The sequence below is a fragment of the Cydia pomonella genome, chromosome 1, assembly GCF_033807575.1.
Source record: "Cydia pomonella isolate Wapato2018A chromosome 1, ilCydPomo1, whole genome shotgun sequence".
NCBI classification, from domain to species: Eukaryota; Metazoa; Arthropoda; class Insecta; order Lepidoptera; family Tortricidae; genus Cydia; species Cydia pomonella.
In genome coordinates, this window is record NC_084703.1 from 21,344,181 (window position 1) to 21,416,269 (window position 72,089).

Genomic DNA, 72,089 nt, shown 5'->3' on the forward strand with positions numbered 1-72,089 from the left:
CTTTCGACACATGATTAAAACTTTTATAAGCCATTTGACTTTGATCTTTATCCTATCACTGATATGTGTTTAATTTGTTAAATATCAAAAAGTGGCGCCATCTCGTAAAAGTTTTAATCATGTGTCTAAAGATGGCAGTAAATTTACTGTAGCTACAAAATTTTCTTCGACAATCCACCTCTATTTCAAACCCTCTTTGCTTGTAGCAAGGCCCTTACTTATTACTTATACTCATCAAATAGATGTAGTTAGACTAAGGGTACACTTGTCCCAACTGAACTTTCACCAGAGCGTGGCCAAGCAGGTTTTACCTAATATTAGTTACTAAAAAATCTGGGTGCCTAGCCAAGATGACAATCGTACATTGACAAACGAAAAAGGAAAAGAAAAATGTTATCAGGAAGACAGGTGCTAAGAAAAATCACGTGACTATTTTCATCTGTCATCTTGGCTAGGTCCCCTGGAAGGAACAGTGTTTTACAAGCTTTTATTTAACTTGCCCTGTTAGTATGTATTATGTACGTATGTATGTTAGTTAGTGTAAGTCAAATCTTGGAAGCTTTTGACCTACTTTTCCATTGCTAATTGAGCTGAAAATTGCATACATATGTAAACCGAATGACAATGCGATATTATGATGACATGGAGCTAATCTGATGATGGAGTCGGGAGGTGGCCATGGGAAACGCAAACTAATTGTGATCGGGGTTGTTATAATTGTCTCGATGAGTATTAGTTGCCTTGCCAATATCTTATATTACTCAGGTATTTAAGATATTACCTAGCATGGAATGTCAGATCCTGTTCCGTGCCTTGCGTGATGCAGAAGTTCATATCGTAGCCACCATTAGGTATTTTGGGCAGCTGCACGCGCAGTACTCGGGGCACTCTAAAGTCAAAGGCTGTCCCGCCAACGACTTTTTTCTCTCCTGAAACGCAATGGAATGAGACCCCATGAGCAAGAACCTGACCATGAACAATCAAATTACAAAAATAAGAAATAATAAATCTTCTTCTTCGCAAGGGCAATTAATAAATACATAGATGGGTGTATGAATGTTTGTTGTTAATACCGCGCTACCATGTGAATGCAGTATTTTTTGGTGTTTTTTTATTACCTGTAATACACTTTGACGTGTAAATTTGCTAAATGAATGTTTGAGTTTTTGACAATCGGTTTGAGGAGTAACCCTTTACCAGGCCGCGAAGAACCAGTGTGTCTTAATACATACTTTATACCTATATTGCTGAAACCATATTGAACGCCTTGTAAAAAATGTATTTAATAACGCCGGAGATGCTCCTTTAAATCAGAAATAAAAATGTGGGCTACGGTGATCCTATCGCCTGTCTAAGTAATGAACGGTCATACTCGATTTTGTATTATTATATTCTTGATCAGGCGAAGGGATATATTCCTCCCACGTCTTATATCGGTTATCATAGTCAAGTTTTAACTCCAAATCTCCTACGAAAAACTATATCAATCCCTGAAAATATTATTTTATAATCTTCACTCACGGCACGCTTCTAAATCCAATAATGTATTTTTGACACCCATTTAAATCTACTTGACCAGTAATGTTAGTGGTTTGTTTACAAATCCGAACACTTTACTAAATTTCTGAAAAATACAAGCAGATATATCGAAACATTTTTTGATATTTTCATGATTTTAACTGTTGTAAGGTAATGTAATCATATATTTTTCTAAATATTCCTGAATCCTTGTAATATGTCCAGAATTAGGATGTGGGATGACTCTATCCCATTGGCTATGACATTGACTTGGCTAGAGTTTGACTGTGTGAGAACTATTTTTCCCATCGCCCGATTAGATGTTCTCTAATCACGTCTCACCCCTAGACAGGCAATGGCATAAATACTTAACTCATTATTTTTTGGTTTAAGCAACACAATTACTCAATTGTATGATACTAATCTACAAGAAGAAATTCTTCAGAGAAAGCCTTAAAAGGAGATTTTAGAGCTATGTACATGAATTCGCTCTAGGTTGAACACAAAAACAGTTTTATTACTTACGTGAGTTTTAATGATATGACAAGTTACCGGGCGATGGGAAGAACAACAGTTCCCACACAGTCAAACTCTGATAAGGCCATGGGATAGTGTCAACCCACATCCTAATTCTGGTCATACACAATAATGCATGAATATTTAGCAATGTTACGATTACATTACCTTTCACCACTCAAAATCTACAAAGTATCAAAATATTGTTCGACCTGTTCCACCGAAAGTTTTCGAATTTCTCCGTAGTTTCCTGAAAATAGAGTCAATGCCTAAATTATATTACGCGATTTAGAAGCGTGCTGTAAATGAATATCATAAAATAATATTTTCAGGGATTGACATAATATTTTGTAGGAGGTTTGGAGTTAAAACCTGACTACGGTAACCGATGTAAAGTGTAAGGGGAATATAATATATACCATCTCCTGGTAAATCGTTAAATACGGATCTTTAAACGCCTTACCGGTGACTAGGCCATCCTCGTCCGCAGCAGTGTACTTATCGGCGTTGATCGTGAATATGTGGTCGTACATGGTTTCACAGCCGGCATGCTGGAATCACATAATATTTGATATAATTTATGATACACAAATAGTCTTCAATATCGGAGCTGAAACAGACACCGTGACCGAAACCGGCCGGGAAAGTATGTTATATTAGTACCTACACAAGTAAGTGACGCAAAATACACAAGTAAATGGGTTATTAAAATTTTATAGATTTTACAACATTCTTATTTTTTAGGTGTTTTTATTATATACCTTTTGATAACCGTGTTGGCCTAGTGGGTCCAATGAATCCGATGGTGCTGGGTTCAAATCCCGGTAAGGGATTTGAACCCATTTATTGTGATGAGCACGGATATTTGTACCTGAGTCTTGGGTGCTTTCTGTGTATTTAAAGTTTTTATATTTTATTTATTGTCTGAGTACCCACAACACAGGCCTTCTTGAGTTTACGGTGCTATAATATTTATTATTTATATTTTCGTTATCTCTTTCAACTTAGGTTAGGTTTTTATAATATGAATATAAAAATAAAATACATAAAATTATACAAAATAATACTAAATTCATTTGATTGTTTAAAAAAATATTATTAATCAATCAACCCTGTGCCGCCAGCAGCGGGGTAGGGCCCAAGCTGCCAGTGGTCAGAGCCGCAAGAGAGGAACCCACGCGCCATGTCCAAGATTCTCCGCTTTTTGCATCTGACCCTTGATCAAACCACCCAGCGAGAGTCTCTCTAGGTGTTGGTCGAGCCTCTTCGCTATGAGATCGTTCGCTGACATGACTATCGAAACAATGGTCGTCGACCCACATGACGGTTATCTCGTGAGCCAAGTTTAGGTACTTGCCGGACTTATCCTTCTCGGCTTTCACGTGATTCTCGTCATGGAGGATGGTGACGTCGACGTGTACGGTCCGATACTGCAATCGGTCTATCAGTACGATGTCAGGCTTATTGGCTACAATAGTCCTGCCAGTGATGATAGATCGATCCCAATAGAGCTTAGCAAGACCATTTTCGAGAACTGACGCAGGTGAGTACTTGTAGTACCTACGGCACTTCGCACTCCACAAGACCGTATAGAAGAGCAAGTGGCTGGTGAATACTTCTGGCTACGAGATTATATCGGGGCAAATACTTGCCATTAGCAAGTGACTGTCCGGGACATATTTCCGATAGTTGTTCGATATTATCCGAAGAGGTCTCCGAATCGTAACCAGGTTACCGACGCGAGCGGGTCCACGTCGGGTCCTGTAAGGGCCTTGTAAAACCGCCCGTGTAGCACCTTACTATTAGTTATTTATATTATTATTATACCTACTAGATGCAATGGAGAAAATAAAATCTTTTCCAAAAGGCCAACTCCTTTCAAATTACAGTCGCTCACTACATATTTGCACGAAGTCGGAAGAAGTGAAATGAGCCCCTTTTTTCCCGCACATACTGCGCGCACCCACGCCTGATACGTAGCCGAGGCGCACACCATTCCGTTTCCTTACCCCCCGAATCTTCGGACTTCGTGCTCCAACGATATGTGCTTACATGTCCGGCTAAATTAAAATAAGGCGAATGGCTGAGATTGATGATGGTCGGCTCGTTGGTTGTACATCTCATTTCTATCTTGATAGAGTTGTCGCAAGTGACCTCGTACGTGATTTGAGTCATGACTGTGCCAGGGTAGCCCTCGCTGAAACGGTCTGATACGTGGCTCATTATTACTTTATTGCCGATCACGTAAGATCGCCAATTAACCTGTAAACCAAAACATGTTGCATTATTTACGTGCAATCAGCTACAAGTTAATTTCAGATTACTTTGTGCAAGTTTGACTAGATTGCTAGAGATCAATTCTCACATTCGACATTGTAATGCAGTCAGATGTGTCTTTTATAATACAGTATATAGTACGGTTGGGAGGTTATACACAAAGTTGGGTTATTTGTCTGGCTGGTATAGTAGGCTTTTTCCTGCCGTTAGGCTCTTTCTTGCTGTCAGGAACTTTCCGACCGGTAGGCTCTGTCAGCTACCGTGGCCGGCACTGTCGTTTGGTGTAAGGGTATACGAGCTTTGAAAGATGTCCAAATTTCAGATGCTACCATGGATACATGCAGGACATTTTTAAATCTGAGCATCCCTAAGTAAACTATCTAGTTGATAAAGTCACGTATTATGCGATATAATATAACACGCTGCAATATTTTGCAACCTAAAAACTATCACACAATTATTACCTTATCGAATCCGATGTAGCCGCCATTGTAATGATGGTGACCCCTATTCATGGATAGCATGTACATCCTGCCCGAAGGCCGTACCACACAGGTCGCCTCGCGAATGTAGTTCGCGTAGCGTCCTATTGTCGCTCCAAAATACGGATTCCGCTCTTGGAAGTATTCTGTAATTGCATAAATCAGAGATTTAGGCGCATTCTCTTGACGTTGGCCGGAGACACTGTGTATTGCCTAAATAAAAGTTTCGGGCGTATCCAAAAGTGTCTTTATTTTTCACTCAGACACAGATTATTCCTCTGACATAACAACTTCTAATAAAATATTTTATTTTATTTTACTGTGTATTGCCTAAATAAAAGTTTCGGGCGTATCCAAAAGTGCCTTTATTTTTCACTCAGACACACAGATTATTCCTCTGACATAACAACTTCTAATAAAATATTTTATTTTATTTTTTCTTGATCCTGTAACCCATTTATATCGTATTTGGATATAGATACCCATATTTTTACTGACCTTCTAATGTTTCGAACCCCGCGATAACATCATCAGGATTTCCTCTTTTGTCTGGAACTTTTATAACCGTTACTGTTGCGCCATAGGTAATCACCTGGAAATAAAGGCAACCGCTTTAGAAATAAATAAAAACTTGAAAAATTTGACGCGATCTTACTGCTCAGGGCTATCAGCCAGCTGCTGCCAAAATACGACATGCATGACGCTGGTTTCTGCATTAGGCAATAGGGCAGAAACCTCTATTAACTACCTATTATATTTTTATTTACGATTCGTTTATTGAAATAAATGTCTTAGAAATAAGATTCCACCATACCTGAACCATCATTTTATTTTTCGTCTTCCAAGTGTACCTGCGTACGACGTCAATGTTAGTGCTGGAACCGCAAGCGCTCCGCAAATGCTCATCGTTCTCTCCCGCCTCCGGTTTGGTGCGGGTGGCTCCCGATACAGTTTTGGGCATGAATCCGAAGCCGTCGACGATCAGCTCAACATCAGGGACCGCAGGTTTCGGCGGCTCGGGGCTGGCCACCGGTTTGGCCTCGGTATCCCCCGCCCCGCTAACGTGCTCGTCTACGACCTCTTTGTTCTCAGACATATCGCCAAATTTAATTTAACCGTATTTAGTGTAAAATGAAAAGAAAAAATACTAGAAATTTATAAAAATATAGTAATATTACGAAAAAATTACACTTACATTTTGTTTTTTGTGAGTTTAACTGTAAAGTGACAGTTGTCAAAATCCATGGCCAATTTCATACATCATCGACGATGATTCATTGTTTTGTACTTGCACAAGAAGTTATTATAATAATTAATTAACCTTTTTACACACATATGCTATTATGACTGTCAAAGTCATCTATAATAATTTTAAGCTTTTAACTTTTACTTTCTTCAATAAAAATAATTTATACTTGCAATTAACATAAGTTATATCAGAGTCTAGTAAATAAATAATTGCTTGTCTCTGTTTATATAAAACATAAACAAGAGTTATATTAAAATATGGAATACGTAAAAGAGAGCGACTTAATATTTTGCTTACAATAAAACGCAAAACTTAAAATTCGTAAAATGTCGCTTAAAGAGCGCCTTTCCTCCGTCGATATTAGAAGGAAAAATACAACCTGTAAAAATGTAATCCGTCATCATCTCATCAGTTCATCGCTACTTCACACAATTTTCTTATAGTATTCTAAAAATAAAATTGAACTATCGAAATAGAAGACTAAAACATAACGAATTAAGTTTCGAAAATAATATAACGTACATTTGACGTCACAGTACAGTCAACGTTAATTGACTGTTAAATCAAGAACTTTTAGTAGTAGTAGTGGTAGTAAAACAAGAATAAAATACACATCATTAGTACAAAGGCGAACTTATCCCTTTAAGCGCTCTCTTCCAGTTGACATTTGAGCAATTGAGGGAGAATTGGAGACGGTAGACATCCGTACTGTACATAGCTGCGAGAAAAAATAGAAAAGGTATTTGGTTTACTTATAAATACTTACAACGGTATATGACCTACAACAAATATATACATATATATTCAACTAAATACATATCTACAGTAACTCACGCAAACAGAACAAGGAAAATCCTTACAGACCAACCAAGACAACTGCTAGGCACCCTGAGAAGACAAGACGACAGCACCACCAACTGCCCAGCAGAAACGGAAAGGCTGCTGGTGGAGACCCACTTCCCAGGATGCAGAGTAGTAAATTAACGAGAATCAGAACAACAAGCAATGAACTATAATCCAACTACAAGCGAATGGAAAACCGCAGAACAAATACCAGAAATTAACAACCTGGGCGGTAAATAGTTTTGATAACTTCAAATCGCCTAAACAGAAGTTCTATAGGCTATAAATTAATGAAACATTTATCGAATTTACTATGCAGCTGCATAGCCTTTAGATATATACCACAGAAATGGAGGGAGGTAAAGGTTTATTTTCCTACCCAAACTAGGTAAAACAGACTATTCGGACCCTAAGTCCTTTAGACCAATCAGCTTTACATCCTTCATGCTAAAAACTCTAGTAAGACTCTGCGACAGAGAACTGAAGGACACGGCTTTAAAAAGCATAGAAATTCATCCAAACCAACACGCCTACAGTCAAGGTAAATCAAATGTAGTTAGCAACATAGCGAATGCGCTAGAGAGGAAAAACTCCTGCCTAGGCACCTTTATCGACATAGAGGGAGCCTTTGATAAGACCAATTTTAGCAGCATTCAAAAAGCATTACAGAGACATGGAACCAATCCAGTCATAATCGAATGGATAATGAATATGTTACGATAAAGAATAATACGACTATCCAAAACCAAGGGTCACCAGGCACTAGTCATAAGAGGATGCCGCCAAAGAGGGGTATTATCACCTTTACTCTAGAACCTGGTGGTAAACGATCTAATAACAAAACTAAACAACTAACACTTTATCACGGTAGGCTACGCAGATGATCTAGTTATACTAATAAGCGGCCTAGCAATCAGCACACTGTGCGATCTCACACAAACAGCACTAAAAATAGTAGAGAAATTGTGCAAGGAGAATGACTATTCGGTAAACCCAAAAAAGACCGACTTAATTCTCTTCACATACAAACGAAAATTGGATACATAAGAGATGCCGGCACTGTTTGGCACAAAACTGACACTCTCAAAAGAAGTAAAATACCTAGGCATAATCCTGGACGACAAACTGAACTAGAGTAAACACCTAGAAAATAAACTAAACAAAGCAACAGTAACCTTCTGGCATTTTTTAAAAATTAAAATCTGATCGGCGATTGGCCCTAGTCACACCTGATGGAAAGTGAAGACAAAGCCTAAGATGGAGCTCACCGGTTCAGTAGTAGCCTATTCACTCTTGCTTTAAAGAGACCGAGGTCATATTTATCAGGAAAAACAGATGGCGGGAGCGCATTCCATTCTTTAGCCGTCCGTACCAAAAAAGAGGAGGCAAATCGTTTCGTGCGAACAAATGGAACGTTTACCACGAACGGGCGCATGCCGAAGGATGGTGGGCAAGAGATAGGTGGCTTGCCCCTCATATCATACTGTGGCTATACAAGATGATAATAATATCAATGATCAGCTATGGCGCCGATGTATGGTGGCCCCGCACCCAGCTCACCACGGCAATAGATAAACTAAACAAAACACAGACTACCATGTGTGGCTGCGATTGGCTGTATGAGAACTACTCCAACCGCAGCACTATAAATAATGCTAGGACTTCTGCCACTGCACACATACATACAGAAAGAAGCAGCTGCCACAGCCTTCCGACTGCACAACCTAAACCTGTGGACAACCATCAGTTCATCGCACAAGAAGATCTATGGAAATATGATATCCCAACTGTCCACACTGGGAGCACCAATTGACAAAATACCAGAAACAATTTAATCTTCCTGAAAGACTATGCCGTATCGCTAACGGAGGATCCGAAAGAAGGATTAAAACAAACAAACCTAAGAATTTTTACAGACGGCTCGAAAACAGATGAGGGGACAGGAGGAGGATCTAAATATACACATCTCAAAGCCCCTGGGTGAACACAACGCGGTATTCCAAGCTGAATGTGCAGGTATAATAGAAGCTTGCAATGCGATAAAAATATGACAAATAAAACATGAAAATATACTAATCCTGTCAGACAGTAAATCGGTACTACAAGCTCTATGCAGCGACAAACTTACCTCAGTACTCTAAAGTAAAGTCTCACAGAAGTGAACAAGGAAGGCAACAGAGTAACGGTGCAATGGAAACAGCAAAACATATTCTTCTAGAATGCAATTAGGTAGAAGTATACAGGAACAAATACCTAGGAACGCCGAACACACTGAAAGAGGTATTCAATAACCTGAAAACACTGTTAGGTTTTGTAGAGGAGCTGGGGTGGCCAGAGTAGCGCTACCTCGTTTTTCACGCAAAATAGGCACAATGGATGTCAGTTGCGGAAAAGGCCCTGAAAAACTAACTAACTAAACTAAATACATATTATTCTATAATATATATTACATATATACATATAAAAACTATTATGCCGCACACAGTTTAAATAAAAACTTTTTAGGATACATTCGGAATAGCTGATATTACTATTTGACCACTAAAGTAGGTATAGCATATTTGAGTATAACCTATCTAGAGTCATATAATATCATTGGTTAATCTGAAGCATTCTTTAGCCCTAGTGTAAATTTTTCGATAGCGAAAGTGACGTACGCGTTTGCGTTAAGTCTCAGTTTATGTGGGATTTAGAAACAGCGCGCCAAGCGGGACGTTTTGGAAACTCTAAATCCCATACAAAGGACACTTAACGCAAACGCGTAAGTCACGTTTCGCTATCAAATAAATTTACACTAGGGGCTCTGAAGTGTAGGTATGTAAATAGTTGTTTTGAATTGTGTATTGTGTAAATGGTATACTCGACAATTTTTAAGTCATGAACAGTATCCACAGTTTCCTTAAACTAACGCGGAGTACTAGATTAAATCACAACTAAATAGCTCCTTAATTTATTATCAATTAAAAGAAAAAATATTCCTATTTATCGACATTCATGATCACCCTACATCTGCCACACCCTAGTCACATGACTTAATTGCAATTCGCAGCGTAAAACGTTATCCTAGATATAAGATCCAAAAGATGAACCACACTGCCACATTTTTATGTACAATTAACAATGTGTAACGAGGTGGCAGCATGGTTGAATTTATATCGCCTAACAAGTATGTAAGTGCGAAAGTGACAGGCATAGTGATAAGTGATAAAAATGCGACCGTGCTACAGCCGCAGATACTGTGGTCATGTCGATAAAGTCATAATGATAAACTATCGAGTATCGACATATTTTACAATTATAATTGTGCTTGAACGGTTTAAGATCGATTCTTTTTTTTTACATCTTGTTTTTGAAATTAATCTAAATTTAAAAATGAACAGAAAACGCTTTTATTCTTCTTTATCCTGCTCATCAGCTCACAATTTTACCATCACTACACAGGTTGTAATGAAGGGAAAGTACGGATTTTTTATTACAATGCGTAAATAACTACTAATAAGTATATGTTTTTCGTAAGAATTTAGTTACTTTATTATATTTTATTGTCACATGGTTCTGTGGCGTAGGCACAATACCTAGTTCTTGTAGCAACGAAACGGCCAAGCCACATAATTTTGACTAAGGTGTGGACTTTGTGAAGTTAGGGCTTATAGAGTTAGAGGCTTGGCTCTACATCAGATCTGATAACTTTTTTACAGTGCGAGCCTTATGGTTTCGTCTTGGCAACATTTTACATGAAAATGTTTTTGGTGGGATAATATGTATGAGGAATTCCCTAGATATCCATCATTAGAACTAGGTTAATTAGTAAGTATATACTTACAAAAAAAAAACCAAATCGGTTGATAATTGTAAGGGATCAGAGATAGCAAATCCACCTTAACAGCAGCGTGAGCACATTAATTCATGTTTGTTTAGGCGGCATGAATTTTTTTAGTTACCTATGTTTCCGTATGTTTAACACTTCTACAGGTATTAACTGCCGGTATTTTTTTAGGTTAGTCCTGTTTTCGTCTCTCTTCTGTCTTCTTCTGTCTTATGGTCCCGCTCTCTCCTCATAGCTTGGCCACAAAATAATGGTACCTATCGCATGTGATAATAGTGATAAAATTAAGCAATTAATAGGAAGAAAATATTTTATATGTATATTCATTTCATATAGGATGCATAAATATAGGATAAGTCAATAACTAGTTGTATTATCGCCGCTGGTCGGACAGTTCCTTAAAAAACAAACGTGAATCACGATTAAATTATAACGACATCGTTTTATTGTAGGTACATTTATTCACCAATTTGAAACCAACCTAATATAAAACTTCGTTTACAAGGTAAATAAAAAATTTCTTTATAAATAACTTACTCATAAAGATCTTAAATTTACTTACTTATCAAATTCAGTAAGCACATAATTTAGACACAATTGAACATTTTTTAGGCAAAATTGAACTAGTATTAGAACTTAACTTTTCTTAATTTCAGATCAGAATTAAATTCTTAATCAGAATGATTAGCACATTCGATATACATAATTAAATGTCTCTATCTAATATCGTAATTACAAGAATCGAGTGAAAAACATATGCGGCAATAAATGGCTACTGTGACAGCCATTGCCAGGTATTTCTAATTACCAAAAAACGAAATAAGTACACAAAAGTTACTAAGCTATAAATAAAAAGTTGGTAACGACCTGCACATTTTTAGTATTTCATCGAATAGAAAGATTGAAAGTACTGTCGATTATGAGTAAGAACAACCTGAAAACTGGATTAGAGATTAAAAGTTTTATGAAAAAACAATGGTTCAATTAATAAATAGGTTTTATTTTTCTCGCGGTTGAATGAAGTCGTGTATTGGAAGGTCAAACCTCAAAATAATAACTAAAGCATAGAAGCCGGGCAAAAATGCTTCGCAAACATGTATACCAGTCCTTTACTTCCTAACGAATTCGATATTGTTCGAAAAGAGATGCATATATGTTTGTTATTCCTCATTTACGTAGGATGTCACAAGTTTTGTGCTTTGCTATGGATGTTCTGTGTCGACTTTTCATATCGATAAATTATGCGCTATTGTGCTATGTTAAAAAAATCGGTACATTACTAATGGTAACAAAATCACCAGAGATATACGAGATACCCTATAAAATTATCTAAAATACAAGATCAAATATCAGTCAAATATATATAGATACTTTTGGGAATAGTATTTGAAATACTTCTTTCTAAATAGCTTTTGAAGGTATTTAGTAAGTTCGCCCTTTGTACATTTTCTTATGTGCAATGATGTTTAAATAACGAACTAACTAATTTATGTGTATACCGTTTTTGATCACTTATTTCATTCGCCTCTCTCTAAAATTACTTATCGTTGCTCCAATTTCAGTAATAAGAAATAAATTTGAATTTAAACTTGTACTAATTGGTAAACCAACAGGATAAGGATAGTTCATGGTGATAATTACTATGTTTGTCGATAGGTTATTATTCCGAGGTCGATAAAACACACACATCACTATGCGAATAAACATAACCTTAAATAGTTCCAAGAAAATTTCGAAAATACATGAAAATATCTATACACAATTGAATACGGTGATATTTATATAAACTACTCATATATGTTTTTTTTTTGTTTAGGTTAGGTCCTATAAATTAATATCATCAAAATGGAATGAAACTTACTTTTCTTTTCTTCCTGCATGTGATTTACAGCCCTCGATCACACAAGACATTGGCACATAAGGTACTTTTAACCATAATAAATAAAAACTCAGCACATTTTCGAACAATCTTTCAGGAATAGCAGAAATATAATTAAAATTCTGCAATATGACCGGTGAAATTCCGCGAAATCTTTCAACTAATAAAATACGACTATGTAAAGTTGGCACATATTCACACTCTACTGTGAAATAACAGACATATATCCAATTACATCCATTTGACATTTTGCTTTGTTCATTTTAGTGACAATCCTAGAAAAAAAAAATGTTATAGCGAATTTCTCTCTCATTCACTCATAGGCTAAATGTAATAGCGTATTGTGAATAAGATATATTTAACCGAGCTCTTATTTTTGCCCGGCTTCTATGCTTTAGTTATTATTCTGAGGGTCAAACTTCTCATATGAGATTAACAAAAATATATTTAGACTTCATCACAACGCTAAAAGTTCGAACAACTTAACTTAGATTTCAAATATCACGCCGAATTAGGTATCCTGATTTTTACGACTACTAAATAAATGATTTGTACGTTTAATCGTTACACCCAAAATACTTTTACAGTTTGTTTATTTAGTTCAATTTCATTGTTCCACTTTCCTGTATCTTCTATGACTTCGGGGATATCATCAACGTATCCCATTTCCTTGCACGGTGATGGAGGTATTATGCTTATTATTGGAATGCCAATTTCTTGAAATGAACTCATTGATGAAAAACCGCTTTCGTCTTCCGTAAATTTACTTACAGCATGATTATAATCTAGTTTTTTGTTGCTCAAAAACGATTTACTGTTTTTCATTTTAGATTTTTCTTCAAAAATATGGTTCTGCTTTTCTTCTGAAAGCTTTAGTTCTGCGAATTCGTTTTCGATGTCACAATTTAGCGTTGTTAGTGGCATTATTAATTCTTTAATATTATCATCATCGGCATCTACCAGCGAACAAGGCAAGTCTTCATATAGATCCGAATTCTTGGAGATAGATTTAATTATAAATGATTTTGTAGATACATTTTGTGTTATTAGATCCATTGGGCTGGTGTTGGAATTTATCGATTCGTTTTTATCATTACTTACAATTATTTTGTCATTAGAGTTATTTTGAACATCGTTACAGGCGAGATCTGGCAGCTTAGTACTTAGTACGGTATTGGCAAGAGTTATTAGCCGTGAGATTTCTTCCGTGATTTTTTGGGAATTACCAGTCTCTGAAGTCAGCGATAATTTGGATTGGTTCCTGAAACATTTACATTTTTTTTTAAGTAATTGGTGATTCCTCTAATTTTCAATTTAGTCAGTGCATTAATCTAATTAATTGTTCATTACTTACCACGTGCTATTGCAGTCTTTATATCCATTAACATTACTTATTGACTTGCTGATCTTCCTTGTTCCAAGTTTTTTAGCGGGACGCAAAGAATACTCCAGATGTTTGTTGACGTGTACTACGGACCGAGAGCGCGGTATATCTGCTGCGTTAAACGATCTCGGTAATGCCCTCTCTTTGGAAATGTCTTTCATGTTTTCATTGGTTGTATTGAAGTCGGTTTTATGACACTCAATATGGTCTTTCACTCTATTGAGGAAAGAAACTATTTGGTTGAGTAAAGCTATGTGCATTTGTCGATTCGCCTCGGTCTGAAAATATAACTTCTCTATTGAATCTCATTAACTTTTCGTTTAATAGGCAGGTTGAAGATGGCTTGTAGAAATAAATAAACGGAAATTCGCCAAATTAAAATCATAGAATTCCTTCGCTTAGCTAGATTGGTTCGCATAGCGATAGCATTAGCAAATCATTGTTACAAATAATTAAAAATAGTGATTTAAGAGTAAACATATAAGTATAAATTGTTACAGATTATTCAGCTAAACAGTTAGCAGTCAGGTATGACGGCATATCGTATTCTATCAAATGAGGATTTTATGATTATGATTATGATTACCTGCGCCAGCTGCCACCGCAGGGTGTCCACCTCCATGTGCAGCGCCGTGACCTCGGTGTGCCGCATGGCGGAGTGGCTCGCCGGCGGCGGTGCTTTGTCTCCGGACTTGTTCACTTCCAATGTTTGCTCCTTGTCGCCATTTTTGGAAAGTTGAGTACTAGGCTCAATTCTTTCTGGAACCTGCAAATAATAAATATATATTCACACCGCTCATACCAAAGAAACCTGAAAGTTCTCAGAACAAGTAATACACAAACATCGTAACGTATGATGAGCCACTTTACGATAATTAAGTACAGCCAGCAAAAACAGATAACGGAATGTTCATTATATCAGTCGCCTTGTGTATAGTTTATAAAAAGTTTGGAATACTAACAACAGTAATGCTGATTGAGAGTGTCATGGCTTCTCACGCTTTTGCTTCAAACATTGTGTCTTCAACCTCTTATCGAAAAGTGCTCTCTGCAATCGACATAACTGATATGTGATATTTACTACTTTAAGGCCGTATTAATAGTGTAGCTAGCTGGATACCTCTTTCAAATTATATAGCTATTAACCGATGTGTCAGTGCAATTGTACTTAAATTGCATAACTGGCAATATTAAAATTTACCAACAGCTTAAGAAAAGCCTATACATACAAGAGTATGTACTTATTAAATATACATTTTGCCATGACGGGGCCTGTCTCTATCGGTGGGCTGCTCTATTTACAACGTTAATATAAACATATTGTAATCGTACTCATATAAATATTATATGCGTCAGTTCCGAGCGCACTCGTGAAATACCTCTCGTAATACAATATCATTTAACTATCCCCGTAACGGATCTTGTAATTAAGGCTTATTATCAGATTTAACTGTCCTGCGGCATAACATCAGGATTATTATTTCCGTAACTGATACAGTATAGTTATTTGTCTAACTAGAACATTTCTCTTTAGATATCATTAGTTTGTACGATTGGTTAGTAGGATATATTCGTAATTCTAATATTTATATGACACATTTTCTTCAAGTGATATATTCACTAGTCCCTGCCTTTCTTCTCGTGACTAGAGATAAATATGATTTATTTTATTTATTAATCTATGACTTTAAGACTTATCGATAACAGATTTGTCGATGTTTCGTTTTATCAAACTCTGGTGTGTGCCAGAAATATTATACGTAGGTATATGTGTCTGCACCGTGTGTTGTACTAAAATGTTCTACATATTTTGTTTGGTGTGCTAGTTACAAAAAAAAACGATTATTTAAATTAAAGAGCGGCATGTAAACATTGCAATAACTAATGAACTATCCTCGAGGTTCCGCTCAAATGGCGAGCGGTGCTCTCAGGTTGCGCGAGGTGGTGCTGGGTTGCCAGGGTCCCTCGTGTGTGGCGACAGGCGCCCAGCCGCCTGGAACCGAGCACGCGTGATCAAGGCCACTGGTCAACTTCTCAAGTTACACCGCCTACTTTTCAAGAGCATGTGAAGACACTATATTGTGAAACTACTTTTGTTTGTTAGATGCACACATGTTTTGTGCCTCTGCTGTGTTGTTGTTAGGGGGTAAAAGTTTCAAATTTCAGTTTTTTTTGTTGCTTGCATGCTGTTAGATGCAGAGAGAGGTGACCCTCCCCCCCCCCCCCTGCATAAATCTGCATAAATACTAGCTTATATACCGAATTTCAGCTTTCTAGGACTTCAGAAACTACCCTATCCCGAGAATTTTGTTTATCTGGTATAATCCAAACCCAAGTTTTGAGGGTTAAATAAATCGATGAAAGGCTTTGAGAATAGGTAGGAAGTGTCCTTGCACTTCGTTTGGCTCCTCTTGGTAGGGGCACTGACGTGCCCCCCCCCCCCCCCCCTCCCGCCCATTAACACATTTACGCTTAATGCAAATATCTAAATACTTATAATTATTACTGGTAAGTATTGCGACAAACTTCGCCGATTTTTTTCAATCTAGATAGCCAGTCGTCACCGACGTTTATTAACATAAAATAAGTGCAAGCGCGTGTTACTTAAGTGTCTTATTTATGGTGCCAAAACATTTAAAGACAATTAGAAATTGAAATGGCTGCCTGCCTCGAAGACCATACGGAATAATTTTCACCGAGGTTACGTAAAGTCTGAGTCACAGCCCCAAATATATTAACCGTTTCATTTGTGTTGTTCGTCGTTGCGTTTGGGCAGTCGAGTAGATAGATGTTTTAACAACCGGCCGGGTTGGCGGCACGATGAGGCAAGCCCGTCATGCTCAGCCGGCGACGCGTGACGCGGGCATCCGGTTAGGGCCCTCGGAAGTCCTAACGACCGCCCTACCCCTCCCCATATTCCCGGATACACCGACAAGTGCACCTTTGTCATGCTGGTATGACAACACAGGTTGTATAAGGCTGAATGTATCCTCAGGATAATGTTATGATCTTACTTACTCACTCGTAATTGGTGCATAGTGATCAAATAGGGTTGATGTTCCTATACCTTAAAGGAATTCACTAAGAATTATATTGAGCGCCTGGCAAGGCATCCTAATCCACTGAAACAGGACAAAGACTTTAAACCGACTGATCAAACCAGAAATAAAATCCCACTTAACCTCGTAATACCATCACATGCTTTTTTGTAAATTTTCATCTACATTTTTAAGGCCTCTAGTTTTTAATGTTATTTATTTCATTCGCATTCGACGGACCAAAAAGTATTGTCTGATATCTTTCGGAAGAATTTCACTCCAAATTACCTTTAGCTACTGATTGCTGTTGTTTGTTGACTCGTGAGAATAGTTGTTTATGGTTTACTTCCTCTCACTATGCTAAACAGTATTCGAATACGAATGAATGTTCTCCCGCCACGCAATGTCGGTGTGGGTATCCTGGTACACAATGACTTACATAATGGAGCTATATTTTTGTATAATTACTACCTGTAAAATTATTGAATAATTTCTGAAAATGAGATTTTAATCAGATTATGCGAAAAATTCACCAACTGGCCTTATTTGTATTTTGAGCCAAAAAAAATATTTAATTAGTATATATTTAAGTATCCAATAAGTATCCTTATATTTAAAATTGATCAATATTCGAAATACCAACAAACATTTGTAAAATAACATAAAAAACTTGGTTACAACTTAATATCACAGCTCACAAAGCAGCCGCTATCGAAATCTCTTCCCAAATGCCGTTACCTAGAAAGCGAGACAGAACCAAAATTGTAACTGATTACGAAGGCGTCGCTCAGGAGCTTTCAGTGACAAATTGGGGAGAAGTGTTATGTGAATCTGATGTGAACATCGCAACTGGCACCTTTATGAGTATTATCAAGAAGGCTATTCAAATTAACTCCAAACAAGTTAAGATTCCTCGATCCAAATTCACGCTAAAACCCTGGATGACGCCAGGACTCCTCCGCTGTGTTAAACATCGCGATAAGCTACGTACAAAATCCAAACACTATCCACATGATACAGTGCTTCAATTAACATATAACAGATACAAAAACTTTTGACACAATCTTCTTAAAAAACTGAAACAACAATATGAAAAAAATGAGCTTTTTAATAATAATCATAACACAAAAAACAGTGATATGTTGTCAAAAATATATGTAACATTAACAAAACAAAGACCATACCTACAGAACTCATATTTACTGCCGATAACTAATGCCGAGCAATCTCTTAATAACTGTAATTTTTTTTCCTCCGTGGGTCAAAACCTAGCTAATAATATAATTTCTCAATCCAGAAAGTCAGAAGAATATCTAGCTAATAATCTTAAACTAAACGTTTGCACTGACAAGTCCTTCTTTATGCAGCCAGCTGATTTTAGTGAAATTGAAACCATTATTTTGCAGTTAAAAGTCGATAGTGCACCAGGCCTTCTTTCAGGTTCTGGTTGTTTTCCGGACCAATGGAAAACAGCATCTGTCACTCCGATACACAAAGAAGGGCCAAAAAGCATTCCCAGTAATTACAGGCCGATATCGCTGCTCAGTATATTTTAAAAAAAATTAGAAAAAATAGTCAACACTCGATTAGTCAATTATCTTGAGAGCTACAATCTCTTTTCGAATCGACAGTTCGGGTTTAGGCGGAATAAATCCACGGAAGACGCCACTTCAACCCTTGTCAACCTAATTTCATCTTATTTAGATAACAATCTAAAATGTATTGGCGTCTTTCTGGACCTGGCTAAAGCCTTTGAAACCGTTTCGATACCGATTTTGCTCCGTAAGCTTCAAAATCTGGGGATACACTGAGTCCCACTATCGTGGTTCGCAAGTTACTTGACAGATAGAAGGCAACTTGTCAAAGTAGGTTCCTTTACTAGTTCCATAGAAAATATTAATTTCGGCGTCCCGCAAGGAAGCATTCTTGGTCCCACCCTTTTCACAATTTACATACATGAATGATGGCCTAAATCTAAAAATACCTATTTCTGACATTCTCTGTTACGCAGATGATACCGTTATAATTTTTAATGACACATGCTGGGAAGACACAATCGCTGCCACAGAAAGGGGCATGAACACAGCATCGGACTGGTTCCACTCCAACCTTCTAACCCTGAACTGCAACAAAACTAAATTTCTTTGTTTCTATAAGATCAGCTCGTCAAAACCATCTTTTTCACCCATTATAAAAATCCATACATGCACAGACTACCTTACCACTAACTCCTGTAACTGTGATTCCATACAGAATACTAACGTAATAAAATATCTTGGTTTTTTAGTAGACGAAAAATTGAACTTTTACAAACTCTCTGCTAGAATAAGAAAATCCATATTTATTTTTAAAAAGCTCCGGAACGTTGCCGAGGATTCTGTGCTTAAATTAGTTTACACCGCGCTTTGTAAAGTCGGTGATTGGCTACTGTATCACTGTTTGGGGAAGTGCGGCAAAGACATCTATGCTGGAAATTGAAAGGGCTCAACGCTCTGTTTTAAAAGTGATGCTTAAAAAACCCTTTCGATTTCCAACCATTGATCTATATGCCGAAGCAAAGGTCTTAACCGTACGTCAGTTATTTATAATGAAACTTTCCTTACATACACACAGTCAAAATTGTTACCTTGCTATATTTCATTAATCAACAAACGCACCTTTAACTTACCAATTCCAGAAGTTCGGTCCGCCTTTGGCAAACGTTTTGGGGAACGAATCCGAGTGCCTACTTACAACGCTTTGCTTAAACACTATAACCTTAAAGACTGCACCATCGTAGAAGCTAAGAAAGTCTTTAAATGTTTAAAGTGTTTAAATTCTTACATTCACTTACTTATGCCGAGACAGAAGATATTTTAGCTAAAATACTTTAGTTTTCATGCCTTGCAGGTTTTTTTTTTCTTACTATAACTAATTCATTTTAAGTTTGTTATCTCATACTTACTTTATTGTGTAACTTAGTTCAATAATTTTAACTGTAACTGGTTCCCCGCGATACAGGCGTAACCTAGTGCGTCTCCGCACTATATATCCATTGATATATTCTGTTATGTATTTTATTGATAATAAAATTTATTCAATTCTATTCTTATTTGAACTGACCGCGCAACAGTAGCGTAGCGGGGAATTGTCGCGATGTTCTTTAATTCAGACTTTTTGAAAATATCGACATGAACAGCACTGCCAATTTAGTTCGGTTTGCCTAATTCTGGAGGCAACTTTAATTTTAACCAATTACTACATGTCACTGACATACATAATAATTATGTACCGTACTATATACTTACTTTACTCTTTCATGTACCGTATCAATTATACCTACATACGAGTTTTTTTTGGCATTGTAGTGATCTACTCTGAATATAACCTAAAAGAGTTTCCAAACCGTCTTTTATTGATTAATTTTGCGTGTGATATTATAAAATAAATAAATAAATATTTTTTTAGGGTTCCATTTATTTTATTCCATATATACTCGACTTTATTTTATTGTATTTCTAAGAAAATGTGCTTATTTATTTATTTTGAACAAACATTATCCATTTTTTAACAAATATTATCGGTTCGACTCGGGCTCCGACAAGGTTGAAATTATCGATAATGCCTTTCCGATATCGGATGTCGGAAGGTGCCTTTGAGAAAAACAGCTGCAGGACAGTGTCATATGGCATTAAGTCGGCCTTTTTGCGTTATCTATAGTTTTCAGTACTCGATTATGATGTATTAAATAAATAAATACATATAGAAAAACACATACCATGTCTTAAATTTTACCCGCTCTCAGCCGGCATCCGATATCGGATCAGGCTTTATGAAAACGCTCTTACGCGGCTATTTATAGTCGTATACACCTAAGGGCGCATAAAAACATCAATAATTATATTACAGACTAAAGAGGAGAGACATCGGGATGGGACTGGATTCGGACTTAACTTTTTTTATTATATTTGAGGACTATATAACTTCATGAACAAATATTCGTATTTAACACATAAATAAATGCCCTCACCGGGATTGGAACCCGGGACCTCCTGCTTCGTTGGCGGGGCTACTACCGACTAAGCTAGAACTAAGTTATGTAAGATAGGAGCTTCATAGGGTCCTATTTTGGGAAAAAGGGAAGGAGTTTACCCAGCAAAGGGAAGCTCCAAACTACGTACTCAAAAGTCACCCCTGGAGCCACAAAATAAGGTCATTATTATAGTTACTATACTCTATTCTACCATCAGGACGTACCTACCAACAAATAATAATGATGATGGTATTTATTGAATGTGGGCGTGTTGTTCACGGTTGACGCTAACATACAATACTTGTCGGCGTCCTGACATGTGCTGCGCAAGAGCTGAGCTTATACAAATCACATGCGCGTCACGTATGGTTTTCGTGTCTGTTGCGGGCTCCCTACGTGCGTCGGGGATCACGGGGCAAACAGGTTAACCATACCCTGACCAGAAATACACTTCGAAAAAGATATCTTAGTATCGGTCTATTATATAAGTATGGTCAACAATCTTAACATTTTCAGTGCCAATCGTCCCATTTCCAATACAACATGAATACACCTAGAGTGTTCATGTCATGGCATTGAATTTACAATTAAAGGGTCAATTTGTATTTATGGTACTTACGCACTAGCTGTACAGATGTATTTATGCCCTGAATTGGAACTAAAATTAGTTATATTTTTTTTGATGTTACTTGCGAGTAAGCGCCCACAAAATATTTTTCTCAAAGATGCAATGAAATATTGATATAACGTTCTTCAGTCGAAAGGTCTTTATTGAAATTTCATATAAAATTGCAGGCCTAGGCTGGGAAGTTGCTCTTTTTTAATTTACAGTTCACATAGATTTATGACACAGCATCAAGGCATTCAGCCATTAAAAAAAACCATAAGCAATACTTGCTTTTTGGTTTGTTATGACATTCTGCCAATACGCTTTTTTTTTCTTTCTTCTAATATGGCAAAATTTATAGGGCTGTATCTCTTAAACCATGCGTCGTAAGGCAACGTATTGCTCGTATATACATTAAACACCACCGACTGCCAGATTCGGTTCATTTAACTATCGTGGATGTGTTCCTTCCCCTTTCTCCTCTGATTTCTAAATCCGGTATCAATTTTGCATTTATAATAATATTAAGTCGTGATCGTCAAGTGACGGAACTTAACCTATGTATGAGCCTCTACTTGTACATTTAAATTTTTTACGCGACTGCGGAGAGCGAAGACGGAGACTATTCATATATTAATCTTTATTCCCTTGTATCATGTAGACCTCTAAATCACAACGAAGTGCGCATGTAACAGGGCAGAATTATATGATTTTTAAAATTGAACTGATGGAAGCTCCCAATATCGAGCATTGGTGAGGGGGAGCCGCAGTATATCCTAAAACTACGTCCAACGCCACAAGAGAGGTAGGGCACAGCTTAAGTCATCACGCTCGAAACTGGAGCACCGATCTCCCAATACGGCAACACGGTACTGGTACTGCAGCTACTACAATTAGAAATCGGGTTCCTACCCTTATTTTCTTGGATAAAAATAGAAGTGTCGGTACGTACTACGTAGTTTTGTGTATTTGGTGGTGAATAGGGTTTGCTGGGGGAAACACTTGTCGAGTTTTGTACTTTTGGTGGTAAAATAAATAAACATATGTAAAATAGGTATATCCAAACATAAAACGAATTAAAAACTAAACTTAACCACTAAACCTAAATGTATCTTTTGGTGGTGGTTTGTCATATTTATTTGCGTATTTATTTTAGCGATGGGAGGGTGGGAATATTCATTGCATGTAAAAAATACGGAAGTAAATATAACGGGTTGGCACAGATCGACTAGCACGTTATCTTTTCGCGGATTAGCAATAGTACATTACAATAGAGGCCGGGAAACGTAGGATTGCAGGCCAAGTAGATAGAGGTACGCGGCCGGCAACCCCGTTTCTCGCCGAGATATGTATAGTGCTTTTCTCAAACTTGCAACTAAAACAAAAAATTGTAGTCAATTTGTTTTGTGGCGACCTACTCGGCTCGCCACTGTATCAGCGGTGTACAAGCTTGCGCTCGTAAGTCCGCGCGCCAGCGCGATGCGCCACCGCCGTTGCTTAGCAACGAATGTGCACAACAAATCACCGTACCAAGCTAACTGAACCTAGTTGACGGTTGGATGCCAAGACGTTGTGTCACAATTTGGCGTTAAAAAACAAAAGAAGGTTGCTTTACAGTCCTAGGTGTGTAAGGCAGTATGAAATTCCTTTACATATCATCTTCACTCATCGCACCTGATATGTAGTATTTCATAGCAAGTTTGAGAAAAGTAATATTTTTTGAATAGGGTTCCCAGTGACTCTACATTTATACCGTATCTTATCCTGTTAATACATTCCTTTAGCCTATAGGCTGCGCTGGTCTCATACCACCTGGTGACCCCGCGATTATTTGTCAGTGTCGAAGTAAAGGCTGTCCCGGAAGTAAAGAGACAACTTTCAAAGTCTTACTGGATGAAAATTTTATTTAAACAAAAGTAGAGTTTTGGTGTCATTGCTTCTATGGTTTCATTGTCTGTCATTTCAAGCGGAAATTTCGGTATTGCTTATTCGTTTTTTCAAATTTAAGCATCGGAATATGAAGAACTTGCTAATAGGGTTTTTCACAATTGCCTTTATTTTACGAGTCTCATATTAAAAAAGATATATTCAAACACTTTCTTCAAGGAAGAGCTAGACAAACTAGTATATATAGAATACATTATGAAGAAACGGTTGAGATTATTTTTAAGAAGGTTCTGGGAAGAAATAGGACTATCACGCTCCTCGAATCATTAACCGAGTTAAATCGATTTTTAATAAGACTCCGTTAACGTCCGTCAGAGTGGCAGCGGATAAATTAAAAGTATCAAAGCTGTCTGTCGCCAGAATGAAAAAAGAACGATCTAGGTTTCAAAAAAGATATGAACCAAATTACTTCCAGACATATAAAGGACCAAGAGAACCGTGGAAAGAGAGAGACGAAAAGTTTATAAAAGTTAACTGGAAAAAGTACTCAGCGTTTATTGACGTTTGTTGTTGTACCAATGTTCCGGCGAACCCCAATGATGTTCATGAAGGCAATATTTCCATACAACTATTCATTAATTTCCATTCAGTTATATAGATGTGACATAGAACCAAAAAAATGTATCAAAAGCCAATTTTTTGACAAAACATTTTGTATGGCCAAAGGCGTGGCTGCAAAATCGTGAAAAGCTGTAAGGTGACGGGCCGCAAACAATTAATGAAAAAAATATTTTTAAGAGGTTGTGGGCGCAAAAGCGATATCAATCTAATAATTTAATTAATTTTCTTGCAACTTACAACCAAAATTATAACTTTTATTGTTTACCTGATATTACATTTTATGGAAATAAATTTGTCTCTTTACTTCTGAGACATCCCATTATTTTAAAAAACTGGCTTGTAACTTTATCATCTAAGTGTTACAAATAACGTGTATAAATTAATTAACTTTCTCTCTATGTTTGATAAGGCGATCTTGTTAGACAATAGCCCAAAATTATTACCTAGCGAGGTTAGCTTAACCTAAATCAGGATACATGTAAATAATCATTAAAAAGAAAATATTTGACAATATTTTATCATGGTATTTTGTCACAGTTCTCTATATATTATTAACCGTGATGGGTAGCTCAACAGCCACTTAGCTATTTTCTCTTACTCGGCATTTCGTTATTAAATACTCAAAAGCCAGCAAATTCAAAGGCTCGTTATAATTGCCACGATAGATGACATGTTCCTGAACTGGTAATGTTAGCGATGCGCTGTTGTTGAGCGTGACTAATCTCGGTGTGGTAGAACGCTCAAATGCTCATTACAACGAAAAGAAGGTAAATCATCTTTATCGGGTCTCTTTGCGGTCACACTCGCAGTTCACACGAGACTAGCGGTAATTCATTTACTGTATCGGTTTGAACGTAAGTTCATGCCAAGTTTGAATATTTTTGTGATTTACTGTGGTGACTGGGAGTAGGTGAGAAATAAAGAGGAACCAGGTTCCTGACAAAATTTATATTTTAGGTTTCCTTACCAAAAAGGTACCAAAGGAACTCTTATGGTGCGACTATCCGTCTGACTATCTGTCTGTCACACTGCTAAATTTCTCGGAAACTACGTGCGCTATGTATTTGGAATTTGAAATAGTTATAAATAAGGCTAAACCAGAGGTATTGGAAGATATCCAATTTTTTACTACCTATGAAAAACTACCGAAATTAGAGGGACCAAAATTCAAATTCAATATATTAACAAGATTAGCTGGGGTATCATGAAAGGATTTGATTTTCATATTCTGAATTGTTTTCTTTTCCTCGCGTTGTCCCGGCATTTTGCCACGGCTCATGGGAGCCTGGGGTCCGCTTGACAACATATTCTGAAATAATGTTGTATTTAATTTACAGTAAATTAATTTATAAAACGTTAACATGATTGCAAGAAAAATATCTCTTTTTTATACCACGTCAGTGGCAAACAAGCACATGGCCCACCTGATGGTAAGCAGTCACCGTAGCCTATGGATGCCTGCAACTTCAGAGATATTACATGCGCGTGCCGGCCCTTTAAAATTATCTATCTATCTCTATCTTGATTATTATTTTATCATCAACAAAGAATAATTCAATAATTTATCCGCCTTTGCGTGTTTTAATATATTTTTCTTGACTCGTGACTCTTACACTTTTTTTCGCCTAGCCCCCATCCGCGAAGCCTGTAGCGTGTGATAAGGAACTTCGTTCCAACATCCTCATCCTCATCCTCATCCCCATCCTCATTATCATTTTGGTGGAAGAAAGGGTCGTGACGGGGTTTGGTGGCGGACAAATCAGACACTTTTTCGCCTGGCCCCCATCCGCCAAATCCGTACCGTACCGTCCGATAAGGAGTTTCGTTCCAAAAAAACACATCAGATCATAGTTTTTATGGAACCTTTGGCCCTACAACATACATATTTTTCCAACTTAATCTAATGCACGGGTCTGTCCATAATTTGTAGTAAAGTAACAAACCATGTCTAGGTAATCTAATGTACAAAAACAGGTGGGCCTGACTCATCCAGCCCGGATCCAGATAATTTAAGTGAACATTCAGGTGTGTGGTGTGCGCAGTCGCACGGAACGAGCATAGTAGGTACCAGAGCACGTAAAGAAAAATAACGCAGCACGTAAGATAACACGAATTGGTAATAATAATAACACCTTGTCTTTTGTAATTTGATGTCAAATTTAATTTTGACACGTCAGTACGAGTTTTAGCGAGCATAGTCAATCTTGATATTCCATTGCGATTTTGATTGAATTTAAGCAAACTGTGATGTATGGTTATTCTTCATTCCAAATAAAATTAAATTCTAGAAGATCACTAAATGAAAGATCCTGAACCATTAAGCAAAAGATTCAGAAGTAAAGCAAAGTCGCTTCATTGGCTTCTTTTTGTGTTTGTTTTTACAGTTAGTATTTTCCACGCGTTGGTGCGGTAAAAAAAATATGTTTCATTTTATATCAAAGTTTGTTTAACCCTCGTGCTTTGATACGATCCTCGCAACGATCAAGCTTCCACTTTTAGAATTTTGTAATGATTTGCTTGTAATTTACGCGGTATCAATGTGAGCACGGGGAGTTAAGCAACAACCTAGCCACCTTGTAAAACAGATTACAATAATAATATCTTATTATTTACAAATTATGATGTAAAAGTCGCTAAAATGATTGGTGGAAAATTGGGTGGAAATATGTTCTTGTTCGATATTTTATTTACAAGGTTTGAATGACAACCTAAAAATCGCACTAATATAAAGAACCATTTTTCCTTCTGTTTAATCTTATCTGGGATGGAGTATAAGACACACATGTTATTCAATAATCATTTTCTGTAGATTTCTGTCTTTAATAGTTTGTTTTAATTTATTTTGTTTATAGTTGAAAGTACTTACGTTTTGAATCGTTACTACGGTGGTGGTATAGTAACGATGAAGCATACTCGCATGCCAGCATATTTCCGCAGTATTTACCACAGCAGTACCCCTAGTGTAAATAAATTCGATTTCCAAACGTGACGTACGCGTTTGCGTTTAGTCTCATTTTGTATTGGATTTCGAAAGAGCGCGCCAAGCGGACGGAAACTCAAAATCCTATACAAAATGAGACTTAACGCAAACGCGTTCGTCACGTTATGATGTCGATCAAAGTTACACTAGGGGTACAGATTCAAATTGGTATTCCGCGGAAAATGTGGCTTTTACATTTTGTTATTTCGGTATGATTATTATATATTATCGTACAAATACAAAATAGAATAAAATAAACCAAGATGATTTAGAAATTAGCTTGGCCTCGGGCACGCAGTTCATGTGAGAAATACCTAAAATAAATACGTAAAAGTAATTTAAAATTCTTCTTTCAAAGATTAAATAAAGACCGTTAAAAACTTGACTAAGATGTGGCACTATTAGAATTCTTTAATGTCTACGTAATAATTTATTTATTATGTATAGTAATATTGAAAAAAAAATTGTCGGTTAAATAACCTCCAAGGTGGTATCATACTCGAACTTGAATTTCGTCAAATCAGGTTATACTCTTTTGAGATCTTCTACATAGTTATTAATAAGTAAGTCAGTAACGGTATTTGTCACCGCATGATTGATAATTATCAAGCCTCTACGCTGCTACCGGTAAGACAATAAACAATAGCGAATGATCCCGTTTCGCAGTGGGTGTGTGATCGAAAATGAGTTCACGGATGAGTGTGCATGTACAGTCAGTTGCAGAGAAAAGGTACCACCACTGCATCCAAATTTCTATACGTACCTACATAAAACGCTCGAGTGGGATTTTATAAAAATATTTACACAAAACTTTAACTCTATATTGATAAGCAGTTAATGGGCTCTTTACATAATATATTTAAAATTTAACATACAACATAATATAAAATTTAACATACAAATGTTTGGTCAAAAAATAAAATCGATCCTTAGGTATTTTACAGTACATATGGGGCTACTTTATAGCACTAGTGCGAGAAGTAGCATATTACGTTACTGTGTCGAACATTTAAAGGGCCATATGTACTGTAAAACGTTGTACGATACATGTGCGAATAGGTAATTCGCAACTCGTGTCGATTTAAAACACTCCCTTCGGTCGTGTTTTAATTTATCGCCACTCGTTTCGAATTTCCTATTTTTCGCACTTGTATCGTAATGTACTATTTTATTGTTATTAGTACCTGGGCGACCGAGCTTTGCTCGGTTATAACTATTTATTGTAATTTGGTGGTCTATGGTGGTGATAATCTTAACTACATTTTTTTTACTAAATTAAACTTGTCTAAAACAATAAAAATTAAAAAATTATATATAAACACATGGTCCATGAAAGAGCTAATGAAGGGTAACCTTCCATTGTCACTGAAGCGCAAACTCGTTGACATGTGTATTCTGCCTGTCCTAACCTACGGGGCCCAAGCTTGGTCACTCACAGAGATTCAGAAGTCCAAACTGAAGGTTTGCCAACGCGCTATGGAGCGCAGCATTCTAGGTATTAAACTAACGGATCGGATAAGAAACACCACGCTGCGTTCAAAAAACCCTCATTGCTGACGTTGGTGAGAAAACCGCTAGACTAAAATGGGACTGGGCCGGTCACGTCTACCGCATGCACCCAGAGAGGTGGGCTAGCATAGCCACCAAGTGGATGCCGGTAGAGGGACGTGGACGGGGCAGGCCCAGGCGGAGATGGCGGGATGACCTGGACAGCTTCCTGAACAACTGGCCGGAGGAAACACCAAATCGGGAACCGTGGAAATCAAGGGGAGAGGCCTTTGCCCAGCAGTGGGACACTCAAACAGGCTATTAAAAAAAAAAAAAACCACATATAAAAAAAACAAAAGTTAGTCACCGGGCGAGATTCGAACCCGTAACACTCATTTAGCAGTCCGCGTCTTAACCCGCTGGACCAGACGGACAGTGGCCGGCAACACGAAATTAGCGACCATATTCTGCGTCGCAAGAAAAACGCATGAAAACTCGAAAACACGCGTTTTCCCAAACATAAGGCTAATCTAGATAGATTGTATACCCCCAAAAACCCCCATATACCAAATTTCAGCGAAATCGTTAGAGCCGTTTCCGAGATCACAGAAATATATATACATATTGTACAAGAATTGCTCGTTTAAAGGTATAAGATTTATTTATTTGTATTAAGAGCCAACTGTGTCCCAGTGCTGCGCAAAGGTGTCCCTCCTCTTTTTCCACTCGTTTCTGTTTAGTGCTAGTTCTGGCTAGCCTCTAAAAACATCCTCGATCCTATTTATATTACTCCTCCTAACATATACGATGTTTTTTGTAAATTTTCATCATTGGGCACACAACAGCAATTTTAAATTTGAGCGTCGCTGTTGAAAGACGTTCTTCTAAATAATCATCCGTAAGACTAATACGAAAGCGCCTAACTTATTAAAACATGTTAAATAATAAATAAAGAAATAAATATTATAGGACATTATTTCACAAAATTGACTAAGTCTCACAGTAAGCTCAATAAGGCTTGTGTTGAGGGAACTTATACAACGATATATGTAATATATAAATATTTATAAATACTTAAATACATAGAAAACACCCATGAGTCAGGAACAAATATCCATGCTCATTACACGAATAAATCCCTTACCAGGAATTGACCCCGGGACCATCGGCTTCGTAGGCAGGGTCACTAGTCACTAGGCCAAACTGATCGTCGACAATACTACAAACAGTCGCACGTGAAGTAGGCTTTATTATGAAATAATTATCAAAGCGTGATATAGCTTTGTTGTCGCCTGTGGGCACATTGAGAGTCGTACATAATTATATGGCGAAAAATGTATCTGATTAAAATTGACAACATTTCATTTTTATTACACCTTAAATTGTACATATGATTTCGAAGAATTTTACTACCGGGGACCATCGGCTTTATAGGCAGGTCACTATCCACTTTTGAGCATAGCACTTTAGTTATAAATATCAAAAGTGTTTGGATTTTACTTATCGTAACATTAATCTATTATTATTTGTATTATTTGGTTTTAAACTCTCGAACTGCCTTAGTTAGATAAACACCTTATCAACTTATCATCCACATCTGAAGTGACTGCACCACTCCTTTCTAGCTTTATCGAGTACCTAATATAGCACAGTCAAGACATGACCTTCACATTCTTCAATAAACTACAGATATATTAAACTAAATATTGGACTTAAATACCTAAATATAAAAAGTTGATCGCACTCGAAAAATTTCGTTACCGGACTCTTAACCACTGTATTTAGAACCAAACTATTTATAGCCAAATATAATTAAATAAACCCCTAAAAAAATAAACTTACTGGATTAGGCCAGTTAGATTAACGTGTTATACGAGCGTGTAAGCTCATAATAGAACAACTATAGGGAAATGTAACGCACTCGTAAGCTTATAAAAACCAAATGTAGGACAATTTAACGCGCGTATAAGTTTGTTCTGCCAAAACAACCGTATACGCGCGTAAAAATACGCTAGTCTGCAACCGCCCTTAGTAACATATGGTTTATCAATTAAGGGATGTGCTATATGGATTATATTAACCGATCAATGGAATAATTGAAGCGAACAGAAACCATAATCAAATAATAATCGAATAATAGAGCATCGATTCGCATTCCAAGATAAATTAAGAATTGGCTAAACCGTTGTCCCTTGCAATCGCACAATAGTGACTTGTAAGCGCATAATCCTGGAAATCGTCGCTCACGCACCCAAACGCGATATTCACGTGTTTAGTTAATCAGTTTGGCGCACTCATGCATTAATGCACGACAGGAACCAATTCAGGCCGTCAAGAAACCCAATAATAACTCATAATCGTTTCACTCGTAAAACATAGGTACTCTATTAGGTATTAAGTGAAAGCAATTAACTATTTTATTAACGTACAAAACGTACAAATAATTTATTATTAGTTTAAAGTGGTTACTATAGCTACATACTGGTACTTTCTTAGATCCGACCTCCCTTAGACTGTCGATTGGTTTGCGGCTCGGGGTTTCGGTTTGTATGCCACACATATGCTCTTGTGGCATGGATGTGGACCCACTGGGACACCATGGAATATCTTGTCAAAAAAGTGCAGGCCGTTTTTCAAGACATGCGTCGTTTAATGACATAATCCCTCGGCATCTTGCCACCATCTATGTGCCTGCTCTTCTTCAGCCGACTGGCATTATCAGGGATGATGGCAAGAGGCCTGATGAAGCGTCCTTAGTTCCTTGGAGCTTGGGATGGGTGTTACTGTGGGATGCTACCTGCGTAGACACGCTGGCATCGTCCCAACTCCAATGGACTACTGCAAAAGCGGGGGGAGCGGCGAAATTTTGAAACGTAATAAATATAAGACCTTCGGTAGAAAGTACCTACCATTTTGTGCCATTTGGCGTTGAAATTCTAGGTCCATGGAGTCCCAGCACGCACAAGTTTTTCCCTGAAATCGCGAAGCGTCTGGTTAACGTAAATAACTGGTGACCGAAGAGCTGGCGGTTTCCTCGCATAACGCATAGCATCTCTGATATAATGCCTCGAGGCCAAGTGTTAGATTAAAAAAAAAAAATTTTTTTTTGTTATAACTTATTAATTTGTACAGTTCCTGTAATACCTCTGTGTATATCATATTTTATTACGGATTTTGTTAAATTATTACTAGTAGTAAATTACACATAATAAGTATGTACACATCGTATGAGAATTTTTAAGAAGGAAATTCAAAGGGCTGGTATTGAATCAATTAAATAATATAATCAAAACATCTAATTTTATAAAAATATTATAAATAATGTCAATATCTAGAGAAGAAAATGGAGAGTTCCTTTGTATGTCGTCGTCTCTTTTCGTCCTCAAATTAATCTCACATTACTTGTTAATTTAAACGCCCTATATTTCTAACATATGTTTAATGAACTACGTAACTTATTTTCTCATAGTAATAGTATATTTCCCAAAATCAACACTACGTCTGTTTAAAAACCTATTATATTTATTTTAAAAACCTACCAAGAGCATGTCAAGCCATGCTCAGTGTAGACTTCCGTAGTTACCTGTCCGGATGCTATTAGTAAGTATCATGTACATAATAATTCACAGCGATTTCGTAAGTCTTTACTATAAGCGATAACTCAAAATCGGCTTAACTGATCATGTTCGCTATAGTTTTCATTGAATGTCCGTAGATACATATTAAGCTTTATTTACACGATTCTTTTTCTTTCGAATTTATGTGTAGGTACCCTAACAAATTTATTTTATTTTACTCGTACCACTGTTTGTTGATTGATTTATACACAGTGGGCCAATGAAATCCGACAGATTTTAAAGGTGTATTCTTGACCGCATTTAGAGACTAAAATGGCACACAAAGTTTCCTGAAATCGATCTTTTTTTAGAGGTAATGTTAATTATTGTGAAAAGTTGTTACAATTTAAAAAAAAAATTGCAAGAATAAAACTGTTTATGGTGAATTTGGCCAAAACTCATATTACATTTTTTGGTCCTTATGACCTCTGGAATTCATGGTTAGAATCTGTCGGGTTTAATTGGCCCACGGTGTATATACATGCCAAATTGTAGCTTTCTATCACTAACGATCACAGAGCAAAGCCTTTGACAGACAGACAGACGGACATGGCGAAACTATAAGGGTTATAAATAGTTGACCGCGGAACCCTAAAAACAGGTGGTTAGAAAGACAAAACCATTTAAGTATGTCATGAATATATTATAAATGTACTTGGTGCAACCGAACGTAGTAGTTATTTTTGCAATAACCTTTGAAATGTCAAGAACTTCAGTTACCCCCGGCTAAAAGGTCTCTAGAGCCCCTATTTTCTCTAGGAAATTTTTTAAGCGGCCTATACACTAAGGTATACCTACTACTTAAAAAGTACATATGTGTTTTTTATAAGGGCTAAATAACACCAAAAATGTAGATATATATACAGTATATAACAAAAATAGAGAGGATTTCATTTAAGGACAAATTCGGTATCGTGTAAGAAAAAGTAGAAAAAATAATTGTCACGAAAAAAGTTATGGGGCAGGTCGTCAAATTCGGCCAACCCTCCAAACAAAGACCAAAAATTTTTCGAGTCAAAAAAATATTCTTTTATTTTTTCCTAATCATAACACGATACCGAATATACCCTTAAACGGATCCCCACTATTTTTGTTACATCCTGTACTTTTAGCCCTTTGCCAGCGCTTAAATAAATAAATAAACCAGCCATGAGCCTGTCGGGCCATGCTCAGCGTAGGGTTCCGTAGTTACACATCCGTCACAGTAGACTGCCTTGAACGGGGGCTATTAGTATGCATTATGTACAGTCAGCAGAAGGGAATACCTTCGCGGCGCTTTGTACGTCTTTGTTTGTACTAAGAAGGGAAGACTTTTTACGATAACTCAAGAAACGGCTTAACCGATCATATTCGCTTAGTTTTCATTAAAAGTTTTTACTAAGCTATACTTTCACAATTTTTTTTTATATTTTTTGGATCTATAGTTCAAAAATTTGAGGGGAGATGCCTTTTTTTCTTTGAAAGTGATTAATTCCGAAGATATTTAATTTATGAAACAATGGCTGGTGAAGCCCCTTATTGGATTAGACAGCCGTATCCTAAAATCTCTTTTGAGTTGAAACGAAAAAAAAGTGTACGGGAGGCACCCTAAAAATATTTTTCCATGTTTTTATTCTACCACTTTTTTGGCGTGATTGATTTATATACTCGTATCCATGCCAAATTGCAGCTATCTATCACTAATGATCACCGAGCAAAACCTGGAAGGACAGACAGGCAGACACAGACGCACATGGCGAAACTATAAGCGTTCCTAGTTGACTACTATAAAAAAACGAAATTTGTAATTTGAACTCTTTCAAACGATTCTCCACTCGACCTAGTAACAGACCTAGTAACTTTTTTTATATTGAGGATATTCCATATTTAATAAAATAAAATAAAATAAAAAATAACACTTTCAATGCGTCTGGGTCAGCGTTGTTCATAACTATTCCAATTTTAAATCGATAGCAGATTTATTAGAGTTCTCGAGATATTTAGCAATGTGACAGACAGACGGACGGACGGAAGAACAGACAGAGTCGCACCATAAGGGCTCCTTTTGGACCTTTTTAGTACGGAACCTTATAAAGTGCTGACCGGAATTTATCATGGAAAGTTTAATTACTGTTTTAACTATTTAAAGTTATGATTTTGGCAAGTATGTCTATTTAAAAGTATAATAATAACACATATTAAGTGTTTTAATGAAATCTTACAGGAACTCGGTAGACTAATCGTTAATACTAATACCAATTTTATATAATATTTGGTTTTCATCCACGGTTGGACGGAAAGTTGAATAATAAAATATTGTGTATGGGAATTTTAATAAAATAGGTCAGTCGAACAAGACAGTATTAAACAGAAAAAAATGGTTCTTTACAGTCCAATTTGAAGGTTATAACATTTCTCAAATGCACGCTCCAGCTCCCTTATAATTTACATAAAACCCGTTGTTATGGCAACTACACCTGTCCAGATATATTCCGTAAATACCTGCATGCAAATAACACCGTTTCTCTTTAACCACTTACTATGATTACCTTTAAAGTTCGATACGTTCGATGCTCAAGACAATGCACTTTCCTTACCTTAACAATAAATAGTTGTTGCTCTTGAAACACCAACAGACGTGCTGTTAATTTCAGCCAATCCATTATCATGTCCAAAACTAAGAGATGAGAATACACGTAACTTAATTTCTTGTAGACTTAATCTTATAATATGTATTTACGAAGCATTTTTATTCCCGCATAAATAACGAAACTAACTTCAATCACAAGGTATTGCTAGTGTTACTAGGTAATATTCTAAGAATATGTAGGTCTTGCGCGCATGTCCTGTAACTGCATTGATCTCCTGGCAAATCTGACATCCTGGTAGCAGTGCAGCGATGTTTGCATTATCGATCAGTGCTAGCTCAAGTGCAGTTGTTGTGCAAGATGCAAATGGAACTTACTTTATAGTTTTAAAAGATTTTTAGGCTTTTAACGAACAATTATACAAAAATGACAGCAATATGTATAATTAGAAAGATTAACAAACTCTCACTGGTACTGATACCTATAAAATTTCGTCATTAATGCGAAATCGAGTGAACTGTCTATGCCTAATTTGTCTCTGGGTTAATGTACAATTGAAACCTGTTAAACTTACCAAAAATCACATGGTATAATTTCAGAATAATTTTTCAACACACTTGCTCAAAACGACGTTTTTATTTCACCGAGTTTTGGCTCATAATCCTAGATTTAAACACGCGTGCTTTTTCAATATATTATAACACTCGTGCTTTTTCATTATATTATCCGACTGAGTTAAGAAGGTAACTGATTGCTAATAATAGCCTTCTTAATTTGGTCGCTAATACATTTTTATTAACCAACTATTAGGATTCAAATGTTAGTTCAAAAAGGTTTTATCACACCAAACATTATTTATAGATTACATTATCTCGAAAATTACATTAATGAATAAACATAACATTTTATCGCTTTGATCTCCATCCGTCGAATAGATACCTACCAAAATATTAGCTATTTTACATAACGGATGAAGATAGGGAATAATATAAAAATCTCAAGAGTTCCAAAGCCCTGAAAGGTATTTACGACAGCTTGGAGAGTAAAGAAGGCCCGAAAAACATATATAAACTTGCAAAGAGACGAAATCAGGCAACTAAAGACATCACAAAAACGAATCTGCTAAAGGGCTCGAATGGACAAATACTGTATAGCGATAGGAATATTTTATAGCGCTGGTACGAGTACTACAACGTACTTCTGAATACTAAAAGTCCCATCTTGAGTCTTCCGACACCGCAACTTAATAAAGGAATGATAGCACATATATCACCATCGGAAGTCAAGAAATCCTTAAACAAGATGGTCAACAAAAAAGCCGTAGGACCAGATGGCATTCCAATTGAAGCCTGGAAGTGTTTATAAAGAAGTTGTGTTACTGGCAAATCTGTTCAATTTTATCAACAACTACAGCAACAACTACAGAGGCATAAAGTTGATGTGTCATACCATGAAGTTGTACGAGCGAGTGATTAATTGTCGATTATGGATGGAAATCACGCTCTCTTTCAACCAGTTCGGCTTTGTGCCAGGCATGTCGACCATTGACCCAATGTTTGCTCTCAATACCATCGTTGAAGAATACCGGGCTAAGAAGAAACCGCTGTATATGGCCTTTCTGGATATGGAAAAGGCATTTGACCGTGTGCCTCGTGATACAATATGGTGGTGTCTTCGGACTAAGAACATCCCCGAAGCATACGTCACTGTAATTGCCGACATGTACCGGGAAGCCAGGTCAGTGATCAGGACCACTGTGGGAGTAATTCGCTCAATACCAGTCACAGAAGGAGTTCATCAGGGGTCGGTGTTAAGCCCGTACCTGTTTAGCTTGGTGCTAGATACTCTCACGGAGAGTGCTCAGAACGAGGCACGGTGGACATTTATATATGCGGATGACGTGGCAGTATGTACTGAGAGCCGTAAAGAGCTACAAAGATTATTACTGTCGTGGAAGCATCAGTTGCAGAGAGGCGGTCTTATGTTGAGTGTCCAAAAACGCAGTTCATGGAGTGCAATGTCCCCGATTCAGACTCCGAGCCAATATTGGTTGACGGACAGGAAGTACAGAAATGCAACCACTACAAATATCTTGGGAGCATTGTGCACGATTCCGGATTACTGGAGATCAACATTCAAAACAGGATTGCGGCCGCCTGGTTAAAGTGGAGAGAGGTGACTGGTGTGACCTGCGACAGTAAAATGCCGATAAAAATGAAAGGCCTCGTGTACAATACCATCATAAGACCGGTCCTTACTTATGGCAGCGAAATATGGCCAGTGACCCAGCGACATGTCCAAGCCATCCATGTGGCAGATATGAAGATGCTGAGGTGGATGTCAGGCGTCTCCAGGATTGATAGGGTTCGAAACGAACACATCCGTGGTAGCCTCGGGGTGAGAGACGTCGCCGAGAAGCTCAAAGAAAGTCGGCTGAGGTGGTTTGGGCATGTCAAAAGAAGGCCGCCAGAATACGTAGGCAACAAAGCCCTTAGTTTTGCCTTACCAGGCCCAAACAGGAGGGGCAAACCAAGGCAGCGTTGGCGCAATGTCATCGCCAAAGATTTAAACGCCTGTGGGTTATCGGAAAACGACATCCAGGATAGAGCGAAGTGGAAGGAGAAAAGTAGGAAAGCGGACCCCGTCACAGTACGGGACAAACGCTAGGAGGATGATGACATTGGCTGTTTGCCGATTTCGTTCGCACCTTAGCCTTGCGCGCGCATTGGAAACGAGCGTAAAAAAAATAGCCATTTTCCGTATTTGATATAAAATTGGAATAGTTTTACATGTTTTTAGTTTATATATTGACGATAATGACATTTTCAAGCATTGAAAATGAAGAACACATTAAATTGACGATGCCAGTAATACTAATAGAGGCAAGAGCCGAGAACGATAGCCTTTTACCATCAAAATCGGGTGAGAAATAATTGGCGGCATATGAAACTTTTATTCAATGGAAAATAAACAAAAACGACCAGTGTTTCTTGGAAAACGTGATGGTAGCTTACTTCAATGAACTTGCGAATAAGTGCCTACAAGCCAAGCACGCTTTGGTGCCATTATTCGATGTTAAAGCTGTGAGCCACCATTTAGAAAATTGTACTTTTACTGTTTTGACAAAACTTAATTTATAAGTTTTGTATTTTCCTCGCAAGTGTGTTGAAAAACGTCGTATGAAACGCGTGTGCTTTAGTCATTACACACATCGGCTTTCTTATTGCGCGCTCGCTTTCAGCTCGCGCGCACTATATCGCCTCGTGTGTGATGACCAACTTAGCACACTTGCATCATAATGTACTATTATAGGATACTTAATTCCATTTATATAGCATTTTTTACTATTTGCAACAAATATAATACAAGTCAGAAGCAAGATATGCTGCTCTGGCTAGAGCGACACATTGAGGGTACAACTGTATGTACACAGGTATGTGTGTGTGTAACTCATGCAAAAGTGTGACAGACCAAAAGCCGTCAACAGCGACTTAAAAAAGTGTTTTTACCTATTATGTATTTTCATTTAACCAACTGGAAAGGAGAAGGTTTCCAATTCGTCAAAAACTTCATTTTTTAATACATGGATCTCGTTTTTTCTAAGACGGCTGGACCGATTAGGTAAATTATGCTTACATCAAAAGTGATTTGGATATTTTCTCGATAATCACTATTTGGTGAAGACTGTTGTTTGTAGGTAAACTGTTTTTTTTACTGGACATTATTTTCGTATAATCTTCTTAACGTACAAGTATACTATTAGAGTTGTATACACTGTACACTGTAAACTGTTTTATGAAGCCATTCCTTTATACTATATTAAATATTATGGATAAAATAAGATATACAACTGCTTTTTTGGTAAAGTTTTTTATAAGATATCCAGTGAGGCATTGTTGCAGGAAGAGCTGCGTTACGTTTCCCCCTATGCTAGGGTCTGATCATACTCGTAAATCTGTTTTCTCACATTCAAACCACAGGCTCCAAGGCGATAAACAATGGTTTTTGCTATCTCCCTTTCATATCACGAGAACGTTTGGAAGCACAATAGTATTGCTGTGCCACTTCCGCCGTAGAATTAACATTATACCGTATTCTCAAACTGCTCGCTGAGTGATTATTTTACAGACATGACTTTATTTGTACTGTTTCAATAAATATATTTACCGTTTGCTCTTGAAAGTATATATTGCCGCCTTTCAAACATATATTAAATTACCGCAAAACAGTCCTTATTATCAATTACATATATTGTATTTTCAGTCTATGATTTCTCCCGGACAATCATGGACGACAAAATAAAGCGAACCCTAGATTTCATGCCTGTTTAGCTGAAATGCAACCATCAGCCAGAAGTGAGATAAACGTTAGATAAACGGAACTGCAGAAAATATAGTTCTTTCAATGTGTTTTTAATTGCAAAAGATGCTGCTAACCGAAATTTTTGTTTTAGTGGAATGCTAGGATAAGTGCGTATCCGGGTTAAAAGCGGATAATTCAGTTGTCTATATAACTAAGCATTATTTTCGTTTGAAATCCACACAACTTCTGACACTATGTTCGTGGCTCCTAGTTATATCACCCTTTCGCATATATTTTAAGCGCCATATTGTTCGTAAAAGTTAAATATTAGATTAGATTAGATGATTTATTTCATGAAAAGACAATTACATAATAAATTTGCATTGATGTCAAAAATATAAGAATTTCTATCATGATCGTCAAAATAAAATAATAAAAATGAAAATAATAACAATACTAATGAAATAAAATTATAGCTCCAATAAGGATTGTCAATACAATTAGAATAAATAAGAGAAACAGTAAGTAGGTAAATACTTACAAAAATCCAAAATATAAATGTACAATGTCAAAACTTACGTAAATACGAGAACAATAAAAATAAAAACGATAAATTAATAAAAGAACACAAATAATATCTCCCAATAAGAATCGTCAACACACAACAATATAAAAACAATGAAATAATATCTCATTTAAAGATAGTTTTTTTACAAGTTTGGAGTAAGTCTGAGATACGCACTTCTACCTGGTCGTGAATTACCAAAACAAAGCGCGTTTCCGCGTTATTATATTTAATGTACATATTATTGATGAATAAATGTTTTATATATGCTGTAGATTCACATGTAACATATTTAACTGCACTTTTCCGCCCGGGGTACGTAACGTCCCAACTTTAAATAAAATGGCCAATTAAACTTTGGTTAACAATTTTAAATATACATAAATGAGCTAAGACGCTCATAAAGACTTTAATTATATGTAAAGAGGTGAATTATGTGTGCAACACTGTCACGGAATGCTATATAGGTAAATTATATATTAAAACAACGTATTTAAATATGGACGAGGCCAGTTGGATGCTTTTTTCAGCTATATTCCAAAATTCGACTCTATACTTTACGGACTAAGGTCGGTACTGCGAAAGGCACAAACGTGAACGTAATATCTAGCTCGGTAGTTTTAATTGTCATGCATGTCATAGGAAGTCTTTTTAAATTAGGTACTTATATTCCATAAAAATCCTCAAGTTTACTCAGGAATTAAGATGTTCCACATATGGCTTGAGTGTAGTCCTTCTTTCAAATTGAAGGTAAGTAATTGTTAAAGAGTACTCAAGTTCATTGCTTATTAACTTAGTGAATTTCGCTTAGAAAAACAAATTGAAGTCGTTCTTTTAAATGCCTATGTAGAGATTGATTGACAAGAACTGGTGTCAAAGTATTATATGAGCACAAGGCTCGCGCTCTCTTAGGAATAGAAACTATACAAATAACATTAAAATATTTCCCTTTGTAAAAAATATAAGCTCATCAGCGGACGTTTCCGCTTACGAAACAATTTTTTTAATATGATGATTTAATTAATAAAATTGCAAGCAAAGCTAACCTTCCATTCACTATTTTTAGGGTTCCGTCAATATATCCTTAGAAAGTGATAATCACGGAACCCTTATATCACTGTCTGTCTGTCAATTCCCTTTATCTCGGAAACGTGTGGAGGTAATGAATTGAAATTAAAACCATATACTCAGGTCTATAGTCACTTGAAGCTGTGAAAAATTCAAACTTCTAAGTTAACGTAAAAAAGATACGGCCGTTTATGTCGCAAAAAACGTATAGGGTAAAGGCACCTATTACCGTGGTAGTTAAGGAACTTTTCAAAAGAGATCCAAAAATTAAGGGTATCAATGCTGTCTAACAGCCAGGAATATTTTTTTTTCATCAGAGTATTTAATGAACTTTCCGTTTCACACGTTTTTGGATTCATTTTGGGTTATTATATGTATTAAAATATTTTATGAAGCCAAAATGACCAAATCTTCTATTACCGTGGCAAGGGACAGGCTGTGATTCTATTATCGCGAATTGAGCTTTCATTACCGAGGGTACAATTGGCATGATTTTTCTGCACTCGTTAATAGAAATCAAACTCAAAATTCGAAACCTAATACCGAGGGTTAAAACAATAATAACGACGTGGGTTCTGTATATTATTTTTGTGTCATTAACTTTAATAATGACACAAAAATAAAAAATAAAACTATAGGAGTATGTTTAAAAATAAGAGATATATTCGAAGAGATTATAATTACACTTTGGCACAATCAAATACTATTAAATAGTTAACTTACCAAGTACCCACGAGTACCTGTATAACAAGTTATAAGTTGAATGTTTTACATGTAAAACAACAAAAATTACTATTAGTAAAGTTTTACTACGGACGTATATGACAAATAGGCCTGCCTGTTATTAAATAAAGTTATTTTTAAATGCTATAAAGATTGATAAGAATTTGTCTTACTGACATAATTAGCTGCACAAAAAAAAACAAGTAAGTAACATTTACTCATAAGGCACAGCGTAAATTATAGTCGAAATTTTATAAGCTGGACTTTTACCACCTGAGTGAAAGTTTACCACAGTGAAATGGTAAACGTCCACCTTATAAAATTTCGACTATATATAAAAACATGAAAAATTTTAATTCTAATATTTTTGGTAAGGTAATTAAGTTAAATAAAGTCTCTCACATATTATGTGTTATAATTTACCCGTTTATAATTAACAAATCACAGTACTTTTCTTATTGCTGATTCTTATAGCTAAAAAAAATCATGTCTGAGATTTTGGACTACTGTATAAATAAAATTATATAAAAAAAAATCTAATCGGAAATGTCCGGCAGTTGGGTACCCTTCCTTGTCAGAGTAATAACTGAATCAGAAAACAGAAGAATTTAAATCTGATAATGATAACTGAAGTCTAAATTTTATCAACGAAATCTGTACTTGCTGTACCCTAAATGCGATATTTCAATACAATACCAAATAGTCACTCGGTAATAGATAACTCTTTAAGAGCCTATTACCGACCCATTCGATATTTCTCTGGGTCGGTAATAGATTTCTATACATTCTATTACCGAGGGTAATCTGATCATACCATCGGTAATAGGCTTAATTTGGAGTTTAATTAAACCTAATTCCGACCCATAAAAAGAATAAAACACAGATGGTTTTTCAAATCAAATCAAACACGTATATTACAAGCTTCTTGTAAAGACAAAATCACATAACTGGCAAGTAAATTTTAGGTTTTAACTCAAAATAAAAAAAAGTTGACAGATTAAGGGTTCCCATAGAAACAAGGAAATCGGTGCTGAAGTTTTTGTTAAAAATTAAGGGTTAGTTAAATACTTTCCATACCACGGAAATAGCTCTTTAATAGCGTGAATAGATCAAGATTGGAATAAATAAAAGAAATTATAAAATTGATAATTTGTACCAAAACTAAAGAGTAAATAACAAAACTATCACTTTTTATATTACCGTGGCATACCACGGAATTACTTACCACAGAAGTAATTGGCGCCTATCACCGCTGTATTTTATTTTCAATTTTAAACGTATTTCCGGGTCAAAAACTAAGTTAAAAGTAATTCAAAATCGTGTAGAAAACAATACACAACCTCTTAAAAGGCATTGCACTAGTTTATTTGCCATAACTATTACGTAAAACACTAAGTAAGATTGGAGTGCACTTACCTGTGGTGTCACGCGTCTGTATGGAACAACCGGTTCTTGCGCCGCCGTCACACAACTGACGAATCGCGAGTTTTTTGTTACACTCACACAAATGCACACTAATGGGCACGATAGACCAATGAATGAGCTTGTTTTGTGTATGCTTTATTTCTTAGGGAATAGATCTGTTTGCTTGCAAAATGCGTATTTGTAAACACCGCGGTGTTAGACGTCGATTTTGATACCCGCGTTAATAGCCGCCGTTACCCTAATTCGACATTCTCAAGGAAATCAACATTTATAGGGTCAACTGGAAGTTTGACTTAAAACTATGAAATTTAGCAAGTAATATCGTATTACACTACAAGTACAGGGAAAAATCAGAAAACTATAAATTTGTAAAAAAGCCTCGGTGGGCGAGTCCGACTCGCACTTATCCGGTTTTTTTTTTGTATAGGTATTACAAAAAAAAACCGGATAAGTGCGACCTAATCATCAACTTTTTTAAATACATCGTTATCTAATTAAACAAAATTACATTTGTAGTAAACAACTCACGCACAGGTGTCTTTCTGGTTATTATCGTAATTTGATTTTTACTAGTAGTTTGAGTATAGATAGAGTAGGTAACAACTAACAATAGGTACATATTATTTCTATGTTCCGAAATGCATATCATTGTATTTCCTAGGTAGTGTCGTTAGAGCCATAATTAGGGTAGGTAAATTACTTAAGCAAATTTAGAAATAAATATTATTTAGTGCGGAATGTAAGTAGGTAAGTAAATAGCTGTCTCAGACAAATAATACCGCAAAAAATGCACTTTCACTTATCGTTGTACACCCACACTTTGTAAGAACGATTAAAAAACATAAAATTTTACTTCGTAAATGCCGTTGCCTACATTTATCAACATTGATAGAAATTCCGAGATCGTAAAATGTTTGAATGTAGAACCGTTGCAAGAGTAGTTTTTGTAACAATAGATAGCTGAATTGGTTTGCCACTAGGTACGTGCCATAAGTAAGGCTTACAGTAGTAGGTACTAGGTACCCCAATGCCTTATATTTCTAGTCAAAAATGTGGTACTCAATACAATTGCGATTGTAAATGTCAAATAATTATACTAGGTATTGTTGTCATTTTTCACTCTTAAGTAGCATTTGCCGATTTGCCCTGATACGGTTGCGATTGAGCTAACTAAAAACAGACGGTTAATTTAAAATCATTATAAATATTATAATGTTAGTTACGACAAAGGATCTCATGTCATAAAATCGCATTGCATTAGTATGGTAAATATAGTCTTCTATTAAACGGCTAACCATTAACCAGCACTGAAAGAGTAGGTCTGTTATGTCTACTAAACTTTCTTAACTACCTAATAAGTACCTATATTATGGTACCCCAGGTATTTATTTAAGAAATTATTATTTGTTTCTTACATAAATAAACTACATTTGAGTAGATAGGCATCAATATCATAGTAACGCCACCCCTGTTTGTAAACAAGAGAAGAATAAAAATATTCACTAAGTGAATCAATGGAGTTAAATTAAGAAGTGGCTGAAAATCAGAAAATGTAAACAAAACAAATAATGTGGTCGTAACATATACTTACCTAATTTTTTATAGTCTACGAAGTTCATACGAAGTATTTACACACTTTATTATTGTATTTACGATTTGTTTATGTTTTGTACTTCCATTCCATAGCATACAAATACTTACATTATCGGGGTTGGCTTCTGTATTTTTTGTCTCGGGAGGTCGCAGCTTTAACGCACTTCCTTGCCTTGAGCTCGAGCTGGGTGATCTGGAGATGTAACGATTAGAAAGTCTTCTGGCAAAATTGCTTTTGAAGTCCTCACATCGCATGATGGACTCGACTGGTCTACTGAACTCTTCTTCCTGCTTTACAGTGAAGGTGTCTTGGTCTTGCATGTACATTGTATTAGTAATTTACGGTCATTATTTTAATTAAAGGCACGTGCTCATTACAGTATTCGTGTTACAGATATTGAATGAAACGGGCAGGCCAGCGTACGACCAGCTCATGATGTGACGCGCCCGACGCCGGTTAGGTTACATGTCACACTGACGGACTAGAGCGCGGAGCCCTCGCGCTTCGTTGCCTCGGTTGCCTCGCGCGACACCTGCCTGACGCCGCCTTTCCGGCAACAGGCGGTCGGATCGAAACTTGTTAATTTACTATAACACCAACTTACAATACTGTTCACATGGCATTTTGCTTCTAGGTATAATACCTCTAACTAAATATGGATGTACCTAATTAATAGTAATTAATCAAAATAAAATTACTCTGATGCATTATCATCATTAGTAGGTATGAACCTACTACAATCTTGCGCAGCCCTAATACAGAGCCATCTAGTGGCATCCTGATACACGCATTACCCAACCAGTTGACTTTGTAACAGTAATGAATTAGTAGTTCATCGAAAGACATGCTTTTACACATTGAGCAGAGATGGCAGCGTACTAGGTGTTCGCATAAAACTGATCAGCAGTGGGGTGGGACACAAAATTAGACTTGTGATATAATCGCTTCTCCCGAGCCAAAAATAAAATAGTCCTTTCAAGCCGTGTAGGTGTAACGTTACAAAATCAACACAAAGTTAAAATGCTACAACGCAAAGTAAAAAACGGAATTTACAGGTTTCCTTTTGACAGCAAAAACTTTTAAAACAACGTCATGTTTTCGACGTTTATAAGGTTGCTGCAAAAGTTTGGAACAAATAAGTAGTCAAATATTTTAATTTAATTGTGATTTCTATTTTTGCTGTCCCATAGAAATCAGCGGCACACTGTAGGCTGAAATTCGGCTCTTACTGACTTAGACACCAAAGTTGTTATTTTAATTTTTTTATTATAATATATATTCTGAAAGTAGTAACCAAAGAGCATATAATAGTAACTTTTGAATTTGGAACAATAAAGAGTGTCGAGTCTAACAATAAATCATTTTTTTTCAAAAACCGCAAAACGAATTGTAATATCCTTACAGAAGGTTATTCTACGAATTATTAAATTTGTGTCTTGTGGCATAGGTAGCTAAGCACCACACACACCAACGATTGTATGTATACTTATATATGCGCAGCTGACAGCAGCTATCTAGTACGTCATAGAGACGAAATATACCTTTTTTAGGGTTCCGTACCCAAAGGGTCAAACGGGATCCTATTACTGAGGCTCCGCTGTCCGTCCGTCCGTCTGTCACGAGGCTGTATCTCTTGAACCGTGATATTTAGCCAGTTGAAATTTCTACAGATTATGTGATTATGTATTTCTGTTGCCGCTATAACAACCAATACTAAAAACAAATTAAAATAAATGTTTAAGGGGGGCTCCCATACAACAAACATATATTTTTTGCAGTTTTTTTATAAATAATGGTACGGAACCCTTTGTGCGCGAGTCCGATTCGCACATGGCCGGGTTTTTTTTAAAGTTAACCGACTTCAAAAAGGATAAAATATAATATTATCCTTTTTTAAGTATATGCTTTACTTTACCAACTGATATGTTTGAAGGCGGTGCCAAGCCAAATTGTGAAGCATACCATGATTTTGGTGCAATTCGATAAGGATGCGGCTATATAAGTATGTGCAATACGTTGCATTGCCTAATACGACAGCAATAAACATAATTTCTGTAGTCATTGCTTAGGGCACCACGTCTAGGGGGGGCACCAAATCGTAGGAAAAATATTCGCGCAGGCTGCATAAGCATCGCAATCGTAGTGAAGTATGTATAATAAATATTATACACTAAACTTTTTGATACGTGCGCATGTACCCATCTAATAACGAAGGGTCGTGAGAGTAAAAGAGTGAGGACACGTAAGCATGTCCCCAACGTAGACATTTGATTTGGCCTTACGCGGAGGCCCTCAAAGCTCATGGCCTAAAAAATCTTGAATAAGAGGGCTTTTTTGGATTACTAACATGTTTTTACCAAAAATAAATAATTTAAAATGGTGATCGTTGTTTTACAATTAGGACCACGAATACTTATTAATGTAACTTTCGGATCCTTAGATATCCATTTTAATCATGATTAAAACCAATTTTCCGTCAGACGTAAGTATCGTTTTCAATCTACAATCAAAACTGAAAAAGAGGGGAAAAAATATGCATACCACCTGGGACGGACCAAACTTGAAATTGGATTATACGCTATTTAAGAACCAAATGAAGTTGTTTAAACGATTTCCAGCGTGAGGCGAATTAATTCTTCGAAAAAATCTTATTTAATTGGCCTAATTGTGACATATTATTATTTCAGGAAATAGGACTTAATCACGTTTAATTAAGTGTACAATTACCTCCAACATCAAGATGATAATGTTGACTTTACCAAGTCTTCTCCGAGACCATGGGGACAACGCCGTCCTTGAAACGTCGGGTCAGAAGTGATTTTAAAACTTACGCGATTAAGTCCCGTTTTCGTACACAATGCTTCGCAGAAAAGCTCTAGAGGTCGCAAAACCCTGTGCGGAGCACGGCCTACGTCCTAAGTCTTCGCTTACACTAGGACATTGGCTGGTTCGGCCTTTGGCCTTATGCGAAGCACGGCCTTCGAATTGGCTGACACTTGATCATTGTATATTCCAAAGTCTGCTCTAATTATAAACAAAATACACTTTTCAAAACTTTCGGATTATTTTTGGGCAGGTGTATAAGTCACGGTTACGAGTACGTTGTGAACCAAAGCAGGTTTTAATCTCATAGTAAAGCACTCAATGATAGATATATGTAGGTAATTTCGGCCATTTCGTTTCGACCAGCTTTGATAAAGGTGACATTCGTATGACATTCGTACAACAACATTACCTACTGTTGCAACATTACTGCTACAGCACTGTCAAGTGTCAATTTCTGTGATAAAATGATGCGACGGATTTAAAATTCTATTCTCAGCAGTAATGCAGCAATAAACGTCACTCAGTTTACCAAGAAAATTCAATGTAATCTTGATGAGTGGGCACCATTGGTCAAAAAATGATTAGGGCATCAAAATATCTTAATCCGGCACTGTCTGTAGTACCTAAGAATACACGGTCGAACCTTCTCTTAGTGCAGTCCGTACCGTATTTGTCGGTATATTAGTATGAATCCAATGCGTTTATTTGCCCTCGTATTTTAAAAAAAAGCTATTTTTACTAATTTTCGAACTGCCAATAGCACGCAAGTGTGGAATTGAGACTGAGTTATTTCCAGTCACTTGTCTAGAGAACTTCATTTCACATTATAAAACAATTCAAAGACCGTCTTCGGCACTTAAACTTTTTACCTTCATGCCTAATTTTTCCTCAAACGATTCAGATGTTTAGCCATGAAAAGCTAAAAGAGACAGACCGAATTAATTCCACGTTTATAATACCTATTACTACGACATAAACCTATTAATTTTGACCGGTGTAGCAGCCGTGCAGGGCAGGATCTCGACGACTCAAATAAAACTTCGATTTATAAAGAAGTGTTAGGTATAATCTTCCAAAAGGTACTCGTTTACAAGGGTTCTTGCCAAAACTGTTAAATGTAGAAAGTGGGTGTTGATAGTATGGAGGATGATGAAAGAGTGATTTTGCAATATTTGATCAATTGATGTAGCCCGACGGCTGCGTTTAGCTACTGCATTGGGAATATTTTTATATAATAATAAGTTGCATTCGCAACAACCGATATTGTTACTACTTGGCTTGGCACCGACTTCAAACATATCAGTTGGATAATAAGGATATCAAAAAGGATAAAATAAGATAATATTTTATTTTATCCTTTTTGAAGTCTTTTTACTTTTTTTTGTATAAAGTTTTATTTATAAATTTTTAGTTTTAAGGCATTGTTAAGAGCTTATAAGTGACGCGTGATCCAAAAATTAAAATTACAATCATGTTTTACACTAAATTCGTTAACTTTAATAAATAATTAGGATTTTCCTCGAGTCCGTCTGTGAAATCATTCCTACTGCCACTACTCTAAATCTATACTCCGCTCCGCCACTGACCCAATCCCTCAACTAATCGGACATACTACATTTAAAAAAATCATCATCATTATCATCAAACAATCATCATACTCAGATCTACTTCATCAAATTGATGGTTTTTGAGAGAAAATGCTCGATTTGCTTAAGAAAACACCCAAATCACCATACACGTGCCTTTAAAAAATGAGGAGTTCCCTAAATTCTTCTTGGATCCCATCATCAGATCAGAGCCAAATTATAATGGGATGAACTTGGAAGTAACCCCTTTCAAATAAAAAAATAATGACTCAAATTGTGAACGTACATAAAAAAAACCACAATCAAAATCAGAACCTCCGTCTTCTATGAAATTATAAAATAGTTATTTGTACAACAAGAGAGCAAAGTTTGATATTTCTTCGAGTGCTTGTTTTGAGTCCCGTGCAAGCGAAAGATTCTATAATAGATTCACGAGCGTAGCGAGTGAATCTAATTTAGAATATTGAGCGCAGCAAGGGACTCAAAAGCGCACGAGATGTAAATAACTTTGATCTCGTGTAGTACACAAAAATTTTCACGTCAGTCAGCCATCAAAAAATACAACCTGAAAAAATGTAATCCGTCTTCATCACTATTTCACTCATGTTTTCTGAAGGTATTCTAACAATTAACTTGAATTACCGCAATAAAACAAAACGAAAGAAATTTAAATAAAATAATACGAAAATAATGAATTAACGAACATCAATTGACAGTTCAATCGTCAACTTTTTTTTGTTAAAAAAAACTTTGTAAGATACGGTCCGAATTGCGGATACTAGTATTTGTCAACTATAGTAGAGATCGTTAAAAGTCGTTAAGTAGAATTATTTACTGTGTAACAATTGCGTAAATTTGTATAAGTATATTGTTTTGATTGTATAATAAAATACGTAAAATATGGTATTTTTATTAAATTTTAAACTTTTATTTCAATAATTAATTATTACGAATGAAGACTCGTAGGGTGTTTTGGAACGATATATTTTATATTTTATATAATGTAATGTATATTAACAGAAATGGAGCGACAAATAGATTTCATACAGTGTTTTAAATGCTCCTAACTCTTATATTATTTTATTTTTTTTAATAGCCTATTTTGTGTCCCACTGCTGGGCAAAGGCCTCCCCTTTTTTCCGCCACTCATATTAATCATAAATTCGAAAAATCGAACGTAGTGGCATAGAGTTGATATACAACAAATTGTGTCGAAATATATTCAATAATGTTAATATCCAGAGAGGAAATGAGGACTTCGTTTGTATGAAAAAGGGATTTCGCGCGGGTCCTCCCCTTTCGTCTTAATAGTGATCAAACTCAAGTTTCCTTCGGCACATCGAAACTTTTATGGTGGTGGGTAGTAGTAATGAACCCAACCAAATTACGTAGGTTATATTTGGTAAGTTGTTAGGAGTCTTCAAAATGTTTTTTTAATTGCGTCGCATTACGTAATTACGTATATTATGTCCCTTACAGGCGCACGTGTATTTCATATCTATAGAAAATATACTAAATCTATTACCTTTATGCTGGCCATAGTTTACGTTGAGTTTACGGTTTTTGAAAGTATGATAGAGGGTTGATATGTGTAGATAAAGTATTTAATATGACTTATCAAATGTATGTCAAATGCCTATAAAATATTTTAGATTATAAATATAAATCCGTCGTCGTTTATTTCATATTACTATTTACTCCAAAACTGGGAAGTGTGAATAAAGTTACGGGTGCAGAATGTTATTGAAAGGTACGAGTAATACCAATTTATTACGGATTAGATTCGATTTTGAGTCAGAACTTCGCAGGGAAAAGTTAATAAAAAAAACAACGGGTTGCACTCCGGGAGTGCCGGCAGAACTGAAAACTTGAATATTAACGTTGTGCAGTTTTGATATTTTGGAATGGTTAGGGATTAATTTTGCACGAATTGCTGTAGTTATCAGTATAAAAAAAACTATCATTTATGGGATAAAATACAACATTCAAAATATCATAATTTTAATTGACAACGAGACAATTCTAAAAGCCCCCAAACTCCTTTAGGTTGCGTTGTTCTATCACAGAGTCCCCATAGCCACCTGTCCCCATCATCAGATCCGCTCGATGGTACCATAATATTACATTGTCACACATTTATGCAAAATTTAAGCTCAATCGGAAACCGGAAAGTCGGTCATATTTAGCTCCAAAATTTGACCCACACAAACATACATACATATGTACATACTAACAGGGCAAGTTAAATAATAGCTTGTAAAAAGGAGAAATTGTCATATTCGTATTGAAGATTTTTTTTTCATTCCTTGTTATGCGACTACTTTATCCCTGCTTTTTCAGGTAACTATAGTTCATATTTAACATTAGAAAGAAGGGTAGCATCCTTGACGTATTTTATATTTTAAAAGAACGCATTTGAAAAATAAGTCACTGCAAATATATGTAACAATTATAAATCATATTCGATTATTTACATTATTTTGCTTTTTTCAATAATATAAATTAATTTTTAATAAACGTACTTCAATTATTTTTTATAAAAACATTAGTGAAAATTGTTTACCTTTTTTCTAATGCAAAAAAAACGAAGTAGGTAGAGTCAAACCAAGGTAAGTTGGCACCGATTTTGATAGCCCAGACGGTGCACGGGTTATTTTAAACCTCAGACTTCTATGAAATTTTGACGTTTACTTGACACTTGCACCATCTGATGGGCTATCAAAATCGCTGCCAACTTACCTTGGTCAGACTCTATATGTACTTAATCAATAATGTGATAAAACCATAAACGATGAGTACTTAACTAGATTATTATGTACCTACATGTAGGTAAGGTACACAGTTTGATCTTGTAAATATTTTGCTTTGGTTTCATTGTACCTTAATTTCGTTATGTATCCATTTACCAAAATTCCTAAATCTACACGGAATTAAATCCCAGAATAACTATTTTTTTTTTCTCTAAACACCACATTCTCAAAGTACCTAAACATCAAATAGACGTGGTATCATAATACCTAAAACTCAAATTACCTTTATACATTAATGAATGCTGTATTATCCTTTATTAATGTCTTTAATTCCAACAAATAATTTAAAAATAATAGTTGACATAATGACCAAACTTAATATATGTATTTAGATAAAAACTAGGCATTTGAAGAAACGCACTTTTTATATCTAGGTATTTCAGGACTTACAAGACATGAATTAGTCATTATGACGTTTGTCCGTTTTGAGAAAGAAACAATTTGACATTTACCTAGCCGTTTTCAAATGTAAGATAAATAAAGACAATGGCATTATGACATTTAGGTTCAGTGAAACCAAAGTAATATTTATCAATTTAATAAACATTTACATGTTAGACACCTACCTACTTACTTAATTGAATGACCCAAGTTTGTAATATTTAAAAACACGTTAGAGTCGATATTTACATAAATCCATAATTGTTACTTTTTTCTTATACAATAGCCACTTTTTATTTCACAGATGACCCACCTTGCACCCCTACTCAACCGATAGTTACAGATCATCACTCTAAAAATTTTGATGTCACATTTACATTTTGGATGGGCAAGGTCGGCAAGCATTAAATCCCCGGATTCCTGTTGAAAATAAACGTCAAGACACTCAGCTGACCATCAATGCTAATCAAACGATAAATAAATTTGAGCGGAACTATACTTATATTATTTAAACCATAATATGTACAGTCAACATCAAAAGTAACGGATCAAACAAGATGTCAAAAAGATCTACCTTTCTGTAACAGCCGAACATAAAGTGTTGGTTCAATATGTAGAACAATTAAGACTGTAAAAGATATACTTCTGAACGTGAATATGAAAGATTTATCTACACTTGGAAAAGTTATTAGGAATATCAGATACTTTTGGCGCGTTGTTTCGTCCGTTACTATTGATGCTAACTGTTCATCTAAGTAGCTTTTAGCAGCAGAAAGATAAAAGGTAACTTATTACCAGACATAGAAGTTGTTGTGGCAAAAACAAGTGTTTGAAAAAAATTAAACATATGTAAATCTGTTATCGATAAGTCAGTCATAAATGAATAATTAAGAGATGTAAATCCTAATTGCTTTTAATTACCGAGAAATATCAAGAATGAAAATTAATTACAAATCTTTACATAATTTCTTTATAACATTTATTTTATACTTAAAAATAAAAACATAAACCGTAGTATACAGTGCTAAAAGAATGGAAAATGACCAATATATTAAAGAAGATATCGAACGTGTTGTGTATTTTGCCGTAGCTATCTTCACTTCATAAAGTATAGGTATCTAAATAAAATAATATAATGTTACCTATGTAACATCGATAACAGATATGTCGATATTTCATTTTGTCAAACACTTTATTTTGCCACAAAAACTTCTATGTCTGCTTATTACTTAAATACCTAATGAAGTCTTCTGACGATAGCTGTGACCAAAACCATACATCGTGTCAATCACGACGTCGTGTGCCTTGACTCGTATTGTCATGTTATTAAAGGTATAAAGGTAGGTTATAGATTTGACAAATCTGCGTGTCATCGAGTATGATACGGACTATACTCGTGAACAGAGAAAAAGGGAATTTTAAATAGAGGTGGACTGTCAATGAATTTTTTTAGAGTAAAATTACTGCCATCTTTCTACACATAATCAAAACTTTTAGAACGCCGTTTGATTTTGATCCTTATTCTTTCACTGATATGTGTTAAATAATTATCAAAAAGTGGCGCCATCTATTAGATCATAGGCCAAAAGTACGGTGGCATCGTTTTGAGCGACGGCGCCATAACCTTTGGCTATTAATAATGTTTCGAAAGATGGCAGTAAATTTACTGTAGCACAAAGTTTTTATTAGTCAATCTACCTCTTCTTTAAATCCTCTTTGATAAAGATTAGTACTAAAAAACGATGTACGGTCTACCACAAGTTGCGGGGTGATTTTCTAGTCAAAGGTAGCTGATTTTTGGCAGTTCTAATTTATTCATTAGTTTATCTATTAGATTTTTAATTACTCAACCAGTCTGTAGCTGACCATAATATATTTTTACAATATATATGGTGCTACTATACAGGGCCATATGTACTGTAAAACGTTGTACGATACATGTCCGAATAAGTAATTCGCAACTCGTGTCGAATTAAAACACTCCCTTTGGTCGTGTTTTAATTTATCGCCACTCGATTCGAATTTCCTATTTTTCGAACTTGTATCGTAATGTACTATTATCAACCACCTTAGTTAAACGGTAGACCTATAATAATGCTTCCGTCTGCATTGATATTCAAACGCATAATGAGCTCCTCAAAATGCACTGCATTGCACTGCGGATAACGTGGTCATCGTTTTGTCCCTTTCCGCCTGGCGAGTATTTATTCATAAAGTGAGATGCACTTTACTATCAGCATTTCACCTCTACCCCTTCCTAGACTTAACAACCCCCTCATTGCATCGACGTGCACACAACGCGAGCTAGGGTACTACGAGTACACACTCGTATTCACTTTTCAATGGATATAGCAAATTAATTAAAAATTTGTCAGGTGATAGAATAGATGCTAATGAGAATTTTAAAAAAATCGTCAGACGGGTGTATCATGATGGAGAAACGCTGGTGGCTAAGCGGTAACAGCGTGCGACTTGCAATCCGGAGGTCGCGGGTTCAAACCCCGGCTCGTACCAATGAGTTTTTCGGAACTTATGTTCGAAATATCATTTGATGTTTAGCAGTCGCTTTTCGGTAAAGAAAAACATCGTGAGGAAACCAGACTAATCCCAACAAGACCTAGTTTACCCTCTGGGTTGGAAGGTCAGATGGCAGTCGCTTTCGTAAAAACTAGTGCCTACGCCAAATATTGTGATTAGTTGTCAAGCGGACCCCAGGCTCCCATGAGCAGTGGCAAAATGCCGAGACAACGCGTGGAAGAAGAAGGTTGTAGGTTGCAGGTCGTAACGCAGACGGCAGACGAGAGCGTTCACTCATTTAAATGCAGCAAGCCCCTATTTCATCATCGAAGGGTTCAAGAAAGATGTAAAATGAAGCCCTGTTAACGTCAGCTGCCGCTCCGTTGGTGGGTTGAGGAACAACAGTCACTTTAATAAACCACCTTACTCTATTTTGGTCTATATTTCTAATTATAAAACTTTGTTATCGCCCGAGATGCGATGACTAACGAAATTTGCGTCTGACCCGCCGAATATAGATACATTGGGCTGCAAAATATAAATTAATTTATATAGTCGGCTAGTTTTACAATATTTATCATTCTTATAATATGTATGGTTTGTATGAAAAAAATCCTGCTGCCCGACTTTTTTCGATACGAGTAGTTTTTGGATACCGTCAATCAGAATACTAGCTTTTATTTAGGTGCTTAAATATCATTTATCAATACAAATTCATGCCCATACAAAAAAACTGACCAAATGCGAATCGAGCGCGCCCTCTAGTGATTCCTTATAAACTCACAATTTTTACAAAGTTTTTTTGTTAACCTCCTGGGACCCGGTGGCGTCTAGTGTTTTAGCCAAATCTTAACTTTATCGCTGTTTGTACAGAACCTAAGCTCTGTGTATATACATTATGTTAGGGGAGGTTGGGATTAGTTGCTAAGCGGACCCCAGGCTCCCATGAGCTGTGGCAAAACGTCGGGACAGCGCAAGGAAGCTGATGAGGTGAGAACAGGTGAGGTCCCACGACTCACTCCCTTATTTGCTATTATACGAGACCTCATATATCTGTCCTCGTCTAGTCAGAGCATTTTCTAAGGTTCTCTCATTTGTACAACAGTATTTGTGCTAGATAAAAATCAACACTGTTAAGTCCATTAGCGAAGGTTGGGGCAAAAATGCTTTCGTATGACCGAATGTTCTCCTCTACAGGTCACATTTTCCACCAATACTCATGAAATTTTGAGAGTTCCATAATTATTTTATTTGTCAATTCTGTTTTTGGATTTTTTCTAATTGGCGGAGCCATACATTTATTCAGTTCAAAGCTATTCTCGCGAAGTCTATAGCTCACGGAGCCAATAGTACTAATTTAGTTTAATATTATATGGAAATAACTATTCTTTAATAACAACATTTTATACAAAAAATACCAATTATATTATATATTAAGTAATTATATATTAATTATTATTATGGGAACAAAGGTATTCTTTTCAAATTATTTTGAGTAGGCATTTAACAGATAAGAAAAGGGCATTTACTAGGGAAAGAAACATTGCTCTGCCAATATACTGACAATTTTGTTTTTTAGTCCATACATGCAGAAGTGCAATAGGAGAGGACAAGCTGATTTGAGCAACGTTTTTCAAAAGTTAATAGGGATATGAAATGTAATTAATTACTATCACAAGCTTTAAGTGAGTTTTCGTGGTTCTAGCATTAGCATTCTAGCATTTATTTCATCCTGGTAGGAAGAAGCAAAAGCTTGCGCTTATTACCCTACCTATGGTTTCACGACAATTACTCACTACATATCTACGAAAACAGACACGGTAGTAGTGGTGGTAAGTGAGTTTTCGTAGTGCCTCAGTAATATCACTCTATGATAGAATGACATATGATTAGCGTGTATTAAAGTTATTTTCAAACTTATACAAGCAAGTTAAGGCTTTGTTTCCTATACCGCATATGTATTTTAACATTTCTGTGTTCCTGGTAGAAAGTGCGCAAAATGTCGAGTTTCCCTTGATTTTGCTCTCGGTTCCTACTAGGGCATCATAATGCAATAGGAGAGTTGAGCCAATAAATATAATGCATAAAGAGCCTTATACTGAAATAATAAAGTAGAATTTGCGGTGGTTAACACATTTTTACGGTTCTACCATATATCCTAGACTCATAGGGAATCATCTCGATCGTATACCGAAGTTGTGTTTAATGTAGGCGTGGTCTCTGAATTGATGGGCGTGTACTAGCGACCTGACTGAAACGGAGGATGTTCTTATATTGAATTTAACTTCGAATGAAGTCCAACCAACAAAGGCTAATACTTAGAACATTAAAAATTGAAAATCATAATATTGGCATCATCTAGTATTTAGGTATCTGAAACTTATACCAAATTTGATATTAGGTAGGTATATCATAAACTTTTGAATCATATAAATAATATTATACATAAAGTGATTCACTTAATTTTCAATAAAACTAAGATTATTCAATGAATATCCTATGATGTCAGTTTAATACTTTACTACTTGAACAAGGAGAGTAAAACATGATAATTGCTCCTTAAGTTAAACATAGGCAAATTTAAGCGGAAAATTTGTGATTTGAGGATGGCGGGTGTGTACATCAGCAAATGGGGCTGCGGTATACGTCAGGAGTTAGTGCTAGCAATGTGCCAAATGTGCGCCAAAATTGGAGCAATGTGCTCTTTAAACTCCAGAGTTATTTAAGAAATTAATGACGCACGCCATCCGCCATCCTGACGTCAGGTTGGCGCGTGCATTTCCAGTTCTAGCTAGTGGCTGCCTACTCGAGAGTGAAAGTACATCCTAAGGTTAGTGCTCGCAATGTGCTTCCACGTGTATGAAGCACAATCAAATTCGGAGAGCGGTTAAAGAATAATATGGAATTGAATAAGAATATATATATATAGACGCCTGCTTATTTGAAATAGCGATATCACAACTTTATTGCAAGCAGTTCAGGCACACCCAGAACATGCAGGCGCTTGCTCCAATTTTGGCGCACATTTGGCACATTGCTAGCACTAACTCCTGACGTGTACCGCAGCTCCATTTGCTGATGTTCACACGCCATCCTGACACTCACAAAAATTTTGTTTGTATATCCGTAATCCCCATTAACTGGTCCAATTCACTATTTTCACAATAAGCTTTATACAACGTGTCCCAAAACTCAACGATAAGCCGGCACCAGAGGATGGAGCTGCTTATGATTAGTCGAGAAAAAATAAGGAAAAAAATATATCTCAATTATTTTAGAAATTACAGAAAACAAATGAAATTCATCGAAAATCGACATCCCTAATGGTATTTTTAACGACCATGTCACAAATATTCAAATATTACTGTTTTTTTTTTGTTTTTGGAAACTTAAGTAGCCCTGCTATCTAACACAGTTCTTAAAAATACCATAATACATGTAGTTTTTACACAAAAAATAATCAAAATTCATTTTGTCCCTACAATTTTGAAAAAAAAAAATCTTACAGTCCACTTTCAATCATCATGGTGTAAAAAAATAGTATCGACACCACTATGGCAATTATTTTCAAAAGTTGACGCAACTAACCAAGATTCCAAAATGGTATAATACTTTAGGAAACCTAGTCACAAAAAAAAACAACGAATTTTTAAACAAGAATCGACATTATTTAATGTTGGCGGTAATCACTTTTACTGTACCCAAAAAAGGATTTTTGTTGTTGAAAAATGTTGAATAAATGCAAAGAAATGGTACAATTTTTTTTCCTTTTTTTTAAATTCATTTACTACATTATTAATACTACAGTAAATGTTCAAATTGCCTGCCACCGGCATTAATACAGACATGACATCGCCTTAGAAATGATCGTTTTATCCGTCGTGCATATCTTCTACCATTGATATGATCCGCAGCTTGTGTGATTTTTTGGCGAAGCTCGTCCAATGTTGCTATGGGTTTTGAGTAGATTTTGTCTTTAAGACAGCCCCAGTAGAAGAAGTCCAGGGGGTTCAGGTCGAGCGAACGGGGTGGCCACAAGATAGGACCAAGTCGCCCGATCCAACGCCCTGGATACTCTTGGTTTAAGTATTCTCGCACTGCACGGGCATAGTGAGCTGGGCAACCATCATTTTGAAACCACATGTTTTGTAAATCACGTAAAGGCACGTCTTCTAATACGGCGAACAAAGGATCAGAGTGTACTGACTTGAAAATTGTATTAACTACCCACATTTTCCATTGAAATTTTAAAACTTGCAACAACAACCCTTTTCAAAAGTGATTAATATCAACATTTAAAAATGTCGCTTCTTGTTTAAAAATTCGTTCCCAAAGTATTATACCATTTTGGAATCTTGGTTAGTTGCGTCAACTTTTGAAAATAATTTCCATAGTGGTGTCGATACTATTTTTTTACACCATGATGATTGAAAGTGGACTGTAAGAAACAATCTTTCAAAATTGTAGGGACAAAATGAATTTTGATTATTTTTTGTGTAAAAACTACATGTATTTTGGTATTTTTAAGAACTGTGTTAGATAGCAGGGCTACTGAAGTTTCCAAAAACAAAATAAAAAACAGTAATATTTGAATATTTGTAGACATGGTCGTTAAAAATACCATTAGGGATGTCGATTTTCAATGAATTTCATTTTTTTTCTGTAATTTCGAAAATAGTTGAGATATATTTTTTTCCTTATTTTTTCTCGACTAATCATAAGCAGCTCCATCCTCTGGTGCCGGCTTATCGTTGAGTTTTGGGACACGTTGTATAGGTAGGTACAGTTGTGTATGTCGACTTGTCGACTGCCTGTCTGGATTTGTACCAGGATGTCAGTACAACTGCAACTTGGACTTGCATTTGGGGAAACATGGAAAGCTAAAACAAAACTAAACTCTGTCGAAGCTAACTTTTCACCGGAACATGTTATTGAAAAAGTCTTATTTTCATAGAAATTTGACATTAGTGTTAAATTATTATTAAATGATAAAAATACACATTATTCTCCAGTTACTATTATTTTATACCTCGAAACGTCTGAGGTAAATTATAAAACTTACGCGATAATTACAATAGCCGTATTACGCAGCGGCTTACGTGAGCGATGACTCGCAAATACGACGCGGCGCGGCGCGGCGGCCCAACGGCATTCGGAGATCGCCCACGTAGGACACTTCCATAGGTATCAAAGGATTGAATTCACCTGCGCCGCGCCGCTTCGCGTTGGCGAGATATTCGCTCGCGTAAGACACTGCCTGGTATATATTATAAACCATAGATTAACTTATACATAGTTACTGTGCCTTAAACAGTTAATTTGACAAGTTTTTACGATGAATTTGATGCATCAAGACGGTTTGTATACAGAGAACTACCGAGAAACGCGATAATCAAAAATTCGTTATCTGCCTCTCTATCGCTCGAATATGCAAGAGTAATAGAGAGGTAGATAACGAAATTTCGTGTTACGCGGTAGGCCCTCAAATTGTGCTAGTACCTCCTACGCATAGTTTTGCTTAATATTTCCTATTAAATTCCGTATCCGTAAATTCATAATTTAATAATTACCTACTCGTAATTATGACATAGCCTTACTTTGTCATTGCAAGTACCATGCAGTGTTAGTTTGTCGGATTCTAAATTATTACAATAACAGCTAGTATACATAATGGATATATACAAATTAGGTACTATAACTAGCTTAAACCTAAAATAGCCCCTTGAAGCATTTGTACTAAGGATGCTGGCGGCATTTCCTCGTTGTATCGCGCTAGTGATACGTTGTGCGAGGAAGCCGCTAGCTCTTCAGTCACCAGTTACGTCAACCAGCCGCTTCGCGATTTCTGCAAAAAACTTGTGCGCGCTGGGACCCCATGGACCTAGAGTTTCAACGCCAAATGGTACAAAATGCCTAAAATGGTACTCACTACCGAGGCTTTTATAATTATTACGTTTCAAAATTTCGGCCCTTTCCGTCGCTGCGCCCGCTTTTACATTATTCCGTTAGAGATGAGACGCTGCCAGTGTGTCGTCTCGGGTGCAGGGCTCGAATAAATCATGCCGATGACGTCAAGCCACTTAAAGGATGGTTTAAAATAGTATTTTTATTTTTCATAGGTGGTTCTCAGAGCGTTTCAACCGCTGTCAGTCAGCTCCATATATATAACATTGTAAGTGAGGTAAAAGCTTGCAAATATCAAGTTTTACTAAAACTTATTATTATTACTCTCTACTCAAGATTCGAACTCTTGATGTGTTTATTGACCGAGCGTTAGCGAAGGTCTTCGTGTCACATTGGGCAAGAATGCTTTCGTATGTCCAGATGGTCTCCTCTGCAGGTCTCATTTCTCGACCGATTCTCATAAAACTTTGTAAGCAGCTTCAGTAGTTACGTACCTATAATTTATCTATCATTTTGTTATTTGAAAAAGTTCCCCTACACGTAAAGTGATTTTTTTTTCACTTCAACCTTCAGCGCTCGCTCGATATCAAAAATAATATTCTAATATAAGCTTATTTTATATTAATTTAAAATTAGTGCACAAAACTGAAAAATAAAGTCTACTAATGGCCGACTAGCCTTATGGCATTTTCTACCAGTCAACTATCGGGCTAAATAGAGACATGTAAAAATGTTGCAAGAAAAAAGATATTTATTAGAATTATTGAAAACAACTAAATAACATAATAAAATACATATAAATATACAACTAAAACAGCTTTTGTCAGCATTAGTACATCAATTTACATAAGATAAAAGAGAATATCATTTCTCTTTCTATCTTTGTACGTAGTAGTATTAAGAGGCGCTGCTGCAGAGTATGCTCCCTAGTGGCGCCATTTTCCCTAGGACAGGTACCGCCATAATTATTATAGGTACGAGTACATAATGTACGTTGCAGATGCATCATTTCACCATATAATTCATTAACACACAAGGCTACGCGGTCTGGGGGCTGCTTGTCGACGACCGTCTAGCGAGCGCTATTATGGTTGTTAGACCAGGAGGTATTTCAAAACGAATTGGGGTCTTCAACAAATATTTTTTGATAAAGATACTATAATCACTCCGAAAGGAAAATAAATGTGATCCTCTACATTTTGAACTGTGAGTCCAAAAAATATGACAAAAAACGTCAATTAGAGCTTAATAACGACACTCAATGAAAACTACAGCGAACATAGTCTATTAAGCCGTTTTTAAGTTATCGTAAAAAGTACTCCCTTCATAGTTAAAAAGAAATCCCATCAAATACATTTTCATGTAAAATGTTGCCAAGACGAAACCATAAGGCTGCGAGCCTTAGCGTTAAAAAGTAATTAGATCTCTTGTAGAGCCAAGCTTCTAACTCTACAAGCCCTAACTTCACAAACCCTACACCTTAGTCAAATAGTATATAGCTTGGCTGTTTCTCTACCGTTGTATCTCGGGGCATTTTTTATGGTTTACTAATAAATATATATTTGGCCACCCATTTAAACACAGTCTCCGACATATAGATCTGCAGGTTTGCCTCGACCGGTTTTATAACGTAGCATGAGGACTATGAGAAGATAGGTACTCTGCTTTTTGTACCGATTCCCCATTCAAACTTCAACCCCTTATTCCTAAATTCCCCTTTTCACATTTTTTATGCGTAACCCTTTTCCAGGCATAGTACGATTTATCGACCACATATGCGCCATTAGAATTTCAACTGTAGCATTCCGAAATGTTACTTGCCTTCAAATGAATCATCAAAGCTGGATTTATTGGAATATATTTGGATTTTTTGGGAAAACCTTGTAGCTTGGTGCGGTCTGCAAAAGGGTTAATAAGTCCACTATTGACATTAAGTAATTTAAGTATATCCCGAGATCTGGTAAAATTCAAACCCAAGTTATGAGGGTTCGAAAAAACGACGAAGCGCTTCGAGAAAAGGTAGGTAATGCCCTTGCGCTTTGCTTTGCTCGTTTTAGGGGGGCACATCGTGCCCCCAGATAGAAGCGCTGTGAAATGGCTGTGAAGCTACTCCCTTTTGCTTGTTATGTATATGATACTAATTAGTACTTACTAATAGCACCCGTTCAAGGCCTATTGTAACAGAGAGGTAACTACGGAACCCTACACTGAGCATGAGCCGGCATGATCTTGGCTGTTTTTATTTATTTATAGCAAAGTTTTGCAGCTTTCAGAGCCATTAGTGAAATACTGAGTCACATAAAGGTATAAAAATAAAATTAAACATTTTGCAAGTTATTAGCTGCAATAGGACTCATACTTTTTAGTACACTCTGGATGATATGACTCTAGAAGTCTAGGCCAACATGAACTGTTAAACACTATTGGTTCTGGTTCTCCTTAGTAGGCCTGCGCAATATCTACGCACACGAGTTTTATTATTATTTAAGAAAAGAAAATGTTACTTAAAAGTATTACATAGTTATTAGCAGAATAACCTTGGCCCATTCCAATAGCCCCCTTTCATCCGCGTTGAGTCATTGCTCATTAAATTATTGCCCGAGAGAGTGACGCGCGCATAGGTACGAGGGGCAGCGACCAGCGACACACGTGCAGCTTTGACCGAATACACCTTGTACCGGACAAATGGCCGTCGGGCCAATAGAGCAAGTATGCAGACATTAAAAGTACATACTAACACTACATTGTCCCATACATACATTGATCTTGTTTATTGACTTGAACATTCTGCTCACTAGGGATGTTACTCTGTTGACACACAACACTAACGATATACGATTTTTCGACTGTCGATATTCGTTCTCGCTTATATATACTAATGACTGGATTCCATATGGATGAGATCCCCAAATCCTCATCCCGATTGAAACCTCCTCCTCTCCATCCTCTCCTCTCTCTCCTCTCTCTTTCATCCTCGAAACATCGGAGGTAAATTTTAAAACTTAATACGCGATTAAGTCCCGTTTTTGTTAATTAATAATAAATATCTGATTCTCTGATTTTCTCCCATCTGCTCAAATTTTGACTGGAGGTACCTTTAAGGCTTAATAACGCTTTTAAAAGAAATATTTTTGAGTCTGTTTAGTTCACTTCAGTTAAAAGAAATTTGGTCTGTTTAGTTTTCTTATTTATTTTCTATCTAGATTGTGTAAGTACGGGAACTTTTGATATGTTCACCTCTTAACTAGTCCAAATACTCCAAATAAAGTTACGAAGTCAAAAAATGTGTTCCAAGCATTACCCTCTATAACTTTTTAAGCATTCGGTGCCTGGCCTAACGTTTGCCAATGCGATTGTGTAGGCAGCCTATTAACCTTTAAAAAATTCTAAAACTATACTAGTACTATCTAAGATTAACACAACACCAACAATGTAAGTTTTGCAAATTCACTCTCGGAACAATAAAATACGTCAGTTCGAGCTCTCGTCCAAGTTGTCCGCACGTGCGGCACGGCCAGTATGATATTTTATTTTCATTTCTCATGCTCCGAAAGTGGGTCATTGCTGTTCTACGAAGATTTTTTACTATATGCAATAAAAATTTGGTTTTAAATGGATTCGTTGGACAGTTTCCATTCTGATATTTAACTTCTCATTCCATAAATAACTATACTTTTACCTAAATTGTTAATTGAGAGTAACTTTAAGAAGTACTTACTCGTACTACTATGTAAGTGTATACTTAGTCATGTTTTTAATACTTCTAATACACATATATCTTACTTCCCTAGTATTCGAAATGAAAAGTAGAGTGTTTAACTCGGGTGAAAGCCACCATTTCAGTCTCGGACTATTGGCGCTCTCACTGAGTTCGAACGCCAAACTGCCTCGACAGAAATGAGTGCCTTTCATTCCTTGGTTAACAATCTACTATTTAAACTCATAAGAGAGGGCATGGAGCAATACAATTGAACTTAAATGAAAAGTAGACAAAGTTTTCGTGTGTTAACTTTAACCTAGTTACGTTTTGGTTGGAGTCCGCCCGGGGCCTTATTCGAGATGCACAACTGTCAAATTTCGCGTCCACATCAAATCAACACTTGATTCTATCGCATGTTGATTGTATCAAGTGTTGATTCTATCAACTGTGGATATTATCATTTGGAACAATCAAAACTCATTCATAGAAAAAATAATCAAACAAAAATCAACTTTGTTTATTACTACTATATAGTTTGAAATGGCTCTGAACTCGAAGTGGTTCGGTTTGATTTGATTGTCACCTGACTGTGGATTGCTAATGTCAAATTTTGACAAGTGTTGATTTTATTGCTAGACTTTTTTGTCCATGGGCTTGGGCACCATCTTGGATTTTTTGACGTACGACAGGGAATACCCTTCCTTTCCTACAATATATGGAATAGAGTAAAGCGTCTTTTTTTTTTAAACATAAGTTTACAGGAATCAGCGACATCTTGTATTCGATAGGATAAGTAATGCGCTATGAACAATGCGGCGGCGAGTAGTGAAACTGTACCTGACAACGTCAATCAATTAAAAAGTGACCACACAGTTGATGGTCGATAAAGGCGATTATTAATTGAATTTTAACGACAATAAGGAACTATTGACATGCGATCTTTTTGTTGAACCCACACCTACACGTCGAATAATGCTCGCTCCACATATTCTCCTATAAACGCTCAAAATTGTAAAAAAAAATGTTGCAATTTACTCCGCACCTGGGCAGGCTGTTGCAGACTGGTCTCAAGTTGCTTTTAAACCACGTTCACGAACCAAGTTGTAACCTAACACATCTGTAAATATAAGGCATATGATTTAGAGATAAAGTCCGTTTTTTTTAAATTACGAGATGGTTCATGAATAACCTTTATTACTATAAAAATAATACTACATTTGTCAAAAAAAAATTCTGTATTGCGCTATTACATAATGCATAAAATTGATATAAAGATAGGTACCATAATAGCTCGCTCACTTGGTCTATCAACAACTATTTATTGCTCTTTGTACTCGTATACGCGACCCCATTGTATGTACAGTCGCCATCAGATATATCGGAACGCATGTATGAGATCTCAAATTATTAAGATAAGACCTACTGTACTGTCTATATTACTTACCAAGACCTAAGTACCTATTATTTATATGTACCTACACAAAGAGAATTCCTATGTTAAAAGGAGATTAAATACATATTTTGTTATTCAACTACAAATAAAATAAAATTTATCTTTTTCAGTTAACACATTTTTTTACCGATTTCTTTAATAAAATAAAGCATTAAAGTATTATGTGTATTTCATTGTCTTCGGTTTAGATTATTTACTGATGTTCCAATTTCCTGTATCAGTTTGGTACCAGGAAATATAAAAACTACACCTCTTCAAAAACTTTGCTGGTAGTTCGACATCTGTAAGTTTAAATATAAAACATGATAAAAACATTTAAGTCAAAAACGTATACATAAAATATTTGCCCTATATTCTGGTCGCTCGGTAGGGTGCTCAGAAGGCTGGGTGCATTTCCGCGCTGGTTAACAATGCTGATCCTCTGGTCACCAGAAGCCTATATAAGGCGCTCTCATTGAGCCACGCTAGTGCCCTAGAGTTTCAAATTCAACCCCAAGTGCCACAAATATGTAGTTGAGGGTTTAAATTCTGGATCAAGAACATGGAATACTGTTCGCTAGTAAGGCCATAGGTATTAGAAAAAAATAATAGTAGGAGACGACCGTGGTCATGGTAGGTGGTACAGGTGGGCCAGGCAAGCTCTGAAATTATGCACCTATTTTACTATAACTTTGTTCACCTGTGTATATTTACTGTTTCCATGATAATCATTTTTAATATGTAGCCCGTGTAATCGGGCTGTATCATTGGTCTCATATTTTTTAACACAAAATCATAATTTTAATTCAATAATTAATGGTGTTTTACATATTAATCATTAATGTACCTATTTTGCAAAATTTTCTTGCATAATTATAATAATACCTATTGTTTACTTCAATTGACGTGTTTATTATTTTCGTTACTATGTCAACGTTAATACTTAAAAAATTATAACGTGAAGGTTGAGTCCGCAGTACAGTTACAGTTTACGTACATAGTGGCATTAGCACAGTCGGATTAGGACCAAACTCGAAATGTCTGAACAGTCATGAAATTTGGTATGTATATACGTTAAAGGCCCCTTTTTCATGCCCACACCATTTGACATTTGGGGACCTCGAGGAACCGCAGCCATCTTGGAAAATGTGGACCATCCAGGAGAAATTCGCGTTTTACTCTAAATCTACGTTCTTTATTCAATAATCGTGTAAGGCAACATTCAAGCTTATAAAATTCTACATAAAATAGTTTTAGACATCTTTGCGAAAAAAAATGATCTTGCTTTAATAAATACTTGCTAAACCCAGATTTAGCCCTTATACCCTTTCATGGGATATTCTCTTAATAAGAAACTTGGAAGAATAAAAATTCCACTTTTAACTATACATTTGTACATAATCTACCCCAATATCAATATTTTACTTGACTGCAACTTAACCAGAAAGTAGGGTTATGGGTATAAGATAAGTACTGAGGATTCAGGACATTTAAAAAAATCCGTCCAGTATCCTAATACCTAGCTACTGGGTGTACATCAGTACTTACACCTGGGGGAAACATCAGTACTTACACCCATAACCCTTCTTTCTGGTTTAGTCGCAGTAGAGTAAAATGTTAATATTGGGGTAGACCACGTACAAATGTATAGTTAAAAATAGAATTCATATTCCTCCGAGTTTCCTTTTAAGAGAATGTCCCCTGGAAGTGTATAAGCGTTAAACTTAGATTCAGCAAGTATTCTCTATAACAAGATGTATTGTTCCGCAAAGATATCGAGGACTTTTTTGTGTAGAATTTAATAAGTTTTAATGTTGACTGTTGTGTTGATGGTACACATTTTCCAAGATGGCTCGGATTCCTCGAGGTCCCCAAATGTTAAATGGTTTGGGCATGAAAAAGGGGCCGTTAATTTATATACATAATAAATTTCATGACTGTTACAGAGATTTCGAGGTTGGTCCTAATCCGATTATGCTACATTGTGCGTCCGCAGCAAATTAGGTTCTCCATACAAATGTAGTTTCGCTCTCATTTTAAATCGGCTAGCTAGATTGCTCTGAAACTTTGTACTTACAATAGGATATGGTATGTCTATGCCTATAATTAATTTAAAACATAAATGTGAAATAAGAGCCAATTAAGTTCAATATTAAGAATATGTGTCGTTGTTGACTCGCCGACAACGGAATTGAGATCTATATGGGTGCCATATTCTGTGCTGTGTAGAAAATCCTGAAATTATAAAGGATTTGTCTTGGCTAGTTTTTACGTATAGCGTAGCCTATCACCGAAACGTCACAAACACCACGACGGTTCGGCTTGTACGGGCCCTTGTTTTTCCTATATTCTTATACGCTGCGGAGACCTGGACTATCCGAAAGACAGAGGAGAAGACGATAGACGCCCTAGAAATATGGTGCTGGAGAAAAATGCTGGGGATATCCTGGACCGAGTTTCGGACTAATGTCTCCATCCTTAAAGAACTCCGTATCAAGCAGCGCCTTCCGACTCTCGTAAAGACCCGCATACTCAGTTTTTTCGGTCACGTCTCGAGGAGGAACAACGACTCCATAGAGCGTCTAGTGGTGCAGGGTAGAGCAAACGGAAAAAGACCGCGCAAAAGGCCACCTATGCGATGGACTGACCAAATCAAATCTGCCATGAAGAGTCCCCTGAACGCATTTGCCAGAATGGCCCCCAATCGCGAAAAATTGCGAGAAATCGTACGGCAAGCAACATCTGCGCCTGATATCAGCAGTTGACCACGACGCTCTGCAAAGAGTACAACGACAAAGAAGAAGAAGACGTATCATATTTGTCTAAAATTTGGTTTGTTGGTACACACACAAGGGATAGTCTCTAGCTAGGTACGGGGTGCCACACTCGTCAGCGCGACGGCGATATTTTTTACCTTTTACCTAAAAATCTCAAATTTGTGTACGGGCTCAGCTCCTGTTTCGTCTTAAGCCTAAATTTAACAGATTCTGACTCACAGGGGGCTTTGAGCATGCTGTTGCGTTCGTTTTCAAATTTTGAAAAAAAAAACTAGCCTAACAACACAATAAATGCTTGTTTTTCCGCATTCTTCACTATATCTCCCTGTCTCACTACTATCTGACCTTCTAACCCAGAGGGGAAAATATACCTTATTGGGGATACTCCATCTTCCTCATGAGAATATATTTTACTTTACTGAAAAGCAATCGGTACATGTTACAAGATGCACATTGTTAAGAGCCGGGGTTAGAACCCACGACCATTGGTTTTAAAATGAAGCTTTGTATATAATTTGTATTTTTATAATAAATCTGTTTTCTTGTTGACATTTTGTGGTATTGTATTGCTTTATGTTAATTGTCAAGATATTTTTTCATCCTGGACAATTGTCACATGCGTCACATGTACGTTTTTATGATAGATCTACATCGACGCAACTGCATGTCATTGTCAAAGAGCATTATAATCACTACGTTTTAAGAGACGGGATTTCCATACTAGCGAGTGGAATCAGTTTGTTTCGCAAATCATTACCAACATGTACGACAAAGAACTGTCAAAGAACCATAGTACCAACATAAGCGATTTAAATAGTGTAGTACGCTACACGCTTACGATTCTTATCGATATCGATAAAATGGGGAGGGTTGAAACATAGGCTCCTGTCTACAAATTTTGTACTCGAAATCAGGTTAGCATCGAGTTCACATTTAAGTTGTATGTTATATAGTGGATAGTTCTTAATTGGACTACTATCTGGTCGGGCTTAATGTGGACTCGAATTATTTTAATAGTTTTTAAGTCGTGTTTTTTTATTTTATTAAATGCTTGATTTTCATAATGATGTGCACATACATGTTTGAATAAATGTAACTTTTCTATGGGAAGATGTATCAGGTCTTCGTTCCCAACAAATTTGGCCCACTGCCTGCATCTGAAAACATACAGCCTTGGAAAAACATGACTTTATCTACAGTTTATATTCCATGTGTTTGCTAATGAGATGATCAACTGATTATTTCGCGCTAATATGCATCTATAAATCATGTGTTTCGGCATCCAGTTATCAACAACCCTTTATCAATGCTTTAACTTTTTATGTATTTATATGTCTGTTAATCATGAGAACGGGTCTGGCCTTGTTGGCAGCGACCCTGCCTATGCAGCTGATGGTCCCAGGTTCAAATCCTGGAACGGGCATTTATTAGTGTGATGAGCATGAATATTTGTTCCTGAGACATGGGTATTTTCTATGTATTTATAAATACTTATAAATTAGTTCTATGTACATATATATATATACATTATTACACAAACTGACTTAGTACTAAAGTATGAATGGCATGTGTTGTGGGTATATATATATATTGTTGTCTAAGTACCCACAACACATGCCATTCATACTTTAGTACTAAGTCAGTTTGTGTAATAATGTCCTATAATATTTCTTTATTTATCATAAAAACAGAGATTAATTTTCTTACATTTTAGGTTAATATATTAAATAATCCCTAGATAAAAAAATATGTTAACTAATGACCATTAATGCATAAGTAATAGATAATTTATGCATTATTAATCTTCGACGAATTAATTATGGTCATATTGCATGCTAGTTCTAAGGAAATTTCACATATTTAATTTAATTATTTACACTGATATACAAATAAAACTACAGTTATCGATAGTTATAGTACATCCCTAGTTCACAACGAAAAATAATGTAAAATATCTAATTTTCGATGTGTTTATAGCCTGCTGACCCAAAATAAGGTCAAAAGTATCTAAAGCAATACTTACCAGTCTTCATCCAAGGGAAATTTCGCCATAAAATCCCTTTTTTCGTGATTTTCTCGAGTGGCTCGCTTGCCACATATTTCACACTTAGTAAACCGTTTTCTCGCTGGCATTGTAACAAACTCGCTCTTTACTGTGATCACGGTTGACTATTTTCGATTTTTTCACTAAATAATAAAGAAATTACACGAAATACCCGAACAAAACATTGAAGCCTTCAAAACAAACAAAGCAATTAGGCTGACAGTAGACTTGATGTAAACTTGACAGAATAAATAGCACTGACGTTTTCTTTTTCTTCATTGGCAATGATTTGCGAAACAAATTCCATACAAAACTTTTTTCTTCCTAGTTGCGTCAGCCTGATCGGAATTTGGCAGCTAACTCCATCTTGCGTCCAGTAGAAGAATCAAAATCGTACAGAAAAAACTGCTCTCTGCCTTAGGATCCCCTTTTAAATGTCATAAATCCAAACATGGCAGCCATACCCATCGACAAAAAAGTCTACCGTTGATCTAATTTCATTTGACAGTTAACTAATACGTATTCGACACGCTTATATTTGACAACTAGAATCCTGACTAGAGCTGGGACTGCGTACCAAAAGTACGTCTCTGTTACTCGTACCAAAAGTACGTCTAAAATACCAGTTTTACGAGTATGACCCCCAATAGGCAGTTTACGTATTTGCCGTGCTTAGGCGTCTTACAAATAAGGATTATTTATACAAATATCGACTTATTATTTCCGTAAGGGTCGGAAATATGGTGACGTTTTGAGTGAAGGCTATGAATCTATTGTCATATTTTTGTTATATATTATTACATTATTTTTAGATACAACAGACACCCAGACGACCATCTGTTAACAAAATTTTATTTTACCTAAAGTAACGGTAAGAATGGAGGTACGAGGTGATAAAAGTTTCATATTTGTTTTATTTCAGAAATCAAAGTCCGTACTTTTAAATACTCGACAAGCTAAAAGTAGTCTATTACAAATAACCTGTTCCAAAAACTATTCCGGTACAACGCCCCGCCTCTAGTGTGGATATTGTTCACTGACAGGTGGTGATAATAGCAATTCGACAAGTCACAATATTTCTCACATCAAATGGAAATCAACACGAAACGTCACTTTTAGCATGTCGAATAAGGGCCCGTTTCCATGCGAATCATGTGATTTTTGTTTATGGTATTTGCCTTTATAAAAACATGTAACAATACAATATAAATACTACAATTTTGCATTATCATCATGACGCATAAGTATGGTGTTCATTGTCATTCGGATCTGTATTCATATTTTTAGCCTACTTCCAGGTTTCCAAAGGAGGGGGTTCTCCAATTTTTTTTGTTGTTTTTTTTTTATGTTTGTTACTTCATAACTCCGTAATTTCTCAACCGATTTTGAAAATTATTGTCTTGATTGAATTTATATATATATATTGGTCCCGTTTTTGTTAAAACTCAGTTCTGATGAAGCGATCCATGAGGAATCGAGGGAACTCTTCAAATGTGAAAGGCATATATAAAGTAAATTTTGTATTTTCATCAACATATCAAGCATTTACATTTAAAAAAGTGACATTTGATGAAGTGGAACTGCTGATGCTGATCAGAATGGAACTCTTCAACGACGCATAGTTCCCGCTTGGCGATTTGTCGT

General features: G+C 36.2%; 3 protein-coding genes and 1 long non-coding RNA gene across 7 annotated transcripts in view; 2 read left to right on the forward strand and 2 right to left on the reverse strand.

The window, feature by feature from the left end:
• LOC133527435 (galactose mutarotase-like) overlaps nt 1–6,036 on the reverse strand; it is a 14,138-nt gene extending 8,102 nt beyond the window's left edge. Inside the window, exons 1-6 of one of the 2 annotated variants that reach the window (XM_061864450.1) lie at nt 5,608–6,036; nt 5,292–5,385; nt 4,776–4,939; nt 4,087–4,296; nt 2,498–2,585; nt 782–929 (exon numbers count right to left, since the gene is read on the reverse strand). In XM_061864450.1, the coding sequence (XP_061720434.1) occupies nt 782–929; nt 2,498–2,585; nt 4,087–4,296; nt 4,776–4,939; nt 5,292–5,385; nt 5,608–5,889 (986 nt within the window). In that variant the 5' untranslated portion in view covers nt 5,890–6,036. The remainder of the gene's footprint in view (nt 1–781; nt 930–2,497; nt 2,586–4,086; nt 4,297–4,775; nt 4,940–5,291; nt 5,386–5,607) is intronic. The other variant, XM_061864458.1, reaches the window with a different exon arrangement.
• Nucleotides 6,037–11,007: 4,971 nt separating this feature from the next.
• LOC133527449 (uncharacterized) lies at nt 11,008–45,011 on the reverse strand. 3 transcript variants are annotated; one of them, XM_061864468.1, is made up of 4 exons: nt 44,576–45,011; nt 14,561–14,740; nt 13,945–14,252; nt 11,008–13,851 (listed from the first exon to the last, which is right to left on the reverse strand). In XM_061864468.1, the coding sequence occupies exons 1-4, from the start codon at nt 44,792–44,794 to the stop codon at nt 13,155–13,157; spliced, it is 1,404 nt and encodes a 467-aa protein (XP_061720452.1). In that variant the 5' UTR covers nt 44,795–45,011; the 3' UTR covers nt 11,008–13,154. The 3 variants fall into 3 exon arrangements, with proteins under 3 accessions (XP_061720452.1, XP_061720463.1, XP_061720471.1); XM_061864479.1 differs by lacking the exon at nt 44,576–45,011 and adding an exon at nt 34,801–34,972; XM_061864487.1 differs by lacking the exon at nt 44,576–45,011 and adding an exon at nt 14,937–15,624.
• LOC133527522 (uncharacterized) lies at nt 35,732–39,350 on the forward strand. The gene has a single exon (XM_061864571.1). It carries the CDS (start codon nt 36,799–36,801, stop codon nt 37,456–37,458), a length of 660 nt encoding a protein of 219 aa, XP_061720555.1. The 5' UTR covers nt 35,732–36,798; the 3' UTR covers nt 37,459–39,350.
• A 5,277-nt stretch (nt 45,012–50,288) lies between the features above and the next one.
• Nucleotides 50,289–52,565, forward strand: LOC133529649 (uncharacterized). The gene is made up of 2 exons (XR_009801182.1): nt 50,289–50,630; nt 52,376–52,565. It is a non-coding gene; the product is annotated as an uncharacterized LOC133529649 (long non-coding RNA).
• The last annotated feature ends 19,524 nt before the right edge of the window (nt 52,566–72,089 follow it).

Coding starts and splice junctions, on each gene's coding strand:
- LOC133527522 (XM_061864571.1), top strand. CDS start 36,799: ATGGAGTGCAATGTCCCCGATTCAGACTCCGAGCCAATATTGGTTGAC.
- LOC133527449 (XM_061864468.1), bottom strand. CDS start 44,794: ATGTACATGCAAGACCAAGACACCTTCACTGTAAAGCAGGAAGAAGAG. Junction 14,253..14,560: donor TGCGGTGGCAGCTGGCGCAG/GTAATCATAATC, acceptor TTATATTTTCAG/ACCGAGGCGAATCGACAAAT. Junction 13,852..13,944: donor AAAGACTGCAATAGCACGTG/GTAAGTAATGAA, acceptor TAAATGTTTCAG/GAACCAATCCAAATTATCGC.